Source organism: Lepus europaeus, chromosome 5, assembly GCF_033115175.1.
Source record: "Lepus europaeus isolate LE1 chromosome 5, mLepTim1.pri, whole genome shotgun sequence".
NCBI lineage: Eukaryota > Metazoa > Chordata > Mammalia > Lagomorpha > Leporidae > Lepus > Lepus europaeus.
Window position 1 is genome coordinate 118,125,246 of NC_084831.1, and position 70,264 is coordinate 118,195,509.

The following is a 70,264-nucleotide window of genomic DNA, read 5'->3' on the forward strand; positions in this document are numbered from 1 at the left end:
ACCTTGTTGATTTGGAATTTGTCTACCTCCCACAATTGTTGAATGGCAGGACAGGGACCCATGTCTCCCTAGAGTTATGTCCACTTAATTAATTATTCAAGATTGCTTCCACTTTATCATAGAGGGAAAAAAAGATACTGTCCTTTAATTTGTCTTAGTGTTTCTTAGGAACGTTTTTTCTGGCATGTTCTGGCAGAGAGGAAGCAGTTTGTTTTGAAGAGGATGGAAGTGTTGCATTCCAATGCTTTCCATGTGGGTGGTTGCTTCTGATAAGCAGAATTTGGGAAATGTTAAGAAAAAAATTTATTTTCCCCAATCTTCCATTAAAATGTTGTGCATGACTTTTCCATACATTAATTTAGCAGCACTTTCGATTTGCACATTTTGCATCATGGAGGAAAGCATTTCAGATCTGGATACTGCAACAGGCTGAGGAAAGAGCGCAGACAACAGACAAACAGGCCTGGCTCCAGCCCTGTCCTGCTTCTCCTTGGCTGTTCTTTGATTGTGCGGGTCACTTAACCTCTCTAAAGCTTGCATTTCCACATCCGGGAAATGAGATAATACTCACCTATATCAGGCGGAGTTCTTCGTTTATAACAACAGAAACATTGCCACATTTAATTTCACATGTAAACAGAAAAGATATTTCCCGAAAGGGTAACGGGTGGCTCGCAGAATAGGAACAGGGTAGGCTGGGCAGCCGCAGGGGAGCAGCTGCTGTGCTACACAGCTGACCCGAGGCAGACAGCGATGCCCTGTAGCTGGGCCCTGATGCCCAGCTGGCGCCCCTTCCACTTCTACTCGTGGAACCGCTGAGGGACTCTGCCCTGCCTGTCCACGCAGCGGATTCTCTGCCAGTACGCTGGCTGAGCATCACTTGTTCCCAATACAATGTTTGGAGCAGGGCGTGTCTGTTTGGGAAATTTAGGTCATCTGCTATTGCCTAGCAATGAAGGAGTCTGGGAGAGTAAATATCTAACATTTCAGCTTCTTTGCTTCCACCAAAGATCTTGAGACTGGAAATTTTCTGAGCATAGGCTGAAGATTCAGCTAGTGTCCCCTGACTTAAAAAAAAAAAAGAAAGAAAGAAAGAAAGAAAAGAATTTCCATTGCAATCCATCCCTTTTGTTGTCCAACATCGACACATCTTCTTGCCCTTATGTTTGTCTCTCAGAAAGCAAAGCTCGCACACAATCTGGTGCAGTGGTAGCTGTGTAATGGACAACACTCGGTTACTGTGTCCAGCTGCCGATTCGGGACCTCTAGGGGTCTTCACCTTCAGTTGTCGACCACATCTCAGTTGTTCCGTAGCACACAGACGAAACTGTGTCGTAACTATCATTGGGACAGATCAAATATGTGAATACAGACTCGAGAAAGCATCAATAATACTATGCTCCATACTTCTGCATCGGGTTGCAAGGCCAAAGTAAATACAACACTGCAAAAAGTTCATGGAAAATAGGATTCAAGGGGGATTTTGGTGCAAAGAATTTTGAAATCCATGCATATTTAAAAAAAAAAGATTTATTTATTTATTTATTTGAAAGTCAGAGTTACACAGAGAGAAGAGAGGCAGAGAGAGAGGTCTTCTGTCTGATGATTTACTCCTCAGATGGCCGCTCCTGCCGGAGCTGCGCCGATCTGAAGCCAGGAGCCAGGAGCTTCTTCCAGGTCTCCCACGTAGGTGCAGGGGCCCAAGGACTTGGGCCATCTTCCACTGCTTTCCCAGGCCACAGCAGAGAGCTGGATTGGAAGAGGAGCAGCCGGGACTAGAACCAGCGCCCATGGGATGTCCCGGTGCTTCAGGCCAGGGCATTAACCCGCTGCGCCAGAGCACCAGCCCCCATAATTTTCATAATATGCTTTTTCAGGCACTCTTTAAAGACCTTTTGTGTGCAAGGATTTAAAAATTCTTTTGAGATAAAATAAGCTTATCTTTTACTTTCATTTTCCATGAACTTTCTGAAGCGTCTTCAGATAGCTGATTTCCCTCCTTCGTTCCCGATCCGCATCGCTGTAGGGCTTCCCCTTGTCTGACTGTCGTACAGTGGGACGACCCGGCCCTTCCTCCTGACAATCCCACTTGCACAACTGAATTCTGGCACTGGACGCGAGGGCGCTAGGAGTGGCAGCCGGGCTCCCCTGGATGCAGCCTCCTGTTCCTGCCGCAGGGCAGCAGCCCCCCTGCCTCCTGAGAGCCGGGATCAGTCAGAAACGCAAAGCCTGCTTCCCCAGTGGCGTGAGGAGTCTGAAACGGCAGTCTCAGTTTCCAATTAAGTTGAAAAATTGTTCCTTGGATGACAATACCCATGAAATACCAAAACGTAGCCTCATTGAGACGGAGTCTGAACAGCACGCACAGAGCCCAGCACATCTTGTCTATCTGTTTAATAAGACTGTTGTCTGCAGGGGAAACCTGCAGCGGATTCACGTGGAACGGGGTTGAGAAGAGGCCGCCCCGTGTCGTGGGTAGGCACTTTGAGGGTGTGAGTACTTGATGGCGCAATTTACTTGTACTTTATAAAGCCCGGCCGGATTTCTCTCACTTCTACTTCGTAATAAAACGCTTCTGAACACTTCTGATGGCTTGGCTAAGGGGATAAAGTGACACCTAAGTCATGATTGGCAGTTCAGGTCACATGGTGCTCTCTCTGATATCCCATGGGAAGCTTGACCAGCCGACAGCGCCTGGGCGAGTTAGAATGATGAGTAAGAATGATGGCTGGGACTCGGCCAAGGTCACTTTCATTTTGCTTTACTGTAAAATCAGAAGCCAGACAATGCAAAGCACATTCACAGTTCAAGGATGGAGGTGTGTGTGTGATTACCGCTCCTGGGTGCCACCAGAGATGTCTTGGAAGCTCTGTGCCCTTATCACACACCTTGCCCTGTGCTTCTCTTCCTTCCACTGTTCATCCGTTTCCTTTGTAATAAATGAGTAAACATAAGTTAAGTGTTTCTCCGAGTTCTGTGGGTTGCTCTAGCAGGAGGGTTGTGGGAGCCCTGACTTACTGCTGGTTGGTCAGAAGCAGAGGTCAAAATCTGTGCTCCCGACTGGCATCTGAAGTGGGGAGTAGTCCTGTGGGCTGAGCCCGACACCTGTGGGTCTGCTGGCATCTCCAGGTAGATGGCGTTAGAAGGGAGCAGTGTCCGTGACAGGACACCACCCACCTGACCTCTGCTGAAGAGTCTACTACAGGATTGATTGGCTGCTGGTGGGCAGAAATCTCCACACATTTTCGTGACCAGAGGTCATGAAATAGTCTGTGTTGTTTGTTGAGTGAGAGAAGATATAAAAGATATGTTTGGTTTTTCCCTGTCTCCAGAGGTACTCTTCCTGAGTCTAAATGTATCTGCTACTTCTGCACTCTAGTTTTTTCTTCTTTTTATCCCTTGTTAACATCCTGTTACTAACCATTCTTTATATTAAACTTTCTCTGAACTAATTACTATGTGGTTTCTGCCTCCTAACTGTGCCCTGACAGATGGAATCACCAAGCGCTGAGCATTTTTCTTAGATATTTAAGTATATTTAAAAAAATTATTTATTTATTTGAAAGGCGTGGGGGAGGGATTCCATCCACTGGTTTACTCCCCAAATGGCCGCAATGCTCAGGGCTGGGCCAGGCTGAAGCCAGGATCCAGGAGCTTCATCTGGGTCTCCCATCTGGGTGGCAGGGGCCCAAATACTTAGGTCACCTTCCACTGCTTTCCCAGGCCATTAGCAGGGAGCTGGATTGGAAGCGGAGCAGCCTGGATGCAAACTGGCGCCCATAGGGAATGCTGGAGTGGTAGGTAGCAGATTTACCCACTGTGCTACTATGTCAGCCCTTCAATGTTTAAGTATCTAAAGAAGGATGCAATAGCCTATTTTTCAAACTCCATTAACCATATCCATTTTTCATGTGTAACAATAGCATTGTGGTTGTGTTTAAAAAGAAGAGCCCTTGCCTTTCAGATGAACCTACTGAAATATTTATAGACAAAATGTGGCTGCCTCAGATTTGCTTCAAAATAATCTGAGAGAAGAAGGTAGGAGTATAGCGGAAATAAGGTTAGCCTTGAGTTAAAAACTGCTGAAGCTGGTGATCCACTACCATTTTTAAATACATCTAAATTTGTGTTTATTTTATCTAATTTAGATAATAAGATATTAAAACAAAGACAAAGACAAAAAATCATAGTACTTTCTAGGATGGCTGGACTTTCAATAAACATGAATATTTATGAAGGAAAAAACTCCATTAGTCACTCACTTCCGTAAGATTTCACTCTGGCTGGTGGACCTTAATGACATTGTCCAGGAGTTAGGGTTATTTTAGAGCTAATGACCAATCTTTCCAAAAGGTTATCCCAGTGAATGACTGCAGGATCTTCTGGGAAGAGATAGGAAGCTGACGTATGCTACTGCTTGATTGCTATTGTAGGGCCCTTGCTCAGTGCACCTGACCAGTTTGTTCAAGAGGCTGGGATTCTGTGCACTGACTCAACCCTGGGAGTTGGTTTAGAAGCAATGACTCAGGGTCAGGGTTGTGGCTCAGCAGCATCTCATATGGGCACCGGTTCGAGTCCCAGCTGCTGCACTTCCCATCCAGCTCCCTGCTAATGCACCTGGGAAACCACTGGAAGGTGGCCCAAGTGCTTGGGCCCCTGTCGCTCATGTAGGAGACCCAGATGAAACTCCTGGCCCAGCCCTGACCATTACAGCCATTTAGGGAGTGAACCAGCAGATGAAGGATCTCTCTCTCTCTTGCTATCTCTCCCTCTCTGTAACTCTGCCTTTCAAATAAATAAACACATCTTAAAAAAAAAAAAAGTAATGACTTTCTTCCATGGTGACTCCATTCTTCAGAGCTGGAATGTTTTCAGATATACAAGTAGACTTGAACCATTTTGGTCTCAAGAACCTATGAAGAGCAAACCTCCTGGACAGATGGTACTGATAACCTTGACTGCTCAGCTGCCCATCATGCCCAGCTTGCATCTCGCAGTATAGTCTTGTTACTTGACTTTTACATCCCTGGGATCCTGGGATCCTTGGTGGAATCCAGGGGCTCATTTCTTTTTTTTTTTTTTTTTTAAGACTTATTTACTTTATTTGAAAGGCAGAGTTACAGAAAGGCAAAGGCAGAGAGAGAGAGAGAGAGAGGTCTCCCATCTGTTGGTTCACTCCCCAGATGGCTGCAACAGCCAGAGCTGCACCAATCTGAAGCCAGGAGCCAGGAGCCTCCTCTGAGTCTCCCATGTGGGTGCAGGGGCCCAAGGACTCAGGCCATCTTCTACTGATTTCCCAGGCCATAGCAGAGAGCTGGATCAGAAGTGGAGCAGCCAGGATTTGAACCAACACCCATATGGGATGCTGGCACTGCAGGCTGTGGATTTACCTGCTAAGCCACAGTGTTGACCCCTCCAGGGGCTCATTTCAACTGCAGCACCTCTCCCCTTGGTCACCTACTGAACAGTCAAGAGAGTGCTTCCCAAGGATGGAAGTATTTGCTTCACCAACGTGTTTCACTAGGCTTTGGTGAAGGGTATCTCTTTGGGAGCACTTTTGGGAATGCGTGGGCAGGTTATACATAAGACCCAACATTCTTAGGATCTGTTTTTTTCCCCAACATTTATTTGCTTACTTGAAAGAGATAGAGATAGATAGAGATAGAGATAGAGAGAGAGAGAGAGAGAGAGAGAGGAGGTCTATCATTTGCTGGTTATCCCTTGATGGCTGCAATGGCCAGGGCTGGGACAGGCTGAATCCAGGAAACAGAAGCTTCATCTGGGTCTCCCATGTGGGTTCAGGTGCCCAAGTACTCGGGCCAACCTTTCACTAATTTCCCAGGTGCATTAGCAGGGAGCTGGACCAGAAGTGGAGCAGCCAGAACACGAACTGGCGCCTATAAGAGTATGCCGGAATCACCAGCATCAGCTTTACCTGCTATGCTATAATGCCAGTCCCTATTATTGTCTTTTTAAAACTTTGTCCAGTGACTTTTTCAGAATTCACTCCACACCACTCCACAGTCCTTGAATTCTCCAGGCAGTCCAGATTGTTCTAGGACCACTTCATCCCTCAACACTTCCCTTCCATGGCTTATTTATCCAGACAACACCGATTAGCCAAGAGTCTTTCATAGCATCTGCTTCTCCAGTTCCCTGGCTCCTGACTCAAGTCTACGCCTTGTACTAACTTCCTTGTTTTAAGGGCATCTTGCAAAGTGAGCACCTGACCTTTCAGCCTTTATAGAGGAAGACCCTGTCTCCAACAAAACTCTAAGATGGAAACAAGTGGGGCTGGTGCTGTGACGTTGCAGGTAAAGCCTCCGCTGCAGCATTGGCATCCCATATGGGTGCTTATTTGAGTCCTGGCTGCTCCATTTCCGAAATGGCTCCCTGCTAATGCGCCTGGGAGAGCAGCGGAAGATGACTCAAGTCTTCAGGCCCTTGCACCTACAAGGGAGATCCAGGTGAAGCTCCAGGTTCCTGGCTCCAGCCAGGCCCGACCCCAGCTGTGGTGGCTAGTTGGAGAGTGAACCAACAGATGGAAGATCTTTCTGTCTCTTCAACTCTGTCTTTTAAATAATAATAATAATAATAATAATAACCTTAAAAAATGAAAGATGGAAATATGTGAAGAAGTTCAGCCTGAACCCATCCCGGTTTAGGTTGTTAGAAAGAACAATTAAGATTTTATGGATACGTGTGTGTTTATATATGTATGTATACATCCCCTCCATATATATATAATTTATATATTTATATATATATATATCTAATCTAACATAGTAGCTGGTACATATCACATTGTCAACAAACACTGGTGTTTTCCTGGTTAATAAAACAAATAGGACTGAGCCACAAGGAACTATGCATATATAGTTACACTCAAGTACTGAAGTTAGGAGGCATGATTTAGATTAAAGTTTAACAGGCAGGCTAAGGAAGGTTTCATTAAGTCATTGTTCTCTGACACTTAAAGCCTTTATTTTTTGCACCAGCATTGACATTTTAAATTAGAAAAAGTGTGAATATTCAACTTTTTCCTAGAAAGTCCTTTAATAAAATCAGCTTACATGTTTTTATCTGGTTCTTGTTACAAAAAGGGAGGAATAAAATTTGAATCCATCTTCTTCCATAGAGAGCTGTTTGGACGGGGTATGAATTCACCATCGTGCTGATGTATCCATCGGCCAGAAGTCCATCCTGCTCGCTCTTCCATTGCAAAGCCTCAGGTCTGGTTTAAACTTAGGGACATCTAGAAAGGGACGAGGAGAGACAAGAGAAGATACTGTTTGAACTCCTCAGTTGAATCTTTTTTTTTTTTTAAGATTTATTTTACTTATTTAAAAGAGTTACCAAGAAAGAGGTAGAGACACAGAGAGAGAGAGAGGTCTTCCGTCTGCTGGCTCACTCTCCAAATGGCCATAACTGCTAGAGCTGAGGTGATCCAAAGCCAGGAGCTTCTTTCAGGTCTCTCGTGGATGCAGGGGCCCAAGGACCTGGACTATCCTCTGCTGCTTTCCCAGGTGCATTAGCAGGTAGCTGGTCTGGAAGTGGAGAAGCCAGGACTCGCACCGGTGCCCATATGGGATGCCAGCTCAGCAGGTCAGGGCTTTAACTCACTGTGCCACAGCACCAGCCCCTGAATCTGAAATTGGAATGAAGTAGCTCATGAATTTCCTAGTCACGAGCTGCATGGCAATGAGAGGCCCCAGGGCAGGTTTGGCCTAGTGGTTAAGATTCCAGAGTCCCACACTGGAGCGCCTGGGTTTGCTTTCTGCTTCTGGCTCCCGACTCCCAGGCCCTGGAGGAGGAAGCAGGTGACGATGGCTCAAATGGTTGGGTCCCTGCCACCCACCTGGAACACCTGAATTGAGTTCCTGGCTTTGGCCAGTGTAGCCCTGGCCATTTTGGCCATTTGGTGGGCTGTGGGGAGGGTGGGGGGGGGGAGCCAGAAGATGCGAGCTCTCTGTCTCTCTCTCCCCACTCAAATACATTTCAAAGAAAGAAAGAAGGAAAGAAATAAGCAAATAAATTTAGAGGCCCCAAGGGCATAGTTGTTGGCTTGGTGCTATGATTTTTTTCATCTGCTGGCTTCTACAGACAACAAAGGAATGTCACCATCCGAGATTTCACCCTTTGTGACTTAGGATTTCTTCACGTGTAAGCATGCATGTAACGCAGTGAACACACAGCACAGAGCTCCTAGCACATCCTGGATGTTGCGCCAGGCTCTGGAGGCACAGTGACGGAAGGACTTGGTCCGTGTACTTAGGGGAGACGGACGTGCAAGCAAACAGTTACAGTGAATGTGACAAGCATGATAATGAACTTGCAAAGGAAAATAGTGGCTCAGAGGAAACCGTAGTTAACTACAGTTGGGGGAGTAGATTTAAAGAAGTCGCCACAGAGGAGCGGGACCTTGAGCTGAGTTCCCCAGGAGAAGCGGGGAGGGGCATTTTGAGCAGAGGCAGGGCGTGTGCCCAGGCAGGAAGGCAGGGAGTGGCTCGATGCCCTGGAGAACCACAGATGTGCAGAGGAGAGAGTGGGGGGGAGTGGCAGGATAGAGCGGGGAGGCACAGGTGGAAGCCAGGGCATGGTGGGCCTGAGGAATTTAGACTTCATCCTAAAGGTACTAGTGGGCCATCAAAGGGCTTTAAATGGGAGCAGGCTTGCTTTTAGAGCAGCCATTCTGAAAGCACACTGTGTGATCAATTGGAAGGGGAGGTGAGGGTGGAACTGAGAGAAAGTGGAAGCAGTGAGAGGCGTTGAGCAAACAGCATGGCAACAGACCCTGTGAGAGAGGCTGGCAGCGCCCATCTCGGTTCTCGTCAGCTCCCCCCAATTCCCTAAAGCAGTCACGGCCGTGGCAGGTGGCAGAGGCAGCTGGGAGACCACCGTGGCTCTGCTCTGCCCTCCCATGGCGTGGAGCCCTTCAGGAAGCCAAGCCAGGCCTGCATTTCTGAGCCGCGCTTGGCACCCGGTAGGGCTGCGGGACCGGTTCCCAGCAGAGGAACGTAGTGGAAGGCACAGGTTCGCTTCAGGGCTAAGGTGATGCGTGTCAGCTGAGAGCTGCCTCGCATGCCCCTGTCTCCCTCCTTGCTCCTCCCTTTGCTGGGGTGTCATTGGAGGACAGTGCCCAGACCGGTTTGGACTTCCGTGTGCTGGCTGACTCAGTGCTTAACCCACTCTGATAGAGCTTGTCTGCTTTTGCCAAATTACAGAAATCTATTATTAGACTTTGAGGCTCTGCAGCTAATTTATTAAGGATAATTCTGCTCATGGATTATGAATAATTTTGGCAGTGACACTCTCTATAGACCTGTGTAGTTTCTATTATTATTATTATTATCATCATCATTTTAAAGATTTATTTATTATTTGAAAGTCAGAATTACATAGAGAGAGAGAGAGACAGACAGACAGACAGGGATTAATTTTCCCTCTGCTGGTTCACTCCCCAAATGGCTGCAAAGGCTGGGACTGGGCCAGGCTGAAGCCAAGAGCCAGAAGCTTCCTCTGGGTCTTCCATGTGGGTGGCAGGGGCCCAAGCACTTGGGCCATCTTCTGCTTCTCCAGGCCAGGAGCTGGGTTGGAAGTGGAGCAGCCAGAATTCGAACTGGTACCCATATGGGATGCCAGCATCAAAGGCAGTGGCTTTACCCACCACACCACAAACACTGGCCCCTATTATTATTATTTTAATTTCAGAGAGTCAGATAGATCTTCCATCCACTGGTTTATGCCAAAATGCCCACACAACTAGGGCTGATCCAAGGAAGAGCCGGGAGCTGAGAACTCAATCCTGGTCTCCCCTGAGACTGTCAGGAACCCACAGACTTGAGCCATCTCTGTTACGGCTCAGAGTTTGTTTTGGCAGGAAGCTGGAGTCAGGAGCTGGGACCAGGACTCAAGTGCGCTCCCTCTGATATGTGACCCAGGGCATCTTATCTGCTAGGACAAATGCCGGCTCCCTGTCATTTTTATTGAAGCCTAAGCTTCCACGATTTTTTGAGTTGGAGGTCTGTGTTCCACGGTGTGACTCTGGTGGGAGGCAGGAGGAAGTCGAGCCATCTCTGAACTGCCTCTTCCTAGCTGGCTAAGTTGTCCTGTAACATATTTGGAGCACTATTTCAGTTCTTTCCTTGGCATCGCCACACATATTTTTGGGTACCTACTATGTGCCAGGCCTACTCATAACATTTTACCTTGTGCCTGGAACTGTGCTGGATTGTTCTGGCCCAATAATGAACAGGAGAGAGCTGATCTCTGCCCTCCTGAAGCATACAGAGTGCTGGCAGAGGCAGAGGATTAAGGAAACTTTTATCAAAATGATACAATAAATGCTTTGTTTAGGGAAGATCGGGATGTCGAGGGGAGATAAAAGGGGCACAAAATCTGAACTTGGGAATCCCTGGAGGAAGTGAGATCGAAGCGGCTCTGTCAGGGCTGAATAGCAGTGAGTCAGAGGAAGGCTCCGGGTTAGTGTCCTAGGCAGAGAGAGACGGAAGCCGTGTGCCCAGGCCTGCAGGAGGGACCGCGTGGCAGGAGCTGAGCAATCCAGGGGCCTTGAGAACAGAGTGCAGGGTGGCGACCGCAAGAGCTAATGTTGGAAAGGAAAGCAGAGGCCTGATGCTGGAGGGACGCTAAGCCGTGTTAAAGACACTCGCCCAGGTTGAGGGGCCCTAAAACCAGAAAGTGAGGCAAGGGTTTGGGTGGAAATAGTCCATGTGAAAGGTGCTTCCAGATAAAGGGAGTGCAGAAGGAACGGGGCATTGGTCAGAGAAGGGAAGAAAGCCCGAGACGGCCGTAGCAAGCAGCTGACTGCTGCAGACCTCTGAGAGAGCGTGCCCAACATGCCCAAGGGAGTGGGGCACTGATCCTGCCCTCTTGTACCTCATTGGCTGGGGGGTTGACCACAGGAGCCCCGACTTCCTGGCACTCTGGCCTGCCCTGCAGTCTTCAGAGAACGCTGTCAGACTGAGACACAGCAGGCCGTTGTATAAGGAAAGCATCTGTGGGTGACACCCAGGGTGGATCAAGGGCACGCGGGCAGGGCCCTGATAGCATCTGCCAGAGTCTAAGCTTTGTCCCAGGAGCCCGTGCACCTGTTGCAGAGCTTTCGTGAATGCATTTTAGAAAGCTTGGTTTGGACAAACGGGCAGGGTGGATAGGAATGGGGCAAAGCCAAGCAGACAGGTGAATTCTAGCTTTTTAGTAAAATTTCCTTTCTGTTAAGCCTGGGTGAGTTTTCCTGTTTGAAACCAAGAACCCTGAAAAGGTCGGTTCTCTCCTGTGTTGAACGAGGTCAGGTAGGGAAGATGTGTGTAAGGCCAGCGCAGTGGTGCTGTAGGTTAACGCCCTGGCCTGGAGCACTGGCATCCCATATGGGTGCCGGTTCGAGACCTGGCTGCTCCACTTCCAATGCAGCTCTCTGCTATGGCCTGGGAAAGCAGTAGAAGATGGTCCAGTTCCTTCGGTCCCTGCACCCGTGTGGGAGGCCCAGAGGAAGCTCCTGTCTCCTGGCTTCAAATCAGAGCAGCTCCAGCTGTTGCAGCCAATTGGGGAGTGAACCAACAGATGGGAGACCTCTCTCTTTCTCTCTCTCCTGTGTAACTTTCAAATAAATAAAAAAATCTTAAAAAAAAAAAAAAAAGCCCACGTGGGCTTGTTACTGTGTGAGGATAACTGAACAGCATGGGTGAATGGTGAGAGCGATTACCCAGTGGGAGGGTCGGTTGCTGTGGGAAGAGCAGAGCGCCTGAGCCATATCCATGAGAAGACTTGCGTTTAAGCAAGAAGAAGAGATGCTAGCCAGGGAGAGTGAGAAAGAGCCTGCGAGGTGGAGGGGAAGGAGGACACCTCGCGGCACCTAAGGAGGGGGGTTCTGAAAACGGGAATGACCGACAGGAGCGATCCCTGTCCCACACTCAGATACAGGAAGGGCTAAAAATCACCTTCTGGAGGGGTGTTTTGGGAGTTTGAGTGACAGCATCTTCAGAGAAAGGAGGTGGGAATGTGGGGACGGCAGAAGGGGCCCATTGTTTGAGGCGTTTGAGGGGACTGGCTTTTTGTTCTTCTAACAGCGATTCTGACACATATAAATAGCAATGGGAATGAACAGAACGGCCTGGTGGAGGCAGCAGGGGACAGTGGATACAGAAGAGACCAGAAGGGGCCGGCGCTGTGGCGGAGCAGATTAAAGCCCTGGCCTGAAGCGCCGGCATCCCATATGGGCGCTGGTTCGAGTCCCGGCTGCTCTTCTTCTGATCCAGCTCTCTGCTACGGCCTGGGATAGCAGTAGAAGATGGCTCAAGTGCTTGGGCCCCTGCACCCATGTGGGAGACCCGGAAGAAGCTCCTGGCTTTGGGTCGGTGCAGCTCCGGCCATTGCGGCCATCTGGGGAGTGAACCAGCGAATGGAGGACCTCTCTGTCTGTCTCTACCTCTCTGTGTAACTCTGTCTTTCAAATAAACAATAAATAATAAAAAAGAGACCAGACGAGTGCTGGGGCGAAATCTCTGAAGGCGAGAAGAGCAGAATGCCAGGGCCCAGGAGGAAGGTTTGGCTCGGAGGGGCAGGGAGGGCCCTGGTCCACTTCGACTGAGGAAAAGCAGGGAGGGATGTGTGATGCCATCTAACGCCCACGGAGATCCCTGGGGCAGGTGTTGACCCCACACTCCCCGGCCCCTTTCAAGTGACTCAGCGGAGGCCTGGCAAAGCTGCAACCCTTGGCTGGAGTCAGCGGGAGACCCCAGATCAGCTGCCCCAAGGTAACGCTCATCTACTTGCCACAGTCTGAAAGCTGAAGTTCTCGGCAGGGAGTGCCCTGAAAACGAGTGAAATGTAGCTGGGTCCCTGTTTTATGACTTGATAAGACAGAACGCAGACAGCTTTTACTGGAACAAACACGCAGTGCGCTCGGGGAGATCTGGCAGAGGAGGCTCCTTTAATTAATGTTTGACCAACTCAGTACCAAAGGTCTCACTCTTTTCCTGAGAAGTTTGCTAGAACGAGCAACCCTGCTCCTGCCTGTGTGCGTGGCAGATGTACAAGCAAGGTCCTCTTACGTAGCTGTCTCCCTCACTCCTCCCATCGGCGATCATGCCATGCGGATGCTATTAATAGTGCCATGTGGATACCAGTGGATCTGGGTTACCACTGAGAAAACTAGGCCTCAGAGAGGTCAGCTTGCCCCAGGCTACCAAGCTGGCAAGGAGGCGAAGCAAGAAGTTGAACTCAAGTCTTTCTGGTTTCAGAGTTCTTGCTTTTTCAACAAAGTATTGCTTCGGGTAGCTTAGGGATAGGAAGAGACCTGCTGGCTGCAGGGTGAATGAAGAGGCTTTGCAATATCCCCGGCATATTACCTGATTTTCAGGATCTTTGTCTTTCTTCTTTCAGACTCCTGAAATTAGTTAGACGGAGTTGTAGGACCAACCATAACCAACATTTATATAGTACCAACTGTATACCAAGCATTGATCTGGGTGCTGTAAGCATGACTGGATCCTAGAGAAACTGTTATTATCCCCATCTTACAAGGAGAAAATTGGGGCACACGAGGCCGAGTAACTCGCTTAAGCTCACAAAGGCAGACTTGAGCTCAGCAAGTCTGGCTCCCAAGTCTGGGTTCTTACACTAGCGACCCTCAGGCAGGAACCTTTGGTCTTTTTTCTTTTTTTTTTTTTTTAAAGATTTTATTTATTTATTTGAGAGGTAGAGTTACAGACAGTGAGAGAGACAGAGAGAAAGGTCTTCCTTCTGTTGGTTCGCTCCCCAAATGGCCGCAACGGCCAGAGCTGTGCTGGTCTGAAGCCAGGAGCCAGGAGCTTCTTCGGGGTCTCCCATGTGGGTACAGGGACCCAAGGACTTGGGCCATCTTCTACTGCTTTCCCAGGCCATAGCAGAGAGCTGAACTGGAAGAGGGGCAGCTGGGAATAGAACCCGGTGCCCATATGGGATGCTGGCACCGCAGCTGGAGGATTAACCTAGTGTGCCATGGCATCGGCCCCACCATTGGTCTTTGATCTGAAGAATAACGAGACGTGGTTCTCAAATCTGATTTTTCTGAGCTTCCCCCTTCTAGACCATAATTGGCTGACTATAAGGCAAAGATTTTGGAGGCAGGTCTGGATATGAATCGTACCACTTGGAAAAATTGTGTGCCTTTCACAAATTCCCTAAGTTCTGTCTTTTTTAAAAAACACACTTGTTTATTTACTTGAAAGGCAGAGTTACAGAGAGAGAGGGAGAGAGAGAAGAGACAGAGACAGAGAGGGAGGGAGAGAAATCTTCCATCTGCTGGTTCACTCCCCAGGTGGCTGGACAACCACTGGGGCTGAGCCAGGCCAAAGCCAGGGACTTCCTCCAGGTCTCCCATGTGGGTGCAGAGGCCCAAGCACTTGGACCATCTTCTACTGCTTTCCCAGGCCATTAGCAGAGAGCTGGATCGGAAGTGGGGCAGCCGGGACTCTGACGGGTGGCCATATGGGATGCTGCTATTGCAGGCCGGGGCACAACCCACAGCGCCGACCCCGTCCCTAAGTCCTTTAGAGCTCAGTGTCTAAACCTGGAAAGTGAAAGAGTTCCTGCGGGGATTAAAGGAGATACAACACGTCAGGAATGCAGCAGAGTGCCTGGCACATAGCACGCGGACCATAGATGTTCCCTGGTCTCATAAAATGTCCTACTGACACTAGGCAGGATTGCGGCAAGGTGGGCGCACTCCAGAGCCTGACACTCACCCACTCACAAACCGCCTCCGGAGCCGCCCCTCCCCCAGACTTCTGGGACCCATCCATCTTGAGGCCTCCTTCGGGGCGTCTTGACTCCTCCCTCTTCCTGTCCTGACTGTGATGATTGGCCAGCGCTGAGAAGGCACACAGAGGACCAGACCAGCAGTTAGAGGCCGGTGGAGCAGGGCAAGAAGCCAGAACCTGGCCCCCAGCCTGCAAGTGGAGGCCGCGGCTGTGCCCAGGTCACACACCTGGACCCGCAGTGCTGCCGCTGGAGCCTGGGACGGAAGGTGCAGTCTGTGGGCTGATGTCAGGCCAAAGTGAGGCTTTGCCGCAGACAAATCCTTGTGAGTGATTCCTTACAAGTCTGCCACCCCTGGGGCTGACATTGTGGCGCAGTGGGCTAACGACCTGGCCTGAAGCACTGGCATCCCATAAGGGCACCGGTTCTAGTCCTGGCGGCTCCTCTTCCGACCCAGCTCTCTGCTATGGCCTGGGAAAGCAGTAGAAGATGGCCCAAGTGCTTGGGCCCTTGCACCCCGGTGGGAGACCCGGAAGAAGCTCCTGGCTCCTGGCTTGGGATTGGCGCAGCTCCAGCTGTTGTGGCCAACTGGGGAGTGAACCAGCAAATGGAAGACCTCTCTCTCTCTGTCTCTCCTCTCTCTGTATAACTCTGACTTTCAAATAAATAAATGAATCTTTAAAAAAAAAAATCTGCCACTCCAACGCCCAGCTAATCCTATTTTCTGTCCATTTTTACCAGTTATTGAGTTCTATTACTTTTTTGATTTTAAAAGAATTCAGTTGTGATGCATACACGTAATACGCAGTTCAACATTTTAGCCATCTTCTAGTGTACAGTTCAGTGGTGTTAAGTGCATTCAACTGCTGTACAACCGATCTCCAGAACTCTTAGTATCTTGCAAAACTGGAACCCTGTATGCATCAAACGACAACTCCCAGGCCAGCGCTGTGATACAGTGGGTTAAGCCACCATCTACAGTGCTGACATCCCATATGGATGTGGGTTCAAGTCCCAGCTGCTCCACTCCTGATGCAGCTCCCTGGTAATGCACCTAGCTTTGGTCTGGTCCAGCCCTGGCCATTATGGCCATTTGGGGAGTGAAACACTGGATGGAAGATCTCGCTCTCTCTCTCTGTCATTCTGCCTTTCAAATAAATAAATAAATATTTAAAACAACAACAACTCCACACTCCCTCCATTCCTCCCCCCAGCTCCTGGTATCCACCATTTCTCTTTCTACCTCTATGAGCCTGACTTCTCTGAGTGTCTCATCTGAGTAGAATCAAGCAGTATTGGCCTTTATGTGATGGCTTATTTCACTTAGCATGATGTCCTCCAGGTTCATCCACATTGTAGCATGTATCAGAATGTCTTCTTTTTTAAAAAAAATTTTAATTTAAGGATTTATTTATTTATTTATTTGGAAGGCAGAGATATGAGGGTTGGTGGGGAGAGATCTCCCATCCTCTGGTTCACTCCCAAAATGGCCACAAGGGCCAGGGCTGGGCCAGGCGAAAGCCAGGAGCCAGGAGCTTTATCTGGGTCTCCCACATGGGTGCAGGGGCCCAAGTACTTCGGCCATCTTCCATTGCTTTCCCAGGTGCATTAGCAGGGAGCTGGATTGGAAGTGGACAGCTGGGACTTGAACCAGTGCCCATATGGGATGCCAGCACTGCAGGCAGAGGCCTAAGCTTCTATTCAACAGAACTGTCCCATAATTTATTTGTTTTTAATGGGTAATATAACTTCTTTTGTGTCCTGAACCCTCCCTCTGTGACCTGAGAATGCCTACCCAGGAGGCTGCAGTTGTGTAAATGGTTCTAGACATCTCAGGGTGGCCTGAGAAAGCATGGTAGGGAGAATGCGCGTTATGGAGAGAAGTCAGTTGTTAGCCTGTGAATTAACGATGAGCTTCAGGCCCTGAAGGTGAAGTAGGGCCCTGCCTGAGAGCAGGAATTAAGAGGTCAGGAGCCGGGAGGCCGGAGCTGGCCAGGCAGTGAAGAGCCCGGAGGCTCAGGCTAGATGTCGGGGATGCTGGGAGCTTGCCCCGAAGGCCGTTTGCTTGGTACGCGTAAGCGCGGCTGCCCCCAAGGGCTCCTTGTAGCCAAGGAACGTGTGCTCCTGACTGTGTGTGTTATGTCTAGAAAGTACAGTCAGAAGAAGTAGCTCACAGGAAGGTGTTTTCTCCCACGTCTGTGTTTTATGTGGTGGATCTGCTCGTTTTAAATGACACTGTCGGGTAAAAGGGCGCTGCAGGAAAGCAGTCCTCTGGCTGCTCGCAGAAGCTCTGTCCCTGCCCCTCACCCAGCACCCGGCCATGCTGTAGGGGGCAGCGAGGGCTCCCTGGGGTGCATCTGCTCCAGTCTCCTGTTGCTGTTTCTGTGCCTGAGTCCAAACCCTAGCTTCTTCTCTTACTTGATAATTGCCAGATCTACATAGAACCTTTAAAACATAACATTAACATGTCATTATTAAAACAGTACACGTTTACTAAAGACAAGACGTTTGTTATAAAGCAGCTGCACATCATTTAAAAAAAAGATTTATTGATTTATTTGAAAGGCAGAGTGACAGAGGGGGAGAGAGAGAGAGAGAGAGAGAGAGAGGTGGGTAGAGGGAGCGATATTCCATCCACCGGTTCACTCACAACCTCCAGGTGTGGGCCAGGCCAGAACAGGAGCCTGGAACTGCATCCAGGTCTCCCACATGGGTGGCAGGGGCCCAAGCACCTTCCCAGGTGCATTAACAGGGAACTGGATTGGATGTGGAGCAGCCGGGACTCGAACTGGTGCTCATGCAAGATACCGATGTGACAGGCGGTGGCTTATCCTGCTGTATCACAATGCCAGCCCCTACAAATCACTTTTAATTTATAAGTTTATGAATTTTTTGTATCTTTTTTTTAAATTTTTTTTTTTGACAGGCAGAGTGGACAGTGAGAGAGAGAGAGACAGAGAGAAAGGTCTTCCTTTGCCGTTGGTTCACCCTCCAATGGCCGCCACAGCCAGCGCGCTGTGGCCGGCACACCGCGCTGATCCGAAGCCAGGAGCCAGGTGCTTCTCCTGGTCTCCCATGGGGTGCAGGGCCCAAGCACTTGGGCCATCCTCCACTGCACTCCCGGGGCACAGCAGAGAGCTGGCCTGGAAGAGGGGCAACCGGGACAGGATCGGTGCCCCGACCGGGACTAGAACCTGGTGTGCTGGCGCCACAAGGCGGAGGATTAGCCTAGTGAGCCGCGGCGCCGGCCCTATTGATTTATTTGAAAGGCAAAGTGATAGAGGGGGAGAGAGAGAGAGAGGTGGATAGAGGGAGCGATCTCCCATGCACCGGTTCACTCACAACCTCCAGCTGTGGGCCAGGCCAGAACAGGAGCCTGGAACTCCATCCAGGTCTCCCACATGGGTGGCAGGGGCCCAAGCACTTGGATCAGCTTCTTTTGCCTTCCCAGGTGCATTAACAGGGAGCGGGATTGGACGTGGAGCAGCTGGGACTCGAACTGGTGCTCATGCAAGATACCGATGTGGCAGGTGGTGGCTTATCCTGCTGTATCACAATGCCAGCCCTTACAAATCACTTTTAATTTATAAGTTTATGAATTTTTTGTACCTTTCCATGGATTCAAGCTCTAACGGTACAAAAGCACGTCTGAGCATGCTCCTTCTCACTTCTGCTTCTCCGGTCCTCCTGTTCCTCCCGGGGAGCACTCAGCTTTACCAGTTTCTGGTGAGGTCCTCTGGAGATCCTTGTGCATAGTGAGAAGCTGTGCATTTCCCCCCATGTGGCACTTTATCAGATAGACAGGCAGACAGATGTGACACTCCTCCGGAATTCCCACTCTAACATTGTGCCTTGGGGATTGTTCCAAGTTGGCACAAGCAGACCTTCCTCAGTCTATTTCGCCACTGCACTCCCCTCTCCTGCCCCTCCCACTCCTGCCAGGTGTCAGGTTCACCGTGCAGAAATGTCACTCACTTGCTCAAACACCATTAGCTCTGGATCAAGGCCATGTCCACCCCACTCACAGCCCGGGCTCCTCCCTGTCCTCCGCTCTGCTCATTCCTCCCCACCCTCCTCACACTGCCCCACCCAGCGTGAATTTTCCTCTCTGTTCTTTCCTGCCAGAATCCTTCTTCCTTGGAGCTCCCAACCCTTGGAGCTGACACCAGCATTTACCACTCACGGAATTCTGCACCCCACATACTGTCAAGCTGCTTTGAAATGCACACACAGCTCCTGCTCCACCGCAGGCCTATGCCTGCATTGTCCTTTACTTGCTATTTTCTTTAAATCAACACTGTTAGATGTAAATTGCAGTACCCTGATGTTGGCCAGAAGGCCAGGAAACCCAGCTCTGTGCCCTGACTCACCCTGGTGTCCCACAGTGGGAGAGGACAGAGCAGAGTGCTCCCTGCAGAGACCAAAGCTGAATCACCTCCCTCCTCCTTCTAGAAAAACAGGCTTGAGGCTAAGTGCTCTTGTTCCTGTCAGGGCCCTAATGGATGTGCCCAGAAGAGGTTGAAGGGAATGAGGCAGTCTCACTCATCCCATAGTTGCTTGGGTATGGTGATAACTAAGATTTTCACATGGAGCAGATCAAGGTCTGTGTCCAGAGACCTCATTGAAATCATTTTCCCCCTTATTGAAGGAATGATGTAAGAATATTAAAGGGACTAGCACTGTAGTGTAGCAGGTAAAGCTGCTTGCCTGCAGCGCCAGCATCTCACATGGGCACCGGTTCGAGACCCAGCTGCTCCACTTCTGATCCAGCTCTCTGCTATGGCCTGGGAAAGCAGTAGAAGATGGCCCAAGTGTTTGGGCCCCTGCACCCGCATGGGAGACCTGGAAGAATCTCTTGGCTCCTGGCTTCAGATCAGCACAGCTTCGGCCATTGTGGACATTTGGGGAGTAAACCAGCAGATAAAAGATCTCTCTCTCTCTCTGTCTCTGCCACTCTATAACTCTTTCATAAATAAATAAATAAAATAAATATTTTTAAAAAAGAATATTGAAGAGGGGGCAGGTGTTGGGGCCCTGTGGGCTAAGCTGCCACTTGGGACACCTATATCTCATAGCAGAGTGCCTGAGAATGAGTCCCTAGCTGCTCTGCTTCTGATCCAGCTCCCTGCTAATGCACCCGAGAGGCAGTGGATGATAGACTAGTGCTTGGTCCCCTGCCACCCGTGTGGGAGACCTGGATGGAGTTCCTGGGTCCTGGCTTGGTCTGGCCGAGCCCTGACTATTGTGGGGATCTGGGGAGTGAACCAGTGGATGGAAGATCTGTCTCCTTCTTTCAGTCACTCTGCCTTTCAAATAAACAAATCTTAGAAAAGAATATTAAAGAAAACATTGAGAACATGGCTATGTTCAGGTCTCCATGACTCCTTCCAGACTTTGTCTACATTCAGGCATTTATTTATTTATTTATTAAAGATTTATTTATTTATTTGAAAGGCAGAGTTACAGAGAGGCAGAAACAGAGAGAGAGAGAGAGAGAGAGAGAGAGATCTTCCATTGCTGGTTCACTTCCTAGATGTCCACAACGGCTGGAGCTGCGCCTATCTGAAGCCAGGAGCCAGAAGCTTCTTCCGGGTCTCCCACGTGGGTGCAGGGGCCCATGCACTTAGGCCATCTTCTACTGCTATCCCAGGCCATAGCAGAGAGCTGGATCAGAAGTGGAACAGCTGGGACTCAAACAGGCGCCCATATGGGATGCCGGCACTGCAGGCGGCAGCTTCACCTGCTACGCCACAGCGCCGGCCCCCACATTCAGGCATCTAAAAAGCATCACAGTAGCTGCCCTCAGAGTGAGCATAGCATTTTGCAGATGAGCGGAAATTTTGGTAGGAAGCTGGCGTTCCAGGGAGGGGCGTTTCTCACCCTGAGCTCTGGACTTTCTCCCCTCTTCATTCTGACATGACTTGCCAGAGCTCTATCTTTTCCCCTCCTCCTCTGCACTCAGAGCTTCTCAGGAAGATAAATCTGAATCCCCGCCCTGCTTTATCTGTTGCAGCTGGAATGAGATTGGAATGCGAGCACTGGAGGAGAGCGGGTGGAACCTTCAGGAACACTTTCGGACTTGTTTTGTCTCCTTTCCGACCAGACTCCTCTCTCACCCCAAGCCCCGGGTGTGTCGGGTTTGTAATTGAGTGGCCGCACTCCCCACACTTTGCACGCACTCTCCACTCTCCGCTTTGCTGTTGGTCACTCCTCTGGCCCCCTCTCCTCTCCTCCGCCTCCTGCACGCGGCGTCCTCTGCGAACACCTCTGGCTCAGCCATGCAGGACGCCACAGGGCTGCCTGGGTGCTGTGTCCTGGGCCTTCTTTCGCTCCAAAGTGATTTTGGGGAAAATGGCAGAGAGGAGTGACTGGATTCACATCCTGTCCCTACTGCTTATTTGCTCTGTGCCTTGGTCCAATCACCTGTGAAGTACTACTCCCTACTTCTTGGTGGATGGAAGAAGCAAGGAGTTCTAACTTGTAAAGCACTAGAATGGAACTGGAACGTACTAAGAACGCAGTGAGTATTAGCTGTTGGCCAAATTTCTTCCGATTTCCGAGGACCAGATAGCATCTTTTTTCCCTAAAGATTTATTTATTTATTTGAAAGTCAGAGCTACACGGAGAGAGAAGAGGCGGAGAGAGAGGGGTCTTCCATCCACTGGTTCACTCCCCAATTGGCTGCAACCTCCAGAGCTGCGCTGATCCGAAGCCAGGAGCCAGGAGCTTCTTCCGGGTCTCCCACACAAGGACTTGGGCCATCTTCCACTGCTCTCCCAGGCCACAGCAGAGAGCTGGATCGGAAGTGGAGCAGCCAGGACTCGAACCAGTGCCCATATGGGATGCTGGCACTGCAGGCGAGGGCTTTACCCGTTATGCCATAGCACTGGCCCCCAGATAGCATCTTAAGTCTTACATAAAATCTTCTTGACTAGTCTCACTCCACTCATGATAATTCCTTACTCTCGAGACAGCTACAGAACAGAAGGAAAGAAACAGGGCATCTGGGTTCAACTCTTGTCACAGTAAGTACCGAGGACTTTGAGGAACTTAAGTCTTAGTGCTATCTTCTATAAAAAGGATAGTGCAGTACCTCGACAGGGTTATGGAGAGGAACAAGTACGGCCATGTTTAAGAAGTGTCTCACACAGGTCCGGACACATGGTAGACCCTCAATAAATACACATGCCTCTACAAAATATATTATTTAGAGGTTTGCATTCTAGATTGTAAAAGTTGAACTATTATAGAAAATTTTGAGAACCCAGCAATATATTAAGGAAAATGAAAATAATTCCAGAAACTCTTCTTCAGAGACAAAAATTCCCCCAGCCTTGGTGTCCACCTGCACAACAGCCCTGCTCATCTTTGCCAAATGAATGGATTCCTATTCCCACTATCCCTCTGGAGATAAGAGCTGCTGAAGGTACTTGAACAATCACTTTCAAATTGAGAGAAGGGTTTACAGGCTTGTATTCAGTCTCCCAGGGAGATGGGTTGGGTAGGAAAGTGTTAAATCGCGATAGTTGGCTGATGTTCAGAGACTTGGGTGAAGGGATGGGTCCGAGAGAGAGAAAATGAGCTGATTTTCAGGGTTAGCTCTGCAGTGTGTTTGAAACTGACTTTCCATGCTGCTGTCCTTTTTGCCTTCATGACTGGGTGTGGAGGGGGCAGGGTCTCCTTTTACAACTCAGCCATGTAGCAGAACGAGTGGAATTTTCCAGATGGTTCCTCTTGATAGCCGTTGGCATAATTGCAGCTTTGCCTTCTGGGAGCCATTAGGCTGTGGCCCCGAAGACTAGACGGCTGTTTCAGCAAGTTGGATTGTGGGATCCCTGTGTTTTCATTGGCACAGAGAGCCATGTAGGAGTTCAGGCCACAAATACCATCTTTATTTTTCTTGTGCGAGCTCCATACTAAATGCTGTGAGCAACGGAACTGAAGTGAGAGAGGTGTCATGCTCCCCCTCCCCAGGTGCACGTACATAGGCACCATCCTAAACACAGTGGCTGGGGGGGTGGACTCCCTGGCACCACGCACCCACCGTACACAGGCACCATCCTAAACACAGCGGCTTGGGGGATGGGGACTCCCTGGCACCATGCACCATACACAGGCACCATCCTAAACACAGCGACTCGGGGGGGACTCCCTGGCAGCATGCACCGTACACAGGCACCCATCCTAAACACAGAGGCTCCGGGGGGGGGGGATTCCTTGGCAGTGGGCACCCTTCTGAATGCCAGAGATTCTGGGGGCAACCTTCTGGGAGCAACGCATTGCCTCGGAACTCTTCCAAATCTATACCACCCCTGTGAAGAGGAGTTGATACTTCTCTCCCCTCTCCCCGGAGCCCTCCTCCACCTGGTAGGGTTCTTACTTCAGGTCGAGAGGCTTAGACTATGGAAGTTTGCTGTGTCACAATTTTACCTGCCCATCTGTGAACTGACCAGCAATCAGCGGTCCTAGGGGGCAGGGAAGCCAAAGAGGTAGATCTGTACTGACCCTTGCTCTCACCCCGAAGAAGACACGGTGAACCTCACTGGGAAGGGCCACTTTGCTTCTGTTCTCTGTGCTGTCAAAGGGGTCATCTTGTAGTATCGCCTTTCCACAGAACCATGGTTTCTTCAACCCATAGGTTGGCAGACTTCTCTTAGGATTAAGAATTGTCACTGATGCTGCGGCTCAGCACCCCAGCTCCTAGTGTGCAGAGGTTGGAAAATGCAACTTAAAAAAAAAATTTATTTATTTATCTGAAAGTCAGAGTCACACACAGAGAGGAGAGGCAGAGAGAGAGAAATCTTCCGTCCGCTGGTTCACCCTCCAATCGGCCACAACGGCTGGAGCTGTGCTGATCTGAAGCCAGGAGTCAGGAGCTTCTTCCAGGTCTCCCATTGGGCCATCTTCTATTGCTTTCCCAGGCCATAGCAGAGAGCTGGATTGGAAGTGGAGCAGCTGGGACTTGAACCGGTGCCCATATGGAATGCCAGCACTGCAGGTGGTGGCTTTACCTGCTATGCCACAGCGCTGGCCCTGGAAAATGCAACATTTTATTTCCTAGGCTCCCTGGCATCCAGGTTTTGATGTCATCCAGGTTTTGCCAGATGCCCTGCCTTGAAAGCTGGATGCAGAGACCAAGCCGTGAGGGAAGAGGCAGGCCACGGGGATCTGATTTGCTCGTGTAGATAGCATCATCGTTTGTATGGTTATGGAACTGCTGGCAGTAGCAATGACCTCCCAGGTCAGCAGGCAGCTTTCTGAACCAGCCGTTCCCCTGGTGGCCCATCTCTATAGCATGAATTGTCAGTCTTTAGTTACGTCAACTCCCCTCCTTCATTAAATATTCATGTAATAAATCCATTTGTAAGATTGCTATTATCCTCTGATAGGATTTATCTTACCATGTCCATTTGCTGACTATGACTAAATACAAAGGTCAGAATTTCATCCTTGACTTTGCTATCACAGAGTTCTTTTCCCCAAAGCGCTTTTTTATTTTTTTTAAAGTTTTTAAAATTTATTTGAGAGGCAGAGAAAGGGAGAGAGAGAGAGTGCTCACATCTGCTGGTTCATTCCCCAAATGCCAGGAACTAGGAAATCAGTTCGCTTGTTGAGTGGCAGGAACCCAAGTCCTGGAGCCACCACCTGCTGCCTCGCAGGGTACAAATTAGCAGGAACTGGCACTGGGAGCAGAGCTGGGACTCGAACCCAGACACTTCAGTGAGATGCAGGTGTTCCAAATGGCTTCTTCTTCTTCTTCTTCTTTTTTTTTTTTGACAGGCAGAGTGGACAGTGAGAGAGACAGAGAGAAAGGTCTTCCTTTGCCATTGGTTCACCCTCCAATGGCTGCCGCGGCCGGTGCGCTACGGCCCGCGCACCGCACTGATCCGAAGGCAGGAGCCAGGTGCTTATCCTGATCTCCCGTGGGGTGCAGGGCCCAAGCACTTGGGCCATCCTCCACTGCTTTCCCGGGCCATAGCAGAGAGCTGGCCTGGAAGAGGGGCAACCGGGACAGAGGGGCAACCAGGACAGAATCCGGTGCCCCGACCGGGACTAGAACCCGGTGTGCCAGGGCTGCTATGCGGAGGATTAGCCTATTGAGCCACGGTGCTGGCCCAAATGGCTTCTTAACCACCACACAAAACACCTGGCCCTCCCCAAGGCATTTTGAAGTATCCTTTTCTGTCTTGCACTCTTTTAACAGTAAATGACCTCACAGTGCGCTTTCCCCAGAGTTATATGGAAAACTTCCCCGGTTATACTGATGTGTGCAAACATGAAGTTTCCATCTTCGTTGACCTTTTTAACTGGAATGATTTCATGTGCCAATTCACAGAATTTGCAAGAGGGTACTTTAAAAAGCTCATGGAAAATGGAGTTAAAAGGTATGTTTATTTTAGTGCAAAAAACATGGAAATCCATGAGCAATCAGCATGTAACGCATGTATGCTAAAGCTTGCAACAGGGGTAGAAAAGCACAGAGAACATTTATCTCACGAAGGCTCCAGCACCGGCACTTCATCTGCAACAAAAAGACGACTCTTCCAAGTGTAAGTCGTGCCCAGCACATTTCCCGACATCCAGAGGTGCTGGTGATGCGGTTACCTTGGACCGGTTCTCTTCTGGACTGAGTTTTGGAGAAACTCTGCCCTGAAAAATGGGTTCACACATCTCAGGCTGGAAAAGCTAACTGCGTCAGACCACGCCTGGGCATTATGTAAGCAGACTATATTCTCACAGAGCCTCCTCCTAACCCTTCCATTTTACCACTTCTGTGGCAAGCGCGCGCGTGGCTGTGTGTTGGCTGCCCAAGGACCCAGGAAGCAGGAACAAGCATTTCTGAAGAAGCAAAAGATATTCTATCTCAAGTGTAGCACTAAAAAAAAGAATTTTATTTATTGAGGGTAAGAGGATGCAAACAATACAAAACTCAGAAGCTTATCTGGCATTTGATTAACTTTTCTTTCTCTGTCAAATGGGAGTTGGTTTGCACTTGGGCATTTTCTAAGGGTCCCGCTCTGCTCACGGAATCCTTGTAGGAGGGGTCGCTGTGGGGCGGGCTCTTCAAGGGACCCTCTGGGAGGACTGTAGTCGGGGCAGGGGGCGTCGCTCCAGGCTGCTTACTTCTTTCCCTTCTGCTTCATGTGCACTACAAAATAGTCATTGCACGCAATGGTGAGGCCCGCAATGAGGGAGAAGAAGCTCTGGAACCCCACTTTGCCGTCTCGGCACTGGTCTAGGTCCTTCATTATTTTGTCCACAGCCAGGGGGTCTTTTTGATTCTGAGGAAAGAAAAAAAAAAAAAAAGGCAAGACATATCAGTGGATGGCCGCAGCAAGGAGCTCACTTGATTCGCACTGCTGACGACCACACAGACAATCTCTGTTATGTGGGCTCTTGTCTTAGTCAGGGGTGGGGAACCTTTATTCTGTCAAGGGCCATTTGGATATTTATAACATTATACATGAGCTATACAAGATTATGGCCTTAATTAGGCTGCTATAGATTTATTCAATTTCTAGTTCCGCCTGAGGTTGCCTTGGCAAGGCCAGGACAAACGATTTTGTGGGCCTTATATGCCCTGCGGGCTGGACATTCCCTGCCTCCGCCTCAGCAGGTGCTAAGCAACCTCTGGAGGTTGTGTAAACACGTTTTTTTATATTTTTATTTTTTGGCTTCGAGAGAGCATTTTAATAAGTTCGTAATTAGAGTCTGACACCCACCTAAACCTCTCGTTTTATGTTTAAACTTACGTTCTCTTAATAAACCTGTATTCCTGTAGCATGGTCAGCCTTCACAAAGGAAATGCTCACAGATCTCACAGGCTTAGTTAAGGAGTATGTTCCAGATCATTGTCCTATGGACTTTAAGGAGGAGTTCATGATGCCACGGGGCATTGTAGTTTGGGTGAAATTAGACAGACAGCTCTACTTTCTTCTTAGTACAGCTGATGCCAAGCCAGTGAGACCAAGCCAGCATCACACCGCTTACTGGGTCTTTGGGCATCACTATAAGTTGAGATGGGACGGAGTCTTGCTAGGACCCTCCCCACCCTTTGAGGTGGTGAAGGCCCTGCCATCCTACCCTCTCTGCTTGATGTTGTGCACTGGGCCAGCTTCGAAAGGCACGTGTGTGGTGGAGTCCAAAACTCCCGTGACTCCCAATGCCTGGTGTGGATGTGAGGGGCAGAGACGAGCTGGTGGCGCCCCCCTTGCTTCATGGGCATTGGCTGGATCACTCCTTTCTGCCAGGATGCTCGTTAGATAGGGGACGTAGTTGGTCCTACAGGGTCCAGACCGTGACCCTGAGAGGGAAGCAGGCCTGTCAGGGGTTGTTAAAGGACTCGGGGGAAGTACTTAATGCGTTCCAGCGACTATGCACGAGGGCATTTCAAAAAGTTCCCAGAAAATACAAAGTAAGAAATCGACTATGCATGGTTTTCAGAAGTTTTTGCACCGTGAGTTAATTGCATTATCCACGAGGTTTTTGAAGTTCCCTCCAAGGTGAGTGAGGGAAGTGACACTCAGGGTTTCAAGGGTGCAGGATATTTCTAAGTCACACTCAGAAGCCCTTCCTGGAGAGCAGCAGCGTCTCCTGCACAAGGACAAACTCCCACTCCACCCAGTCAACGAAAGCCCCTGAGGGCTGCTCGGGGGTGGGGGTGGGGGGGTGCGGTGTCAGCTAATTCTGGCCTCGCCCCCGGCTTCCTGGCTGTGGTCAGAATGAGTGAGAGATCGACTTTAGAAACAAAGATGTGCCTGCAGTTATGAGCCTGTGCCAGGAATAAAGCACCCCGCCACGCCCAGGGCTCCGTGCTACATATATCTCTGTTCTTCACGCCACAAAGCCCATGAGGAAGGAGGGGACTGTTGCGATGGGGGCACTCATCCTGGCTTCTAATTTCTGCAACAACACGCTAGACGAGTGTGCGGTACACCCCGAATGCCTTTGTTTGTGTGACAGGCAGTCTTACAAGCAGCACGGTTTGTCCTTGCATTTGCTGCTTGCCTGGAGGGGGTCACAGGAAGTAAAGGCAGCCTCGCCGACCATCACGTCCAGCCCTCTCGTTTGACAGAGCGGGGCACTGAGCTCCAGAGAGCTGAAGCAAGCCGCCCACGCTAGTCGGGGCAGAGCAAGCCCCACTGACTCCTGGCCTGGTCCAGCTCATTCTGGGATAGCACCATGGTAACTGCAGCTGAGACCTGGTTAGGCTGTTGACAGCTGCTTAGTTAACGGATACTGATGATAGGGAAGTTGCAGTCAGGGTACTACAACCCCCCACCGTGTGCTGACACAGGAGTCAAGGACTTGGCTGAGGCGATATTTACCAGGCACACGACCCAGTCTTTGAGCGTACTGCCGCTCACCCTCAGGGGCTCATGCATTATTCAACTCCCAGCACTGCCACAGCCCTCTAAGTGACTGCGATTGTAGCAGGGAAAGCAGGGCTTGCATTTCAATCTCCTACGTTGTCCAGCAATGCTCCGCCCTGGCTGATCTGATGTCAACAACCAGCTGTCGAGGGCCTACAACCTCAAAGGACAACTGTGCCTCGTGCACCTGCAGGTGACACGTCTGTGCTGCGGGCAGAGTCTTCTCGTCTCCAGGGGTCCCTCAGTCTGTCATGAACTCAACCCGTGCTCCTGCGTGCACCAGTATTTTCAATGTGAAAAGCAGTTATTTCTGGAGTGACATGCGGCTCTTATTCAGCAGATGACTTGACACCATTCCTTTGTGGGAAGAAGAAAATCCTTTGGTGTGAAGGGATTTTCTAAGGGGGATTCAGGTTGCTCAAAATGGAATGTGACCAGGGTGTAGTACTTCCAAGGCCAGGTTTCTAGACCTGAGAGTGGCCACCCCTGGTTGATTACTCTTGTGAACCCCTGCCTCCCCCAGCTCTGTCCCCCACGTGGACTCAGGGATGTGGATCACTCAGATAGAACCCGGGGTCCTTTGTGCGTGGCCTTCCTCCACCTGCCGACTGTAAGCTCCTCACAGGAAGGGGCTGAAACTTCTTCACTTTCTGCTTCCCCTTGAGTACCTGACACAGGGGCCCTGGATGCTGTTCAGTAACCAGATCAATGCAAATGCCTTTCCAGGAGTGACTCTGACAGGGAAGGGACGGAGAGAGGGAGGAAGTGGAACCAGCACTGGACGTGCTGGTTTTTATGGCTGCTTCTCTCTGCACCTTTCCAGACTTACTTCCAAAAATCCAGGGAACTCCTTTTCCATGAGGACGCGCAGGTCTTCCTTCGTTAAGTAGCCTTTATCGCCAGCAAATTTGTGAAATGTAAACATCATGGTTTCCATGGCGTGCTCCATCTGAGATGGCATCTTGGCGAGGTCTGTTGGAACCTGGTAAGGGTGTGAAATGAAAGGATTTACGTCCACACTCAAGCCACAGGTACTGCCAGTCTGTGGAGGATAACTGGCGGGAGGGAGATTAGATCACCCGCTTGCTCCTTGCTGGCTGTAAAACTCAATGGCTCACGGCCAGCACCCACAGCTCACTAGGCTAATCCTCCACCTGCGGCGCCGGCACCCCGGGGTTCTAGTCCTGGTCGGGGCACCGGATTCTGTCCCGGTTGCTCCTCTTCTGGTCCAGCTCTCTGCTGTGGCCCCGGGAAGGCAGTGGAGGATGGCCCAAGTGCTTGGGCCCTGCACCCGCATGGGAGACCATGATAAGCACCTGGCTCCTGGCTTTGGATCAGCGTGGTGCCCCAGCCGTAGCGGCCACTTGGGGGGTGAACCAACGGAAGGAAGACCTTTCTCTCTGTCTCTCTTTCTCACTAACTCTGCCTGTCAAAAAAAAAAAAAAAACAAAAAACAAAAAACAAAACAAAACCTCAATGGCACTCAGCACAGTTCACCCCAGGTTTGCGGTCTCTCAGGTGGAGGTAGGCACTTCAGCACTGGTGCTCCGAGTGAGAGATTTGCCTCCTTACCTGCACGAGTCATCTAATCAAGCATAAAAACGCTCATCATTTAGAAAAGCAAGATGAGTGTCTCTCTTTCAACTGATAAGGCACTTACGGAAAGAACAGCTATTTCATCATTTCCCTTGTTGCTGATAAATGAGATTATTGGATATGGCTGAATACCAACAAGCCATGCAGTCAAGAATGGTTAATATGAAAACTTCAACCCTCCAGGCTTAACTTGGTAATTTGGTTCAGTTTGATTCTATGGTTTAGAAATCTGCTTACAAATGAGTTTTTCTGCTAAGTATGTTTTCTTTTCTGAAGTTCTGAACTTGCTCATTGCAGTAGACACCTGCAACTAGGCAGGAAAATGCAGTTGTGCAACCGGAAGTCCAGGATCTAGTTCACTTGAGAAGGGACAGGTTACAGTGTATCCTGACTCCTTTGGTGGCCTGATGTGTTTTTGGTAACAGTGCACAGAAGATCTGCTTTCATAGTCTGGGGTGTGGTGGGAGAACGAGAGCTTTCTCTCACTAAGAGTTTAATAAGAGAGGAAAGGAAACATGCCAGATCACTAGTTTCAGCTATGAGGAGCTGGGGGCAAACGTCTCATTAAGACCCAGTACCTGGTACTTACAGGCACTCACTGAATTTTGGTTTAATTGGAGGAATGCTTTGGGCAAAGCGCTTTGGCTGCTCTCACCTAAGAGCACTATTAGAAAAGAAGTGAACCTGAATGAGGATTATAATACACACACACACACAGACACACCCCACAAGACTAGGTTTTGAGAGCAGTTGATGGAGAGGCTGGCAGCTGCCCCTGCTGAGGAATGTCTTGGTCTGGGTCCTGTTCCCGACAGTCACCTGCTCGACACAGACCCCAAGTGCTATCTTTTACAGAGGAGAAGGTGGGGTTGGTGAATACGAGAACTCAGCAAACTCTCTTAAGAACTGTAAATTCTACTCCCTGCGTATGGGAGCCAGCATGCCAAAGAACGCTGCTCGAGAGGCTGCTAGGAACCAGAACCGGTCATGATTCATCTGGAAGGCAGTTCTCTTGGAGAGAACTGCAAACAGTCGCTCCAAGGTCTGCTGTGAAATGAATTTTAGGGCAACCACACCCTTGTCTCTCTCTTACATTGTTGGATCTGGCTCATCCCCTGCTCCCCATATGGGTTTCAGATGGCCATGGGCTTACGCGGAGTCTGCCTTGCCCAGACTGGCTCTGAAGCTGGGCAACTTAAGAGAAGTGAACTGAGACGTCTATGGGAGAAGGACTGGGGTCCCACCCCAGTTCTTAAATAACTCTGGAAAAGAATCAGACACCACAGAGGTTTAAAAATACCTGTGCCCAAGCTCAGAGCAGCAGGTCACTTCATGACCTATTCCCAGAGATGCCACCAACTGGTCCTGGGTGGGGTCACCTCATTCACTTTCTTTACAGCACAGAGCAGAAGGAAAGTGCACTGTGCGGCCAGGGAAGCCAGATGGGGAACAGAACAGGACAAGGATCCCCTACAACAGGAAATAGGATGAAATCCATGCATAGTTCTGCATAATACACTTGTCATGAGTTTTCTCAAGACTCCCCGTATGCACAGTTTCAAAATATTTTGCACCAGAATTAACTTTTACTTCTTAAATAAATTTTAATAAATTTACATGAGAGAGATAGCGTGCATGAGAGAGAGAGCACCATTTTGAGTTAGTTCTCATACGCTGGTTCACTCCTCAAAATGCCCGCAACAGCTGGCTGGGCCAGCCTGAAGCTGGGAGCTGAGAATTCAATCCAGGTGTCCCACGTGGGTGGCAGGGACCCATGTACTTGAGCTGCTTCCCAGGGTCTATGTTGGCAGAAAGCTGGAATCAGGAGCTGGAGCCTGGTATGTACCCCAGACACTCTGATACGGCGCACAGGTCAAACACCTGCCCCTAAACCTGCCTTCTAATTTCATTCTCCATGAGCGTTTTGCAGTACTCTTGTCCTGGTAAGTCCCAACCCGCTGTGGACAATGTCCTGCAAGACAGCGAGGTCGCTCCGCCCTACCCGTGCGAGCACTCAGGCCCCAGGTTCCTCCAGTCCCACCCCGCGCTTTGCCCACACTGATGAAGTGCTGGGGCGTTCTTTCCTCTCCGAAGTAGCACCCCGCCCCTCTGAGTCCTCCTGCGCTCCGCTCACCCCAGCTGCGTTATCCAGCGAAGTGGGGGAGGTGGCGAGGAGGGAAGGGTGTGGGAGGTGGGGGCAGCTGACTTCCAGCGCGGGAGAACGCAGGGCGGGGGCTGGCCAGCAGGTGAAGACAGTCTTAAAGACCTGAAACGTCCTCCCCGAGGGCAATGACCGGCGATAAGCAAGGAACTCTGCACGCTGGTTTTAAATAAAGACAGAGGAGGAGGGGGAAGGCTGCGATTGCAACCCTGTGCTCTGGGCTAGAGGCGGGGTCACGTGGTTCTTCTCCAGGTGCAGCGGTCGCCCTTCTGGGCCCGGGCTTGCCCACTCTCCGGGGCGGAGCTTGCTCTCCCTTCTGGGGCGGGGCTTGTCCCGCGGGGGGCAGGGCGGACTGCGGCACTGACGACTGGCTCCTGAAGCCGGAGTTCCTGGGGAACTCAAAGCTGCCATTTCCCGCTCCTGCTCCCCCTGGCTGGACACACTTCGGTGGGAGGGTCCTGGGCTGCGGCTGAGCCCGCTGCGTCCTCTCCGCGCCCCCGCCCCCCAGCAACCTGCGCCCGTCCCTGAACCACTCAGGGGCCTTCAACTGCTGGCCTGTCGTCGACCACTACATAACTGTTACTCGAATGGATGAATCCAACAATGCCCCTGGCGGTGGCTGAGGGGCAGGTGTGACCTCCAAGGCCTGGAGGAAAACCTCGCAGATCAGAGTTCAGCAGGAGGACAGGAATGCGGGGCCAACAACAGGGCCCCAAACGGGCTTGCCTGTGAACAGCAGAATACAGAGCAGAGCACATTCCTTTCGCAAAGAAAAAAAAATTCGTGTCCTGCCAAACAGGTCCGGCCAGACTCTGCCAAGGCTCCCCTCCTTCTCGCAGGCTGGCTGTTCTCATTCATCCCCTCTGCAGCTTCAGGCTTCTCTCGCTAGCGCTGCCCTCTCAGCGGTGGGGACGCGATGCGTGCGCCGCCCACCCTGGCTTCCTTCATTTTCATTCTGATGCCAGTACGCGCGTCAGTGCCCTTGTCTGCCTGGGAAACAGGTCTTCCAGGGGCCGCGGGCAAGTCCAGTCTCTCTCTGGGTAATTTTCTCTACAGAAAACAATTCAGGACTCCCTAAATTTAGTTCTTGTGGTAGGAACTCAATTTTCCATTCTGGGTTCTCCTACACTGAGAGCGTACTTTGCAAGCCTTGGCAATGGTGGTGAGCAAGTGGGAACCCACCGCCTCTGCTAGCCTTTGAGTTCACCAGCTAAAGGAATACTATGTAAAGAGATCTCCTGAATTCTAGTTATTTGTGTTTCTGTGTCTTTCCCTCACTCCATTGTGGGCTCCTTGAGTGGGGTCTCTATTGCCAGGGCCAGCCCTCATAGAGCCTGCTCAATAAGCAAGAATGCAATTGAGCATCATGCAATTTCGGTCATCCAGCCGTAGCAGAGAGGCAGGAGGCCTCCTTAGCAAAGTGTCTGCTCCAGAGTGATCCCAAATGTTTGCTCTGGCCCTCAGCCTGGATGCAGGTGTCTTTTCCAAGAGGACTCTTCTAAAGAGCCTCAAGTGGCCTGGCCCTCTGCATCTCATCCACACGGCAGTGTTCTCACAGCCCACCCAGAATACAGCTGGCAAGATGTCAGCCCAGCACACGCTGCTGTCCCAGAGCCTGTGCGCTTTCCTTCCCTTCCCTTCCCTTCGGGGATTCAGCTGAACCCAGAAGGCAGTGTTGAATTTGAATCCTAAAGAGAATTCAGGAAAAAATGAGTGAAGGCGATGGATCCAGACCCCGGCTGCCTCCGCCACCTCTCACTCTGTGAAACCTGCCCTCTGAAGAGCGGGGCAGCCAAGCAAAGTTTCAGATGCACGTCCACGGAGGAAAGAACTGAGAAATCTCCTCTAACCCAACCAAGTACATCCATTTTTCCTTGAAGAATCGCCAGGCACCAGCCTCGATCAGCCCACAACAGCTGTTGTGCAAACTGCTATTACATCCTTTGGTGAGGGGTGGGCTACTGTTTGGCATACCCCCATCCCATATCTGAGTCCTGGCTACTCTGCTTCTGATCCAGCTTCCTGCTAATGGGCTTGGCAGGCAGTGGATGATGGCTGAGGTACTTGGGCCTGTGCCACCCATGTGAGAAACCCTGATGGAATTCCTGGCTCCTGGCTTCAGCCTGGCCAAGCCCTGGCTATTACAAGTGTTTGAGGAGTGAACCTGTGGATGGACTCTCTCTCTGGTTCTCTCCCTCTCTCCCTGTCATTCTGCCTTTCAAATACATAAGTAGATAAATCTTAAAAAATCCTTTGTGTGTGTGTGTGGGTAGGTAGGTGGTAATTATTTAGCAAAGGGATATAGGAAGTGCTGAGAATTGTTAAAAATAAGTACATTCTTTCCTTTAGCTTTTGGTGTGATATTTCCAAATTGTTGAGTCTCCAGGAAAACGAGAAATTTAAGAAAGATCCTAAAATTTGAGCCCAGCTTTCCCTGCACACTTCATACATCACAACCCTGAAAGAATTCCGTTGTTTCCCTCAACTGTATGCTTTAAAAGAAGGGACTTTGTCCAAGGACATAGCAATGGGGCAGTCTCTACAAAAGTCGCATTTGTTGGATCTGTCAGTGGGAAGGAGGCGAGCACCCAGCCTCAGCTCCACCCAGCCCAAGGCCTGACCTCACCAGGGTGGCTGTCAGAGGCTGGCCATGGGAGGAACAGGGGTTCTCATGGATGCAGGGGAAAACAGGAGAGCATCCAACAAGGGCTGTATGCCCAGTGGACCAAGAACTCCAGAGGCTCTGAAGTAAGACACTCACGGGTGGGTGGAGGACCTCCACAAAGAGACTACCCTCTGGCTGCCAGGAACACACACGCCACTCACACAGACGCCAGATAGCAGCCTGTGGGGCAGGGCTGATGCGGAAATTTCAGGCGAGTTCTGTGAACTCAAGGCCTGCCCCAACCCCTGGCATTATCTTTTGCAATTTGAAGGCAAAGATCACCAACGCGGTATTTGCCTTTGGCTGGCTTCACCTGACGTGCCACATAGAAATATCCACTCCTGGAGGCTGAAACTCAGGCTTCAAGGGCAAAAATCCTGGGACAACTGCAAACCTCTTAATGCGAGTAGCTGCCGCCCAGGGAAAGCAGAGGCGGGTCGCCTGGCGGCATTGGGCCAACCACCGCTGGGTGACCCAGCAGCCGGCTGCAGGTGGCCCTGCCCATCTAATTACTGCCCTCCCCGTGTGTTTAGTCAAGAACCCCCTCCTCCAGACCAGTAGTGACTGACTCACTTCCTTTTGGAAAATGCCCTCCACGATGGCACAGTTCCCTCTTCTTCAGGGAGTGCTCTGCCCAAACCATCGGCAGACAGCATCCGCAAGGGCAGGGCCACACCCACATGGTCTCACCGCTGAGTCACGGGGCTCGGTGCCCAAGGAGAATCCTGCCTGGAGCCCGCTGCGCCGTCCCCACCCTGCAGAGCGCTTCCGCTCCCCTGGGAGGGGTGGTGGTGGACGGGGGTGGGTGGGTTTCCTGTATTCCAGAGCGGGTCTGGGGCTCTGCGGAGCCAGGCTGGGGCCGCACCACCCTTCACCCAGCTCGGCGGAGTCTCTGGTTTCCGTTTGGCAGAGCGCGACCGAGGCTGGCTAGCGCAGTACTCGGAGCTGGAAGAAGCGCCGTGGCTCTGAGCCAGGTACCAACGGCACGTCTGTCTGTCCACCACCTGCGGCCAAATTAATCTGGGAGTGGGACAGCCTGCTCTTCCCCTCTCCCCGTCTCTTTCTGGGTCCACCTATCTAATTAAGATAGCAAGAAGGGAACTCTTCACGCAGTCTGCCGCGTGCCTGCCCAGCCTCCCCGTTCCAACCCCCAGCAACACTGATTTATCAGGGAAGCAGAGGTCCCTGTTCTCTCCGCAGGACAACCCTTGCCGTCGGGCTGGCAAACAGGAAGGCCGGCCGCAGCATCTGGGCAGGCGAGGGGCGGGGAAGGGTTTCCCTCAGGAAGGGAATCCTCCAGCTGCCCAGCCCGCCGAGAGGAGGCCCCGCACAGCGGGACGGAGCTCAGCCCGCGGCCGACACCCACACCGCGACACTCGCCCGCCAGGACAAGGGGCGAGAAGCGGAGTTGGGATAACTCGGGAGACTAGTGGGAAAGCAGGGAAAGTGGGAGCAGAGAGCGGGACACAGAAGGGAGGAGGTCGGAGGTCCGGGAGCCCCAACACCGAGCTCCCGAGGTAAAGCGCAAGCACCCCTCCTCCCGCGCCCACACCCTCGCCTGGGTGTGGCGCGCAGCCGAGCGCGGAGAAGCGGATCCCCAGCGCGGGCCCCCCCATCGTGCCCGGACTCCCCGCGCCGCCACCTGGGGGGCTCCCCTGGGGGCCACATCCGGGCTGGCGACGGCCCGGGAGGGGCGGGAGCGCGGCGCCGAGCGGGACTCACCTGGGCCGGGAGCCGCGGCGGGGACGCTGGGCGAGCTGGATCGCGGGCGGTGAGGGGAGCCGCGGGCTAGGCGCCTTTGTACGTGGGCCGGGCGCCGGGAGGGCGGAGGCGCGGGGCCCGCGCGCGAGCGGGAGGAGCCTGGGCTGGCGGTCGGTGTCTCCTCCTCCTCTTCCTGCCCCCCGTCCCACCTCCCGACACACCCGCAGGGTGCACACTCACACCCGCGGCGCACACACGCCTCTGCTCGGTCTGCGGCGCGCCTCGCCGCGGCCTCCCTAACCCCCAGTGAGCGAGGGCCCTGGCGTGAACCTTGCAGTAGGAATGCGCCTACTCTGGAGTGTTGCAGGACATCCCCGCCCTGGGCCCTGCCCTTCCTTTCGGGTTTGAGTTTAGAAGGCGGTGAGTGGAAGTCAGAGCCTGCAGTCCCTGGCACGCTGGCTCCGCAGCGGAGGGAACCTGCGGGTCTGGGAATTGCTGCAGCCAGGAGCGCAGGCAGTGCTGTAGCTGACGGCACTCGGCCCTGGCCGGTCTGATCAGGCCCGGAGTCTCCGGCGCCCGCCCGCCCGCGGGTGCTGTTTGGCTTAACTGCTGCAGAGGCTGCTGATCCCTGTTGTTGAACAAGGGCGGGGTTCACTCGCCCCTCCTGGTGTGTGGCTTCGCTTGTTGGACAGTGGGGTTTCGGTTGTGGTTGGTATTGCTAACCATCTAAGTTTCCAAGCCTCCTTTTTGCTGCTTGATTGGGCTTGCTTGGGCCTGAAAGTCCTTCAGGAGAAATTTCTAGAAAGAATTTAGAGCAAACCTAAGTGTTTCCTAGCAGTGACCCCCACTTATTTTAATTATTCCTTAGGGTTCCATGCTAACTACTGGCAGCTGTTGGTGGAAAAGAACTTGGTCCCAAATCCTGGGGTTTTCCTTTGTTCCCAGGGGAAGTTCTGGGAGGAGTGAGTGATCTGAGAGGAATGAAGCAGCTCGGGGAATCCTCCAAGCACCACCACGTGACTCATCTTGGCTGCTGTCAGAAACACCCAGCTTGGTTTGGAGTCCTCACTGCCCCTGTGTTCCGGCAACCTTGGTGCTGACTCCTCATGGGCAGCTCAGCAAGATGCTCCCGAATGCTGCTCCCCAGGCCCCAGGTCACAGCCACCAGTCCCCGAATTTGGAATGAGAATGACTAAGTTTGTATACTCCTGTTCATTTGGTTTAATCATTCGGTCCACAAACCTTTAGGAATACTCAGTCTATTCCAGGCTATGGGGATTCAGCAGTTAAAGAATCAGTGCTGGGGTTGGCGCTGTAGCGCAGATTAAACCAAGGCCTGCAGTGCTCATGTCTCATAAGGACGCTGCTTGGAGTCCTAGCTGCCCCGCTTCCCATCCAGCTCCCTGCCAATGCACCTGGGAAAGCAGCAGAAGATGGCTCAAGTGCTCCATGTGGGAGACCTGGAAGAAGCTCCTGGCTCCTGGCTTTGGCCAGTCCTAGTCATTGCAGCCATTTGGGGGAGTGAACCAGCAGATGGAAGATCTCTCTGTCTCTCTAACTCTGCCTTTCAAGTAAGTAAATAAATAAATCTTTAAGAAAAAAGAAAATCAGTCTCTCCCTTCAAAGAGCCCCAGTTAAAATCCCGTGTGATTAGTGAGTGGCGGGGGATCCTGTCAGTACTAAATGTTGAGGAGCGGCTTCCAGGTCCCTTCGGACGGGTCACAGAATGATTTCTGGAAGAGGCAACGATTGATGGAAATTTAAAAACTAACAGCTATTGTGACATTTCAACCTATAAATTCTTATGATCTGATTGTAGAAGGCTTGGACAATGTAGCAGTTTTAGAAAGAAAATAAAATCATTTGTAAACGCATGAACCAAAGATAAAGGTTTTCCTGTGTTTCTTTCCCGTCTTCTAATGCATATGTAATATATTTACATAACTGTGATCTCCCTGCTTATGAAAACATTCTAGTTTTGTGCCATAACAGTGCATCTTCACTGCTTTTATGTCGTTAGCTATTTGTTAAGAGCATGAGTGTCTACTCATTCACCCAGTCTTCCTTTTCCACTCGCGTCACTGTTCAGGCCTCACTTCTGCAGCTCACGCCAGGACTGTGCGGACTCGGAGGCGCTGGCGGGTGCAGCTGCACAGGGGAGCTGGGTTCTGAAACACTGAGCGCGGAGGACGCAGTGGGGAGGTGCCCATTGCCGCTGCTTCCTGTGCTTTCTGGTGTTTATTTATTTGGAAGTCAGAGTTAGAAAAAGAGAGAGGTCTTCCATCTTCTGGTTCACGCTCCAAATGGCTGCAACAGCCTGGGCTGGGCCAGGCCAAAGCTAGGAGCCAGGAGCTTCTTCCAGGTCCCCCTCATGGGTGCAGGGACCCAAGCACTTGGGCCATCCTCCTGTGGATTCCCAGGCCATTAGCAGGGAGCTGGATAACCATATGGGATGCTGGCGGATGTTACAGGTGGCTGCTTCATCTGCTATGCCACAAGCCAGGCCCCCTCATACGGCTTCTTACTGTTAGGTCCATAAAGCCCCAAGTACCTGCCACGCCTGTAGCTCCTCTCCAGGAAGAGGGGTTGCAGGCAGTTCTGATTGTGTCTCATTAACCACATGCATACAGTGGAAGTAGCTCTGCTTCCACCGTGAGAGCTGACGGCACCAAGGGCTGGGGCCCGAGCCAGAGCGGCTTAGTGAGACGGTGTCGCGGCCGGACGTGAAGGGGAAACGCGCAGAGAGACAGAATGGCTGTCCCATCCGAGTGGTCTGAGCCTGGGCACCTTCCTCTTTACCCCAGGTTCTTACGCAAGGATTCAAAGCGGAGGCTCACAGACAGTGCACAAGTGGGAATGGGATTTATCTAAGAGAGTGAACATGATTCACACTCCCAGGCGGAGAGCACCTGTCATGAGTGGTCTAGAGAGCTGCCTATGAGGAAAGAGAAGCTGGAGAAGGACCCCCAGGCACTGCTGAGGGCAAAGGAGGGCCTCTCCCACTTTATCAGTGTCTCTGGACACAGCAGGTGGTACCTGACTTGAATAAAAAACCTGGTTTATTCTCAGCATCTGTGAAGCTTTCTGGGATTTTTTTTTTTTTTTTTATTTTTTTTTTATGGTGCCTCCACGTGGAATTTAACTTGTTTGCGGTCATCATAGTGTCTCCTTCTTCCTGGTCCCAGATGAGACACAGGTGCATCCTGGGAAGACAGGTGTATTAGATTGACAGGTGAGGGGATGAAGTTACTCCGCAGGGGTGGTGGAAATTCCAGCTCATCTGTCTAACTGCCTGCCTGGTCCCCCCACATCAAGAGGAGTGGGGGTGGAGGCCTGATTCAGTGTGGCTTTGGAATGAGGAGGAAGCAGCATTCAGGTTCGCCACCAGGCCGGAGGTGCATGTCAGTGTACAAAATGCTGACAGCGGAAGAGATCGTTCTACTAACGAAGCGGCACTGGGCGTTTTTCCTACTTCTCCAAGTGGCGTAACAGCAAACCCTGGTACCCAGTGGTCCCTAACTCTGTTGGGCTGGTGGCTGCGCCACAGAGCGGGAGTTGGCTAGGGTTACATTCCTGGCCCCTGCTGCGCTCAAGTAGAACCATGTGACTGGTCAATGTGTGTCTACTTGTAGGCCAAGGTAGCAAGGGGCTATTTTTCCATATTTCGCTCCCCTTGTGAAGGCTCTGGCTCCAAAGATGGACGAGACACAGCTGGAAGGAACCTGGGGGTCCCTGACCCATGGTGTGCAGGAAAACCACGTCCTGAGTTAGAAGATTCTCTCTGGACTAGCTACGTGGTGAGAAGGAACCCTGGAATTTGAGGGCTACATTGTTACAGCATAACCCTGATGAGTAGAATAGCATTTCTTGAGTACTGTAATTTTTGGAAGCACTTTCAAATGCATTAATTTTCGTGTATAAAATTACCTATTGGACAGGCATTTGGCCTGGCAGTTGGGATGCCTGCATCCTGTGTGGAGTGCCCTGGTTCAATACCTGACTCCAGCTTCCTGCTAATGTGCACCCTGGGAAGCGCAGTGATGACTCAAGTAACTGGGATCCCGCCACCCACAGGGGACACCCGGATTGGGTTCATAGCTCCTGGCTTTGGGGTGGCCCAGCCCTGGCAACTGGGTGCTTTGGGAATGAACCAGCAGATTGGAGCTCCTTCTCTGTCTGTCAAATAAATAAATAAATAAATATTTTAAAAAATTCATCAGAAGGAAAAAGAAACCACACTGGTGTGCTGATGGCATTTAGCCTGGTGTCACTCTTTATGTAGAACCCTTCACAGGCTGAGCATGGGGCAAGGTGCTCACCATGCTGGCAAGTGCACAGTTTCTCTGTTCCCTGCCGGGTAGCAGGCTGTGCCCAGCTCCACACAGAGACCCGTGCAGCCTTGCCCAGCATCCTGTCTGCCATGCTGTCAGCAGTTGAGTCATGGTTGTAGAAGCTGGGTCCGTCCATCGCAGTGCCCAGTGAGTAGTCCTAGCCATCCTTGTGGCTCCAGGTGAGGCTCACTCATCCAGAGACGTGCCCACAAAGCTTTGCTGGCAGCTCAGGAAAGGAGAGGAGGGGAGAGGAAGGAACCCAGATGTGCACCCTACATTAGGAGACACTGTAATTTCTAAGCACTTTCCCATATTATTTGAGTGCTTAGACTGTAGTTTTTTACTGGCACAAATTATATATAAGGACTACTTTTGACTAAGCATCTTCGCCCATGCGTTTATTTATTTTTATTTATTTATTTTTAACTTTTATTTTATGAGTATAAATTTCCAAAGTACAGCTTATGGATTACAATGGCTTCCCCCCCATAACTTCCCTCCCACCCGCAACCCTCCCCTTTCCCGCTCCCTCTCCCCTTCCATTCACATCAAGATTCATTTTCAATTCTCTTTATATACAGAAGATCAGTTTAGTATATATTAAGTAAAGATTTCAACAGTTTGCCCCCACATAGCAACACAAAGTGAAAAAATACTGTTGGAGTACTAGTTATAGCATTAAATAACAGTGTACAGCACATTAAAGACAGAGATCCTACATGATATTTTTTAAAAAATTAATTAATTTTCTATGCAATTTCCAATTTAACACCAGGTTTCTTTTTTTTTTTCATTTTCAATTATCTTTATATACAGAAGATCGATTCAGTATATACTAAGTAAAGATTTCATCAGTTTGCACCCACACAGAGACACAAAGTGTAAAAATACTGTTTTAGTACTAGTTATAGCATCACTTCACATTGGACAACACATTAAGGACAGATCCCACATGAGACATAAGTACACAGTGACTCCTGTTGTTAATTTAACAATTTGACACTCTTGTTTATGGCGTCAGTAATCTCCCTAGGCTCTAGTCATGAGTTGCCCTGTCTATGGAAGCCTTTAGAGTTCGCTGACTTTGATCTTATTCCAATAGGGTCATAGTCAAAGTGGAAGTTCTCTCCTCCCTTCAGAGAAAGGTACCTCCTTTTTTGACGGCCCAGTTCTTTCCGCTGGGATCTCACTCGCAGAGATCTTTCAGTTAGGATTTTTTTTTTTTTTTTTTTTTGCCAGAGTGTCTTGGCTTTCCATGCCTAAAATACTCTCATGGGCTCTTCAGCCAGATACGAATGCCTTAAAGGCTGAATCTGAGGCCAGAGTGTTGTTTAGGACATCTGCCATTCTATGAGTCTGCTGTGTATCCTGCTTCCCATGTTGGATCGTTTTTTCCCTTTTTGATTCTATCAGTTAGTATTAGCAGACACTAGTCTTGTTTGTGTGATCCCTTTGACTCTTAGACCTATCAGAGTGATCAATTGTGAACTGAAATGGATCACTTGGACTAGTGAGATGGCATTGGTACATGCCACCCCACGTGTTTATTTTGTTGCATTGGATCCATAGAAGGGGATATCTTTTTTTGTTTGTTTGCTTGTTTCTGTGGCTTGCAAAGGACAAATAATGGGCGGGGAAGGCTTGTGCCATAGCATGGATTCGAGAGCAGCCCATCTGGGCTGGCGCTGTGGTGTAGTGGGTAAAGCTGCCGTCTGCGGTGCTGGCATCCCATATGGGCACCGATTCATGTCCTGGTTGCTCCACTTCCCATCCAGCTCCCTGCTAATGTGCCTGGAAAGCAGTGGAAGATGGCCCAAGTCCTTGCGCCCGGGCACCAACATAGAAGACCCAGAAGATGCCCCTGACTCCTGGCTTTCGCCTGGCCCACTTCCAGCTGATGCAGCCATTTGGGGAGTGAACCAGTGGATGGAAGACCTCTCTCTGTCTCTTCCTATCTATGTGTAACTCTGACCTTAGAATAAATAAAGAAAATCTTCAAGAAATAAAAAGAACAGTGCATCTACTCCAGGAATTGCCTCCAGTTCTGCACGGGGAAGGACAATGTCCCCAAGAGCCTTGCTCATCCTGGGGCACCAGAGATACTCTGCTGAGAACTTCAGAGCTCATTTCCAAGGTCCTAGGGAGCTACAGAAGGATGCTAAATAGGGAGTAAGTGAATCTCGCATTTATCAGCTGTGCGGCTCATGGCAGACCATTTCACTCCTGTGAAGCTGAGTCTCGTGTTCTGGGCTGCCAGACAAGCTAGCATCATCCAATGAACATGATGGCGTCCAGCTGGGCCCAGCAGGCAGCAGGTTCTGGAGAGCGGATCTGCGCCGCTCCTGTGTCATCCCCCTCTCTGCAGAGAAGCAGGCTTTACTAAGGAAGCCACAGGCAGGGCTGCTGGGTAGCCCGCGGTCTCTGGAGTGGGTGATCTGTGGGTGCATGCCTTTGAGCAGACTTCCCTCAGGGGACGGCAGCCTGCCCTTGCTGGCTATCTTATCTCTCACAGCAGCAGCAGCTGAGGACTGGAGCTTCCTTAAACACAGGAGAGCTCCCAGCTTGGACTTGGAAACCACTGGCTCTTTTCTGTAGGCAAGCCACAAATTCTGATGATGATAATCTACAAATAGTTCCTGAACACCTGTTAATTTCTTTTTAAAAAGTGATTTATTTATTTGAAGGGCATGGCACTGGAGAGAGGGAGAGAGAGAGTAAGAGCGAGAGAGAGAGCAAGAGCGAGAGAGTCTTCCATCTGCTGGTTCACTCGCTTAATGACTGCAACAGCCAGGGCTGGGTCAGGCCAAAGCCAGGAGCAGGAGATTCCATCCAGTTCTCCCACAAGGGTGGCAGGGACTTAAGAACTTGGGCCATCATCCACTGCCTTCTCAGGCACATTACCAAGGCGCTGCATTGGAAGTGGAGCAGCCAGGACTCGAACCAGCACTGTGAGGGGGGATGTTGGCATGACAAGTGGTGGCTTAAGCTGCTGCACCACAATGCCAGTCCCGGTTTCTTCAAAGTGAAGATAACAATAGCCAGTCTGTGGGAAGCCCACTGCATTTTACAAACAATACCTTCAACCAGGTGCTTGCTGAGCGCCAGCTGTATGCCTGGCAGGAGGCAAACACTGTGAATACAGAAATAAAGACAGGATCCCAGCCTGTGGGGAACCCAGTGTTGCAGACAGAAAAATAGGCCCACCTATTAATTCCTGGCGTGTTTTGGGTCCTAGGGATTTGTCAGTGACCCAGATAGACATACTTCTGCCCTCACAGGCCTTGCATTCTAACGGGGAAGACAACTAAAGAGAGAAACCAAATCACATGAAAACTTCGGTGAGTGGTTTTGAGTGGCATGATGGGAGGAAGAGGAGCCTGGGCGAGGGAGTGGGTGGGACCCATTTTCGGTAGTCGGAAGGCTTCTTGAAGGAGAGGATATTGAAACCGAGATGGGGAAGAGGAACTAGGGTGGCACCAACGGGAGGGCCTGGGGGGAGCTTTCCAGAGCAGGGGCGGAACGCGTGCGAAGGCTCTGAGGTGAGGAGGAGCTGGGTCTGATTGGCTGACTGAAAAACCACGGGTGTGCCTGAAGCCCGTGAGTAGGGGCAGGGCGACGCGAGACAGGGCAGGGACCCGGGCAGGGCTTCCGGGCAGCAGACAGAACAAAACAGCTACGAAACAGAGTGGATGTGGGGGCAGGCTCCAGGATTTCAGACAGGACTGGGACTGAATCATAGTTTCTTTGCCACTCATTAGCTATGTGACTTGGGACAAATCAACCACCCTTCCCAAACCTCGCTTTTCTCATCCGGCAAATGGACTTGTTAGTAGCGCCTTCCTCATAGGGATGTTGTAAATATAAGTGAGAAATGTGTGTAAGTACTCAGCTGAGTGCCCGACACACTCCGCTCACATTGCCTATTGTAAGTGGAGGCTGGGCTGAGCCGGACAGAGCTCTGTTGCGTCCTGACTATGCCATGTGCAAGTGTCTGCTCCCGTTGTTTCTTCATCCATGAAATGGGTTTCAAGTTTCTACCCTGGGGCATAGGTTATCATGGGGATTGGATGGGATGACTTATGTGCAGCTGTAGCGAAGGCAGGAGCCAACCCTATCTTTTAGATATTTTAAAATAATCTCGTAGCAGCCAGTGTTGTGGAGTAGTTGGTTAAGCTGCCACCTGTGAAACTGACATCCCATATGAGCACTGGTTCAAGTCCCGGGTGCTCTACTTCTGATCCAGCTCTCTGCTAATGTGCCTGGGAAAGCAGTGGACGATGGCCCCAGTGCATGGGTCCTTGCCAGCCACATGGGAGTTCCAGGCTCCTGGCTTTGGCCTGGCCATTCCCAGCCCCAGCTCCAGCCCCAGCCGATGTGGTCATTTAGGGAGTGAACCAACACATGGAAGAGCTATCTTTCTCTAACTCCACCTTTCAAATAAATGAGTCTTTAAAAAAACAGAATAAACTTTTGCAGTGTTTTAATTATTTAAAAAATGTTTTCCTGAATGCCCCCAGTAGAGACAAGGAAAACCAGGACAAAAATCAGTTACAAATTTGTGGGTCTGCTTATGTCATGGCTGGTTGGGATGGCTCGGAGAGAAAAAACGGAACCTTCCTCCTCTTCCACCATCTTCTAGTCATCAGGGAGCCTGGCTTCCCAGTTCCTGCTGTGGGTCTCTTCCGAGGAGGAGGGGGGAGCCTACCCTAGACCTTGAGTTCCGTAATTAGCCCGGAGTAGAGCACGGCGGGGGCGGGGAGTGGGGTGGGGAGGACCTGCAGGACGTGACCCGCCCCTCAGGGCTGCAGTCTGCCATTCACACATTCCCCTTTTCTTTACTCAAACCTGAGCGCCAACTGTGTTCTAGGCAGGAATCCTGGGGACCGGGTCAAAGGAACAGTTACTCAAGCCGCAGACGCTCTTCGCTGATTGGTGATTCCGGAATGCGGCTGGGAAGGACTCAGGCCCACAGGAATTCCTCTCCTTGGGGCCCCGTGACTCCAACCCCTTGTGAAACACTGGCTGCAGGGCACGACGCCGACGCCGACGCCGGGACGCCTGGGCCGGGTGCGCCGGGATTCCCGCTGGGGATGGGCGTGTCCTTGCTTTCTAGCTAATGCTGTGGGACCCTCTGGTGGCCAAAGACTGAGTAGCTCTGCCGTGGGGTTTGCTTTCTCCTAAGCGGCTCAGGAAGAAAAAGGAACAGGAAGCCGTGTGCGGAAGGCAGAGGAAGCAGAGGGTTGGGTATGGAGCTTGCTGAGCAGATGACCCAGTTGGCTTGAGGCGGCTGTGACTTAGGTTGGCACCAAGCCCCATTTGTGCTGCCCTGGGTAGCCTTTGTCAGGGCCTGAGCAGCAAGAGGCAGCGCTCTGTGTGCCATGTCAGAAAAATGAGAGTGGAAACAGATGGTGGTGCTGAGCAGTCATAACACCAGTCTGGGCATTGGATTCAACCAGGCTGGGCCAGGTGGAAGCCAGGAGCCAGGAGCTTCCTCCAGGTCTCCCACGTGGGTGCAGGGGGCCTAAGGACCTGGGCCACCCTCTGCTGCTTTCCCAGGCCATAGCAAGGAGCTTGATGGGAAGTGGAGCAACCAGGGCTCTAACCAGTGCCAATATGGATGCTGGTGCTGCAGGCCGTGGCTTTAGCCCATTGTGCCATGATGCCAGCCCCTACTGGCTGGCTTTACAGTAAATTATTCTAACAGTTTTGAACACAGATATTCTGAAAACAGAAGCGCAGAGCTGTTTTGGAGAATGTACTTCTTGGTAATCAGTGGGGACATATTTGGAGTCTACGTGGGCCATATCATATAAGAACAGAAGTGCATTCCAAGTCTTATTAAAATTAACATCGTAATTGCATAATCTACAAGGTTCTGTATCGTATGTTATCTGGTGTCTAATAGTCACCCCAAGAAGTATTTTAGATTGTGTGGTGTTGTGAGTATAGTGATCGCTTCTGTGGTTCACATGCATTGCCTCCAAGCCCTGGAAATAGATGCTGAGACCATTTTCAAATGCAGAAAGAACACCGAGAGGTTAAATTAACTTCCCTAAGGGCACAGACACAGCCCTCTCAGAACCCAGAGAAGCCTGGTCCTAGAGCGCCCCCTCCTGCCACACCCCACCTTGCCTCTCTGTGGGCAGAGCAACGGCAATGGCAGCTGCTTCCATGTATCACCAGAATCTTAGCAGGAATGCTTGCACAAAGATCCAACGTGGGGTAGGTGGTGTAGCCAGTGTGGCATGGAATACGCAGCGGGCTGGGCATGAATTCAGAACTCAAGCTAGGACCCCTCCTCATGGAGCATGTAGGGGGCATTGAAGGTTGGGTCAGATTCCACAGCACCAGTGGGGCTGGTGGGCAGGTGCCTGGGTGAGGGCAGTGGGGGGTGGGTGGAGAGTAACACAAAGATGCTAAGTGGAGAAAGGCAGGGCACATTTGGAGAAATAGCAGGTATGGCTAGAGAGAGTTGGGAGAGAATGAGAGAGGGAGAGGCTGCGTGTGAACTCTAGGTTACAGATGACATTGACAGACACAGTGAAACCGCAGAGGGCTGGCCATGGGGTAAGGTGACAGCTGGTGATGCTGAGGCAGGGGAATACAGTGTAGGTGGCAGAGGGCCGCTGGTGCAGGCCTGCCCTGGACTGGTGCAGTGAGACTAGACAGGAAGCTGCAGAGTCGAGAGAGAAGCCCAGGAGACTCTGCAGCCCCACTGCTGAGCTGCAGGGCAGGAAGCGGGGGGGGGGGGGGGGGGGGAGCCCAGTGCGCCAGTCCCAGCGCCTGGAGCCAAGGCTGGCAGGGGGCACTGGTTTGGGGAGGGAGGTGCTGAGTGAGCCGCCTGGCTTCGGGTGGGAGCTCCAGGTGGAAGCAAGCTGCCTTGTGATTGAGCTGCTTGTTCTGCCCCGGCATGGTGGCCTGCTGGTGTGGATGCTGGTTCTCTGAGGCTCTGGATGGGCTGTGGTTTGTGTGCCCAGTGTGGCAGCATTGAGGTGGCAGAGCCTTTAAGAGATGGGGTCTAGGGCAAGGTCAGGTCATGGGCGCTCACCCAGGAGTGAGAAGGTCTGGTGGGAGTGGATTAGTTCCCATGAGGGTGGGCTGTTATAAAAAGGGTGAGTTTCTTGCTTTCTGTCTCACCATGGGACCTTTCTCTCCCTCTGCAGGTGGCTACCCTTTCCAATTTCCTGCCGCTTTCTGATGCAGCCAGGAAGCCCTCACCAGGACCCTCCGGCCACACAGCACTACACTTCACTTCCAGAGAAGGGCTTTGCTGGGCAACGCCCTGTGCCTCCCTGCCCGCACCTCCTGGGCAGGCAGGGATCCAGGCGGGAGCCCGGGCTCCTAGTGACAGTTTGTGGACTCAGTATTTAGACAAGGCCATAAGCAAAGGGGAAGTTCTCTCCTCCCTTCAGAGAAAAGTACCTCCTTCTCTGATGGCCCTTTCTTTCCACTGGGATCTCACTCACAGAGATCTTTCATGTTCAACTGTTATTTTGAAAACTGGTAAATAAGGACCTGTGTTAGGGCCAGCGCTGTGGCTCCGCAGATTAAAGCCCTGGCCTGAGGCGCTGTTATCCCTTATGGGCGCTGGTTTGAAACCTGGCTGCCCCACTTCCGATCCAGCTGTCTGCTATGGCCTGGGATAGCAGTAGAAGATGGCCCAAGTCCTTGGGCCCCTGCACCTGTGTGGGAGACCCAGAAGAAACTCCTGGCTCCTGGCTTCAGATCGGCACAGCTCCGGATGTTGCAGCCATCTGGGGAGTGAACCAGCGGATGGAAGACCTCTCTCTCTGTCTCTACCTCTCTCTGTAACTCTGTCTTTCAAATAAATAAAATAAATCTTAAAACAAAAAAAAAAAGACCTGTGTTGTGTCGTAGCGGGCAAAGCTGCTGCTTGCAGTACTGGCATCCCGTTTGGGCGTTGGTTCGTATCCTGGCTGCTCCTCTTCCAATTCAGCTCTTTGGTATAGGCTGGGAAAACAGTAGAAGATGGCCCAAGTCCTGCACCCACGAGGGAGACCCAAAGAAGCTTCTGGCTCCTGGCTTTGGATTGGCTCAGCTCCGGCCATTGTAGCCATTTGGGGAGTGAACCAACAATTGGAAGATTCTCCCCCCTCACCCCCCCACCCCCGACTCTCTGTCCCTCATTTTGCCTTTAAAATAAATAAATCAATTTAAAAACAAAGAAAAAGAAAACTGGTAAATAAAGGGAAATAATCAAGTATTTACCTTACTCTTCCTGTATAAACTGCTCTTTAGGATGATAAATGATTGATGAGAAGTCTCTCTTTTCTCAGCTTGCTGGTGTTCTCAGCCCAGAGGGGTGGGGCCAGGGAACCCGGGTCGCCCTCGCCCCTCCCTGCCTGTTCCCACAGGCTGCTGGGATCACTCAGCGCTGGGCCCCCAGCCAGGGCAGGGCTGCCTCTTCCTCCGTAGCTTTCCTGATGCAGTCATCCAGGAATGCTTTCAGGGGGGACTGGGGAGATTTCAGGGGTCAGGGAGAGCCCGGAACAAAGCATGAATTATCACAGTTGCTGCACAGGTGTGGTCCTCTGTCTCTCCGCTCAAATTCCCAGCGCATCTCTCACCAGGTGGCTGGACCGTACAACAGGGCCATTGTGAGGTGGGTGGGTGTGGTGAGTCACTGAGGTATTTCTGAGGTGCAGCAGGGCAGGGAGGCCTCTCCCCAACCCTGGAGCTGGGCCTCTGATTGGTGGTGGAATACCCAGCTTCAGGATCCCCTGCGCATCTGCATGTCTCTATACTGCGTTTATCAAATCTCTGGTGTTTTTTCTCTCTCTCTTCTTGTACTCTTGTTCTTTTATGCACTTGATTTTTGGCTTTTTTTATTTGAACATTTTAAACATGCGCTCTATTAATCAGGGTTCTACAGAGAGGCTGGAGGATGGTTTGTTACAATCACAGACTCATAGGTTTATAGCAGCTGAAAAGTCCCACGACAGATCATCTGCAGCCTGGAGACCCGGGCTGCTGGTGTGTGTGGCGCAGTCCCAAGTCCAAGGGAAGCTGCAGGTGTAAGTCTTAGTGCAAGGTCAAAAGTCCGAGAGCCAGCATGGGGGCAGCTGGTGCAAGCCCTGGAGTCCAATGGCCAGCAAGCTGGGAATTCTGATGTCCAGGGCAGGAGTTGAGTGAGTTAAGCGTGTTCCAGTTTCCAGAACAAGACGCTAATTCACCTTCCGTATTTATTCTCTCCAGATCCCCAGCCAGTTAGTGATGCTTGCCCACAGCGAATCCACCTAGTCTATTCTGAACCACACGCTGATCTCATTTCGAAACACCTCCACAGATGCACTCCAAGTAACGATTTTCCAGGTCTTCCGGTATTCTTTCATCCAGTTAAGCTGATATCTAAAATTGACCATCACACTTGCTAAAGCCCTCCTAGACTCACTCTCTCTCTCTCTGATTACTTGACACATGGTCTTTTCCCCATCACATCTACTGGTGGCCCCTCCTGAGCAGTGCGGTGTTGGCACATGAGCCCGTTGTAGAGGAGTTGTTGCCGGTGGCATCCTCTAAGTGCCTGGAGGTGTCTCCAGGTGGTAGCTTTGTGTCTTCCTAGGGCTTCACGGCACCTGCTGCTCTGGAGTGTGTTTCAGTTAATTTACTAGCCAGGAGCTTAGGTCTTGGGGAGCAGTATTCTGATTTCTCGCAGCTGACTTCGTGTTAGCCTCCAGCGCTGGCTCTGAGTCTTGTCCCAGGATGGAGGGCTGAGTTTTCCAGTCTCCCTCATGGTCAGGGCAGTTCTTGAGCAGTGGTTTCTTGTGGGGAAGAGCTCACTTCCAGCTCTGTACCGTGGCCTGGGGCCTGATGGAGCACCTGCTACAACTGTCAGTTCCCTTTCTGCTTCTGGCCCTTGGACATTTTCCTTTCTGCCTTTCAATTGGCCAAGTTTTCAACTTCTGTGGGGAGGACAGAATTCTGTTTTATCCAGTGTTATTTGGGAAAGGGGCCTTTTCTGTATCTGCTTCTTGACAGACCTTCACAGCCCAAACCTTCATCAGTGGATTTTTGCTTGGTTGTTTCTCTCCTGTTTCTTCATTTAAAAAGTTGTGCACTGGATTTGGCCATGGATTCCAGATATGACACCAAAAAACAGGCAGCAAAGAAAAAAATAGGTAAATTGGATTTCATAAAAACTAAAAATTTTTGTGCACCAAAGAAAACTGTGAATAGAGTGAAAAAGCAACCCACAGAATGGAAAAAATATTTGCAAATTATATATTTGGTAGGGCTTCATATCCAGAGTATATAATAAACCCCTACATGGGGCCGATGTTGTGGCATAGCAGGTTAAGCCTTTGCTGCGATGCCGGCACCCCATATGAGTGCCAGCTGGTCCACTTTTGATCCAGCTCCCTGCTAATGCACCTGGGAAAAGCAGTGGAAGATGGCACAAGTGTTTGGGCCCCTGCACCTATATGAAAGACCCAGAAGAAACTCTGGGCTCCAGGCTTTGGCCTGGCCCAGCCGTGGCTGTTGCAACCATTTGGGGAGTGAACCAGTGGATGGAAGATTCTCTTTGTCTCTTCCCTTCTCTCTGTAACTCTGCCTTTCAAATAAATAAAAAATAAATCTTAAAAAAAGAACTCCTACAACTCAATAATACAAAATACAACCTTATTAAAAATGGGCAAAGGAGCCAAATAGAGATTTTTCAAAAGAAGATATATAAATGTCCAAGAAGCACATGAAAAGATGCGCTCAGGAACCATTAGGGAGATGCAAATCACACTGTTAGGATGGATAATTTTTTTTTTTAAAAAGAGCCAGAAGGGACTGGCGATGTGGTGTAGTGGGTAAAGTTGCCACCTGCAATGCCAGCATCCCATATGGGCATCGGTTTGAGCCCTGGCTGCTCCATTTGTGATTCAGCTCTCTGCTGTGGCCTGGGAAAGCAGTGAAAGATGGCTCAAGTTCTTGGGCCCCTGCACCCATGTGGGAGACCTGGAAAAGCTCCTGGCTCCTGGCTTCAGATCGGCCCAGCTCTGGCCATTGTGGCCAGTTGGGGAGTGTACCAGAGGATGGACGACCTCTCTCTCTCTATCTCTGCCTCTCCTTCTCTCTCTGTGTAACTCTGACTTTCAAGTAAATAAATAAATATTTGAAAAAAGACCCAGAAAACAAAGTGTTGGTGAGGATGTGAGAAATCAGAACAGTAGTGGATTGCTGGTGGAGCGGTGCAGCCCCTGTGGAGAATTGCGTGGGGGTTCCACAAAAAGGTGAAAAACAAAATCACCTATGGTCTAGGGATTCCATTTCTGGGTTGTGTACACCAAAGAATCAAAAGCCAGCAGTACAGTAGGCATTGTACACTTAGGTTTGCAAAAACATCCACAATAGCTCAAATTGGAAGAAATCCAAATGCTCATTGACAGATAAATGAGCAGAATGTGGGGCATACAGAGAATGTGCTATGGCTTGCATGTTTGTTTGTAGCCTTCCAAAATTCATAGATTAAAACTTAATCCCCCAGAGTGGGCACTGTAATACAGCGAGTCAAGCCACTGCTTGGGACACTTGAATCCCCTCTCAGAGTGCCTGGGATTGAGTCCTGCCTCTGCTTCTTTAAAGAACGATGGATTGGTTGATTAATTGACTTAAAGGCAAGACTGACAGAGGGAGAGGGACAGAGATCTTTGATCTACTGGTTCACTCCCCAAATGGCCTCAACAAACCAGGGCTGGGCCAGGCTGAAACCAAGAGCCAGGAACTCCATCCTAGTCTCCCACATGGATGGCAGGGATCCAAGTGCTTGGGCCAGCTTCCACTGCCTTCTCGGATGCATTAGCAGGGAGCTGGATGGGAAGTGGAGCAGCCGGATTTGAACTAATGCTCTGGTATGGGATGCTGGTTATGTAAGTGATGGTTTAATTTGCTGTACTGCAATGCCACCCTGCACTTCTCCTTCTGCTCCAGTTTTCTGCTAATATGCCTGGGATGCATCAGGTGATGGCCCAAGTGCTTGGATTTCTACGGGATCCTCTATACTGGGGACCGCTATAAAGGTACCTTTGGTCTGGCCTGGCCCTGGCTTTTGTGGGCATTTGAAGAATGACTCATTGGATGGTCACCTCTCTCTCTCTCTCTCTCTCTCTCTCTCTCTGTTTCTGCCTGTCATTCTGCTTTTTAAATAAATAAATTTATAAAAGTAACACTTATGCCTTGAAAGGAAAGCAAACGCAAATCTCTGATATAAGAGTGTTGGGAAGTGGAGCCCAACAGGAGATGTTCTGGTTGTGAAGACGGCACCCTCCCCGATGGACTCACGCCATCCAAAGGGCTTGCGGAAGTGGATTGCTCTTTCCACCCTCCCGCCCTGAGAGGAGCAGCACTGCTCCCCCCAGAGAATGCAAGCACTGACCACGCCGTCTTGGAAGCAGAGACTGGGCCCTCCCCAGACACCAAGCCTGCTGGCCCCTGGATCTCGGACTTCCCAACCTCCAACATGTGAGCAATGCGTGTCTGTTCTTCATAAATTACTCAGTCCTGTTTCCTGTTGCAGCGGCACAGACAGCCTGAGACACAGTGGAAGAGTATTCAGCCTTCAAAAGAAGGAAATCCTGCCACAGGCTGCGATATGTATGAACTTGAGGATACTGTGCTAAGTGAAGTGAGCCAGACCCAAAAGGACAAAGACGATGTGATTCCATCTGTGTGAGGGACTCAGAGTTCAAATTCATAGAGAAAGAAAGTAGAGATGCTCCCCGGGGGTATGGAGGAGAGTGCACAGTGCATGTTTAATGGGTACAGAGTTTCAGTTTGGGAAGATGAAAAAACTGTGGAGATGGTGGTGCTGATGTTTAAACAACGTGAATGTATGTAATGGCACTGAGCTACATATTTACTTTTTTAAAATACAATTTTTGTAGGTACAACTTTAGGAATATAGTGGTTTTCCCACCATACCCACCGTCCCTTTCCCACTCCCATCCCACCTCCTACTCTCTCTCCCATCCCATTCTTCTTTAAGATTCATTATTTTTCTTTTTTTAAAGATTATTTATTTACTTGAGAAGTAGAGTTACAGTGAACAGGAGAGATAAAAAAGGTCTTCCTTTCGTTGGTTCTCTCCCCAGATGGCTGCAACGGCCAGAGCTGCGCCAACCTGAAACCAGGAGCCAGGAGCTTCTTCCAGGTCTCCCTCGTGGGTGCAGGGGCCCAAGCACTTGGGCCATCTTTATACTGCTTTCCCAAGCCATAGCAGAGAGCTGGATTGGAAGAGGAACAGCTGGGACTAGAACTGGCACCCATATGGATACTGGCACCACAGGCGGAGGATTAACCTACTGTGCCACGCCCAAGATTCATTCTTAATTAACTTTATATACAGAAGACCAACTGTAAGCTAAGCAAAGATTTCAACAGTTTGCACACATACACACACACAATGTAAAAAGTACTGTTTGAGAACAAGTTTTGCAGTTAATTCTCATAGTACAACTCATTAAGGACAGAGGTCCTACATGGGGAATAAGTGCACAGTGACTCCTGTTGTTAATTTAACAATTAACACTCTTATTTATGACCCCAGTGATCACCCGAGGCTCTTGCCATGAGCTGCCAAGGCTATGGAAGCCTTTTGTGACCGTAGACTCCTGTAGTATTTAGACAAGGCCATAAGCAAAGGGGAAGTTCTCTCCTCCCTTCAGAGAAAGGTACCTCCTTTGATGGCCTGTTCTTTCCACTGGGGTCTCACTCACAGAGATCCTTTATGTAGGGTGTAGGATATTTTTGCCACAGTGTCTTGGCTTTCCATGCCTGCATTTGAGCTATGCATTTAAAAATTTATTTATTTTCATTTTATTTAAGGGGGGGGGGGAGAGAGATCTTCCATTCACAGATTCACTACCTAAATGCCTGCAACAGCCAGGGCTGGGCCAGGCCAAAACCAGGAGCCAGGAACTGCATCAAGGTCTCCCACGTGGGTGGCAGTGACCTAAGTACTTGGCCATCATCTGCTGGCTCCCAGTGTGCACATTAGCAGGAAGCTGGATCAGAAGCAGAGTAGCAGGACTAAAACCAGGTTCTCAGATACAGCATACAGGTGTCCAAGCAGTGCCTTAACCGCTGTGCCAAACATTCAGCCCCTGATCTATACATTTAAAAATGATTAAAATGGGGCCGGTGCTGTGGTGTAGCAGGTAAAGCTGCTGCCTGTAGTGCAGGCATCCCATATGGGCACCGGTTCAAGTCCCAGCTACTCCACTTCCAATTCAGCTCTCTGCTGTGGCCTGGGAAAGCAATAGAATATGGCTGAAGTCCTTGGGCCCCTGCACCCATGTGGGAGACCTGGAGGAGCCTCCTGGCTCCTGGCTTTGGATTGGCACAGCTCCGCTCATTGCAGCCAACTAGGAAGTGAACCAGCAGATGGAAGATCTTTCTCTCTCTCCCTCTCTCTCTCTCTCTGCCTCTCCTTCTCTCTCTGTGTAACTCTGACTTTCAAGTAAATAAATACATCTTTAAAAAAAGATTAAAATATCAAGTTTTATGTCCTTTATATTTAACTATAATACAGAAAGAAAATAGTTTTTCAACAAATTAGGACACTATACAGATTTGTGCCTGAGTTAGTGCTGGCCCTGTGGTCTCTGCCGCCCTCTGAGGAGAGTAACTGTGGTAGGGAAACACCGATCTCCCCTTTTCTATAGCGTGCTGGGAATTGTTTGCCCCTCCGGCTCCATGTCTTTTGCCTCCCTGCCCTGCTCAGCCTTCCAGCTGTGTGGGCCGACCAGGTGCACTTGACCAGAGAGGAGACAGTGGGAAGGGAGAGAGGTTGGCGTTTACTCTGCTGGCTCCACCACTAGGCTGTGGTTCGACAGTGGCTGCGTTTCTACACCTAAGGCCACAGCATCTGTGGGCAGTGCCTTTCCAGGCTTTGCTTCTTGCTGGATTCCGGGAACTGCCCTGTTGCTTGCTCAGTCTGGCTAGAGATGGGAACGGCTTCCTCATTCTGCTAAATCCGGTGCTTTGCCACCTCTTCTGGTTCCCCTTATCCCTGCCCACTCTCACCTGTCTTCAATGACCCCTCTTAGTGTGTGCGTTTCCTGTGGGGATCCTGACACACACAAAGTGTCCCAAGCCTGATTTTCAGCATTATTTATTTTTCAGTGATATTTTGCTACTGTATTCTGGGCACCTGTTCTTGAGTTCAAGTCCAGGAAAAGAGACAAGTAAAAACACAATTATAATACAGGGTGACACCTGCTGCGATAGAGGTAAGAACAGTGTTCTGGGAGGTAGTGTAAGAGCATTAAGATCTCTTAGGGTGGGCATTAGGGAAGGCATCCTGGGAGATACCACACTTGTGTTCTACAGGACAAATAGGAACAGGTGGGAAGAGGGGGCAGGGGCTTTCTGGGTAGCAAGAAGAGCATGCGCGAGGGCAAGAGGCATGTCATTGTGGCACTGGCTCCTGCTTGGCAAGGCCAGTGCTACAGTTTGGTTATGGTCTGGGACCCCCAAGGCTGCATGTGCTGAAATCCTATCCCCTTGTGAGGTACCAAGAGGGCTGCTCCTTAATGTGACAAGGTGTTTAGAGGTGGGGTCTTTGGGGGGTGACAAGGATTGGATGAAGTCATCAGGGTAGAGCTGTAGGATTGAATCCTGGTGGTTTCACAAGAAGAGGGAGTGATACTTGCAAGCTTGCCTTAAAAATTCTGTTCAGTGCCAGGGTGGAGGATGGAGCGGAAGAGGCCACACTGGCACGGGGAGAGTAAGAGAGTCTGCTAGGAGCTCGCATGGGGCCCTGCTTCCCAAAGTGGAGAGACCTGCAGCTGGCTTGTTTAACAAAAATTTTAAAAATGGTTAAAATGGAGATTCATAAAAATGATAATATTTAAATATTTAACTTAGAACATATATAATTTCCAATATCTACTACATTGCCTTTCTTGCTTAAATCCCATTCACAATGATTTTCAGTTGTGTGTGTGTGTGTGTGTGTGTCTAGATTTTAAAGATACTGGCAAGGCCATTTGAGTGAAAAGTCTTCCTATCTTTTAATGAAGTTTTTAAAATTTTTAAAACAATTTTTAATTTGTTTGAGAGGCAGAGTTATAGAGAGAGGGAGAGACAGAGGGAGAGATGTCTTCCATTTGCTGGTTTACTTCCTAAATTGGTGCAACAGCTAGAGTTGGGCCAATCCAAAGCCAGGAGCCAGGAGCTTCTTCCAGGTCTCCCATCTGGGTGCAGGGGCTCAAGCCTTAAGGCCATCTTCTACTGCTTTCCCAGGTGCATTAGCAGGGAGCTGGATCGGAAGTGGAGCAGCTGGGACTAGACCTGGTGCCCATATGGGATGCTGACGCTGTAGGCGGCGGCTTTACCTGCTATGCCCACAACGACAGCCGAGCCTTCCTTTTGGTTGAAATTGCTGTGTCTATGCCTGCAGCTGCTATTTCCTTCATCTCCGCCCAGTTCTAACCCCCCGGGGTCTGCTGCCTGCCCTCATCCTCTGCCGACTGCTAGCCTGCTCCTCCTCAGCCCGACGGCCTCGTATCTTCCTGACCATGCCTTTGACAAACAGTGGAGTCTCCACGATGTCCCAGAGTGGCTGGGCATGGGGATGCAGAGCAACTAGGGCACAGTCTGTACCCACCCAGGCAGGCGGTCTGAGTGCCCATGAAGTGGTGTGAAAGGCCCTCGCACAGGGCACAGCACGGGGCAGGGAGGCCTCGTCCGAGCCAGGGAGCTCGGCAGAGAAGAGCCGGGGACGTGCCGAGTGCAGCCATGGGCTCCCAGCAGCCAGGACGCAGGCTGGAGGTGAGAGAAGCACAGTGGGTTCTGGGAATTAGACTGGCATATAGAGAGGGAGGGGCGGGGCAGGGGGCTAAGGGGCTGGACTGGCCCGGTCTTACAGGCCCGAGAGCACCAGGAGCCCACGGCAGGGCCTGAGGCCGGACAGCAACCAGAGCAGGGGCTTCCGGAAGGGGAGAGGTGTGGGAGCAGTCAGGAGGCAGCTACAGGTCCCAGGAGAGGTAGTGCTGGCCTGGACACGGGAGGCTGGGGAGGTGCTCCAGCGAGGTTTGGGTGGAGACACCCATGGGCTCAGGGATTTGATTAGATAGGAGGCTTGAGGGGAAAGGAAATCAAAGCTGACATCTGCTTTTCCTGAGGTGGGGAACGGTGAAGAGGGGAGCCGGGAAAAGCCCAAGTTCAATCTGGGATGGGCAGAACCCAAGAAGGTGAGCTTCCTCTGGACCATTCTCCTGTGCTACACGTGTGTAGCAGGTGTCCTACACGTGACATGTGTTCAGTACGGGAGCACATGGCAAACAAGATCCATGCACCGCGGTCTCCCCTTACCCATAGTTTCAACTACCCATGGTCACTGCAGCTCAAACATCTAACATGGAAAGTTCCAGAAGTAAATAAGTTTTAAATACTTATTACAGTATAACTGTTCTAATTTGTTAGTTGTTGTTGTTCATCTCTCACTGTGCCTAATTCACAAACGGAGGGCCCTTCAATGGAGTGGGTGTGTGACGCAGTGGGTTAAGCTGCCATCCCACACCAAGTCCCTGTTTCAGTCCTGGTTACTTCACTTCCGATCCAGCTTCCTGTTAACGCGCATTCTGGGAGACAGCGAGTGATGGCGAAAGAGGTTGAGTCCCAGTCATCTACATGGGAGACCCAGATGGAGTTCTTACTTTCTGGCGTTGGCCTTGTTCAGTCATGGCTGTTGTGGGCATTGGGAGAGTGAACCAGAGTATGCAAGACCTCTCTCTCCTCTCTCTCACTCTCTCTGTTGCTCTACCTCCTAAATAATAAACTTTTTTAAAAAAGAGAGTGATAACTTCATTGACCATACATGTATTACACTTTTTTTTTTTTTTTTTTTTTTACCAAAGCCATGCACACATAGGAAAAAACATTGTACATATAGGGTGTGGTACCATTGGTGGTTCCACATCACTAGCTTAAACTGAGCGTGATGTTAAAGGGAAACCCACAGCTAACCATGAAGACCTTGACATCCTGAGCCCCCTACTCCTCGAACACCCCAGCTCCTTGTCCCCTGATGACCTCTGTCCTCCTGTCCCCCTCTCCATCTTCCCCAGTGTCTGCTCCCCCTTGTCCTTCAGCCCCCAGCACAAACATCACCTCCTAGAACAGTGTCCTCCCCATGCCCCCCTAGCTTGCTAGCACTGCACCCTTTCCTTCCTAGGCTGCATCACATCCGACAGGCCTTTGTCGATTTGTCTTCATTGTTTTCTGGGCCCCTGGAAAGCAAAGTGAAGCAACATCTTGCCCGCTTTGCCAGGTGTGGCTTCAGGGCCTCTGACCGTGCCTGTAGCAGGGATGGCTATTTAATGGGTAAACGATGGTGACACTGTCCATCGGGCTGACATTTGGGGTGCTTCTCCTCGTGTCGTTAGTCATGACATTAGTATGTCAGTACCATCCAAGGACGTCGTTACTATTTGCTATGTGGTTTCTGGCACCGGCTCACGTCCGTCTACTTTACGCCCCTCCCACGCTGCACCCTCCTTTGCACACACGTACAGACTCTTTAGTGTGTGTCATAAAAAAAGATACTGCTTTATTGTTTTATCACTGCCAGCAGGAGTGGCCTGTGTGGAGTGGGGGCTCAGGGCAGGTGTGGCCGTGAGGAGCGGGGAGGGCTGGCAGGCTGGCAGCAGCAGGGGTGGGTCTGCGGGCCAGCGCCACAGTGGCTTCAGAAACGCTTCTGGGGAGAGGCGGCCTTGACAAAGGAGTCATGGCAAGCCACGGCCAAGCCACCAATGAGATTGAGAAATTCTTGGAAATCCAGCTGCCCGTCACTGTTGAGGTCCAGTTTCTTCATCATGCGGTCGAGGACGCCGGGGTCCTTCTGGTTCTGCAAAGGTAAGAAAAAAAACTTTCTACTGCGTCTTCGAAGGTGCTGTCAGAGACACTGCCACACTCCAGTCTCTTAGGAGTGTGGGGTGCAGGGCAGGGCTCTTCCTGTTCTCCTGGTCCAGACACAGAGACATAGTCACAAAGGCAAAATAACCTGCCTTGGGGGCAGACCTGGACCTGCACCTGGCTTTTCTGCTCCAAGTTCAAGGTTCTTTCTGTGACATTGTGGGTGACTCGATTTTGATGAAATCAGGAACACGTCTGTCAAGGGTTGCACTCAACACCAAGACACAAGCGTATAAAAGCAGAGTGCATGCAGGTGGAAAGAAGGCGCAGGCCCTGCCCGGTCTCATGCCCTGTTCACCTGGGCCCCCAACACACATACACTCACTCACACACACACTCACACAGACACACACACTCACATATACATGCACTCACACACACACATACACACTCACACACACTCTCATACACACACTCACACACTCACGTACAGCCACGAGTTACACATGGAGATCTACACTGAAGTCTGAATCAATCGAGAAAGTCGGTGCCTTAGTTGCACGAGCCACGTTTCGAGCACAGGCACCCGTGGCTGGGGCTGTCACACTGGAGCGCGCAGGTCAGGATGCATTTGCACGAAGTTCTATTGCCTAGGGCTCCCCTATGGCCTTTGGGGTGGAGGAATAAATCTGAAAATGATCCCACAATGCCAACTACTGTTCCACCTACAGGTAGTCCCCAACTCGGGACAGTCCAGCTGAGGATTTTTTTTTTTTTTTTTAACTTTGTGATGGTGCTAAAGCAACATGCATTCAGTAGAAACCATACCTGGAAGTCAGCATTTTGAGCTTTTCCCAGGCCAGTGCTATGTGGTATGATCCTCCCTGGCGCTGGGCAGCCCAGTCAGCGACACGGGCTGACAGCTGGCGCTGCGTGGTGTACTGTACTACTCGCACTTCTCGGATGTTGTGTTCCGTGTTTGCACCCCACCGTGTCTACAAAACGCCCCTCTGTGTGCAAACTTTCTTACGGAACAGGCTTGGTGGGAGATGATTCTGCCCAACCGTAGGCTGACACGAGTGCTCTGAGCACCTTTAAGGCAGGCTTGGCTGAGCTATGATGTAGGCTGGGGGCATTAAATGCATTTTCAGTTTATGATATTTCAACTTGCGATGAGCTCACCAGGACGCCACCTGAAAGGTCGAGGAGCAGCTGTGCCTGCGCCAGTCCCTGCACGTGCAGCCTACCTACTGTGACCGTTCAAACACATCTATCTTCAAAGGAAAGGAGAAAATGCTCTTTAACAGCCATGCAGGGCTGCTCACGTGGGGCCTGGGGACGCAGCCTGCCCTGCACCTTGGCGGGAGTGAAAAGAGGCAGGGGCAAGGGTGGGGGGCAGGGGAGCGGCTGCTGAGCCTTTATCCCTGGCCCTTCTGCCAAGGGCTGTGACACGAAGGGTGTTCGGGGTTGGGGCCGGGGGCCCGGGAGCAGTACCTTTGTGAAGGCAGCCAGCTCTGTGTTCATAAAGGACAGGAACTCGGTCTTGGAGAGGGTGACGCTGTGGCCGTCCTTTCCAGCGTACTTCTGGAACACGGCGATCAGGGATTCGATGCAGCGCTCGGTCTCTGTGGGCCTGGACATTGCTGCCTGTGGAGAAGACCGCCTAGAACAGGGGGAGAGCAACAGGGTTCACGGCTTGGAACGTGCGACTAAGCGCAGGCAGAACTGCGCAGCCGCAAACCCACATGCGCGCCAAGCACTGTCCGTGGTCTGTTGACCCATTTTCTGAGAGTGTGTGGAGGCTGCTGTGATGAATGAAATTCCGGGTCTTTGAAAAGCATTATGGAATTCGTGGGCTTCTCACGTTTTCTGGAAGGACCGCAAATGGACAGCTTTGGTGCCGGGTAGAGATGCGGACTTTTCAGGTGCTCCGAAGCGGACGTGGACTGTGGGAGCTAGGAAGCGTTCGTTCTGCACGGGAGGAGCCGGGGCACGAGAAGGCGTCCGGCATGGTAGGCCGCCCCTGCCGTCCAGGCCCCAGGCCCTCTCCTGTGGGCCTTGCCCTTGGCTCCTTCTGCTTCCAGGGCCACTAACTCCCGCGGGAACGGCCCGCGGGCTTCTCCGGAGGCCACTTCACACCGGAAAGGCTCCGGTGGGGGCTCCGCACGGCATCTGCAGAGCCAGCGCGGCCGGCTTCACCAGCGAGAGCAGCACCCGGGCTGTATTCTGAGGGAGGGCACCGCTGCAGCCATGGGGCCATAGCATGCGACGCCTGCATCCACATGGGCTGCCTCGTCCTACTTCACACCCAGCCTCCTGCTAATGTGCACCCTGAGGAGCCGGCAGTGATGGCTCAAGTGCTTGGGTCCCTGTCATCTACATGGGGACACCCCCTCCCCCCATGGGAGTTCCTGGCTCCTGGCTTCCGCCTGGCCCAGCTCTGGCTGTTGCAGGCATTTGGGAGTAAATGAGCAGACGGAAGATCTTTCTTCGTCTGCCTTTCAAATAAAGTGGACATAAGTAGGTAAAAATCGAAAACAGGAAAATTGTTCAAGGGAAGTCTGCCCGGCTGGCTGTCTGCACCCCCTCGCTGCCGGGGACCTGGAGCCCCACAAGTGAGGAACTGTTGTGCTCCCCCTAGTGGACATGAGCCGCAGCTGCAGGTTTTCCGATAAACTTGACCACACCCTTCCTCTGAGGCGTTCTCTCTCGGCCTTAACAATGATTTATAATTAGATGGCGAGATTTGCAAGCTAACGTTTAGCCTTTAATGCGTCCCTTTCGGGGCCAGTAATTAGCACGTGCTGAGGACTGATCTGAGCACTGTTAGTGACCTGAGCACTCAGCGGGACAGCAGCGGATCTCTGCTTTGGCGGCCTTGCCCTCTCCGTCCCCACCGAGCTCCGTCCCCCGGCTGTGACGCCTGCTCCCCAGTGCCCCGTGGAGCCGCTGGAGCCCCTGAACGCTTCTGGGCGCGCGCGCGCGCGCGTGTGTGTGTGTGTGTGGGGTCCATTCCCAACAGTCACAACGCTCAAGAGTTTCCCCCCCAAAGGGAAGTTTTCCTTCAGGAAACAAGTGTTGGTATGCTCGGGGCTTGGCGGAGAAACACAATATTATGGCCTAGAAACAGACGTATTTGCACAATCTCGCAGGTGTGTCAGATCGCGTAGACACCCCGGCCGGCCGAGGAGCCCAGCCCTTCCGACTCCTTCTGCAGCTGTATGTGCGTCTTCTGCCCCCTCTCCCCCAGGTTTAAAGCGATCCCCCCTTTAATAATCTGTATTGTAATTTAGATGATTTCTCCCCTCTGGAAAACGGTTGCTACCAGCCACAAGGAGGGCATGAAAACTTCTCCGTATTTCCCCCAGGAAGTGATTCTCCAGAAAGAAGCACAGGATCAAGCTCCTGAAACGCAGCTATTCGCTTTGTGGCGCTCTGGGGGGCTCTGGAGGTGGTACCCGAGAGGCCCCGAGCCCGGCAAGCTGGGCCCACGGTGGAGCCGCGGGGCACCGGCGCTCTGCCCGCCTCACCGCGCCCTCTGCGTCTTGCTTGGTGTGATCTCGAAACAGGAAGGAAGAAACAACTGGACATCGTGAAAGAATGTGAAAAATGCACGCCAAGCCCTCCAGCTCCAGGAAAGAAAAAGAAAAACGCACACGAGGGTGCTCCCAAGTTTGCAGAAAAATGGAATTGAAAGATTAAGTTTACTCCGGCAGAGAACACTTTCGGAAATCTATGGAGAGTTTTTAAATTTTTTTTTTTCCCATAATACGCACGCCCCCTGAACCCTGGAAGGGCCTCCCCCAGCCGCCTCGGGAGAAGGAAGCCACGCGGAACCAAGACTGCCAACCGAGCGCATGGGGGAACGGGCGTGGCTGTGTTGCGACAAACTTTGTGCATGGACGCTGCTGGCGTCTGGCTTTCAGACAGTGTTCCCGGGTCTCGGCGCCGCCTTCTCCTCCCGCACAGGCTTACGTACGCGGCAGCCCTGCTCGGCCTGTGGCGACCCCCGCCCCGGCCGGTGCAGGCGCTGGGCGCACGGAAAGGGCGTTCACCGAGCGGAGCGGGCGGACCAAAGAGTGCGCGCCCTGGGCGGCGGCGCCGGGGCTGGGTTCCGCTCCCTGGGCCCGGGGGCCTGTGCTCCAGCCCCCTGCCCGCGGCCGACCGAAACCCCGACTCCCCCCCGCCCCGAGACTCCCGGCAGCGAGTCCTGAAAGGTCCCGTTCTACAGACACGGAAAACCAGTGACGCCTCCCAAACGCCAACCCCGGGCTCTAACTTTGCTCCCGGGCTCCAGGGGCCCTCCACGCCGCCCGCCCGGAGACCTCCGCCCTTCGCGGCCCCGGGCCCCAGCCCCCAGCCAGGCGTTTCTCGCCCCCAGCCCCGAGCCCTCCCCGGATTGCGAAAAGCGAAGACCCTCCCGGGCAGCCCTCGGTCGCCACTGCAAAGGGCCTTTGAGGGCTTCCTCGGTCCGCGCCTCTTCGCGCGTCCCCTCCCACAAGATTCACTCTTCCTGCTGCGGTTCCTGCCACGTCCGCACGGAGATCAAAGATGAAGCCTGGTGGAGGGGTTTGCTGAAGGCAGAGGAAGACGCACCCAGAGCGGGGCTTACCGAGCGGAGCTGCGCGAGGCGGGCGGCGCGGCGAGCGGAGCGGAGCGAGTGCGGGGCTGGGAGCCGAGCGAGCGCGGCGCGGGGCTGCGCCCTCCCCGCCCACATGGCTCAGGCCTGACTCACGCAGCCCGCCCCGCCCGCAGGTCCGGGCCCGCCTGCCCGGCACGCCCAGGCCGCGGTCCCCGCGGAGACGCGCTCCGTGCTGTGACCCTCGAGGATTTTTCACCTCTCAGAATTACAAGTGAGCTTCGGAAAGCCGGGCGTTCAGGCCACATGGGCAGGAAAAGGTGTCGAGACCGAGCGAGGGTCATGACTGCGCCCCCGCAGTGTCTGGGAGCCAGGGCCCTCTGCTCCCCGACACTGAAGGTACTGAACGAGCAGTGGGCACTGGTGGTTGGCAAGGAGTGCTGGTGACTTCTTCCAACTTTTCCCTAAACTGGTGACAGTTTAAAAAGACAAGACAGGGGCCCGCGCTGTGGCCTAGCTGGCATATGGGCACTGTTTGCGCCCCAGCTGCTCCACTTCCCGAGGAGCTCCCTGCTAATGCGCCTGGGAAACCAGCGGAGGACGGCCCAAGCACCTGGGCCCCCCCATCCCCATGAGAGACTGGATGAAGTTCCTGGCTCCTGGCTTCGGCCTGGCCCAGCTCCGCCTGTTGTGGCCATTTGGGGACTGAACCAGTGGATGGAAGCTCTCTCTCTCATTGTCTTTCCCTCTGTCTTTAACTCTGGCCTTTCAAGTAAATAAAATAAATTAAAAAAAAAAAAAAAGACGACAAAAATTTGCAATGTCAAAGTTGACCCGTGCTAGTTGGGCATGTGTCTGGGTGACATTTGCAGAAGAGCTGGTAGTTAAGAACCAGAGGCTCTGTGTTCTAATCCTGGGGCTGTTCTTGCACTGCAAGGCTTTTAACCACCCCCTGCCCCTCCCCCGCCCCTGAGCTTTCAGTTCCTTGTCTGCACATAGGTGACACTGCTTTTCCTGTTTCATAAAGTTGTTCCTGCTGTCAAGTGAAATGATGGTTTCCAGAGGGCTTCCAAAGCCGCAAGGGAGATGCGAAGGGAGTGTTGCAGAGTGCTGTAAACTGCTGCCTGTCTGCTCTGGACTCACTGAGCAGGTGGCCTGGGGTTTCCTGTGCCTGTTTATGAATCTGTTACAGCTGAGACTGAACCCCGAGAACTTACAAAGCATGAGACCGATGAGCTGGCAAGATTTTACTGAAAGATCAGAGATAGCTCTTGTAGCCACGCGTCTCCGCAACAGGGACCTTCTGAAACAGAAAGGCCGAAGGAAAAGAGCAAAGACCCCCAGGAAAGCAGCTGGGAGGGGCTTTTCAGGGCAGAAAGGAAGTGAACTGGGGGATTTATACCCTCTGGGAAGTGCGTGCAGGGTCCTCTAAGGAAAGTGCTCATCCTGTGCTGAGCTCTGCTGCTGTGTCTTTCCCACTCCTCCCATTTGGTCGGCTATGGTCCCAGGTGTGTTATCTAGGGTTTAGCCAGTCCTATACTGTGTGATTATGGTCTTGGGCTCCTTAGCTTACAATCACAGGTTTTTCTCTCTTACCCCTTCATTTATAGTTTCTAATTTTTAAGTTCCCCATTCAGTTTTTGCAAAACATATCTCTTAAGTGCCTGTAGCTGTGTTGCTTAGTAACCAGAGCAAGCTCTCCTGACTGTGTCGACCCCAGTCTTAGCTGTCTGCCCAAGACTAACCTAACCTAGCTTGCTTTCTCCTACCTCTATCAAACCCATTGAAAGTCCCACTGCTCGTCAGACTCAGTAATTCAAGATGTAACCTGTTTTTCCTAAATCTCTATCTCTGCTAGTGATACTGCCACTCTTCCATTATTCCTGTGAGGACATTGGAGCCATGTTTTGACTTTAAATCCCCTTCGTAACCACAAGTCTTACTGTAGCGGGATTTGTGAACAGAGAGGAGACACCAGGCCAGGAAGCAGTCTTTATTATTATTATTATTATTATTATTCTGGTATAAGGATCAGTTGGATTCATATTAAAAAAGACTGAGTCCAGAACAAAAAGGGGCATTTCCTTATATATCTTTGTGCCCCACATACATTTGATTGGCTATTCTGATGTTACATGAAGGTTATAGGAGTTGATACCATACTGTGAATGTGTACGTAGTTACTAGCGATGTTTAGTTCTTAATACACCTCATGTTCCTTCCACACACATACTAAGCCTCATGCTGCCTGGCAAGGGTTAATACCAGCACTCTGTGCAAGCAAACAGGGGCTGAAACAGCTACAAATAAACAGGGAAGCAGGTAATGACCATATTCCATTCTCAGGATAAGTTTTCTTTTTCTTTTTTTCCTCTCTTTTTTTTTTTTTTTCTGACCATGGGAAGGCCTTTACCACAAGTACTTGACACATTTCATTTTCTTTCTTGGCTCTGGCCCTCCTGTGTAAACCTACGTGCCCTGTTCTTATTTAGGTTTTCATTTGCTCTTTCCTCTAATTTCCTAACTGGTCTCTTGCCCTTGTCTGTCCCATTGACTGTTGAAAATATTTTCCTGGCATGCAGCTCTGATAAATTGCCTACTTAAAATCAAAATACAGGGGTCAGCGTTGTGGTGTTGGTGTAGTAGGTTAAGCTGCTATCTACAATGCCATCATCCCATATGGGTGCCGGTTCGAGTCCCAGTTGCTCCATTTCTGATCCAGCTCCCTGCTAATGCACCTGGGAAAGCAGTGGAAGATGGCCCAAGGGCTTGGGCTCCTGGACCCATGTGTGAGAATGGGAAGAAGCTCCAGGTAACTCTGACTTTCAAATAAAAAAAAATATTTAAAACCAAAATACAACAACAACAAAAAATACAATGCAAAAAACAAACAAAATGTCATCCCAATCACTTTTATCTCAAACCCAGACTTCTTAGCCTCTCTGTGGCTCTGAATAACCTCTTTATTTTTTTTTTGAAGATTAATTTTATTTGGTTTAGAGGCAGAATGACTGGGAGAGATAAATATATATTTTCTCCCATCCATTGAGTTACTCCTCAAATGGCCACAATGGTCAGGGGAAGCCAGGAGCCAGGAACCCCAACGTGGTCTCCTTTGTGGGTGGCAGAGTCCCCAATAATTATCATCTAGTGCCTCCCTGGATCAGCCGGGAGCTGGATCAGAGTGGCGTTGCCGGGACTTGAACCAGAGCTCTCATAGGGGATGCCGGTTTTGTAGGCATTGACTTAACCCTTTCACCCCATGCAAACCCCTGAATGACTTCTTCAATCTTAATGAATGAATGAATTTTTCCAGCTGTTCATTCAACAAATACCTGGGGGAATGAATGTACTACGTGCCAAGCCCAGAGCTAGGCACTGGAGATGCAAGCATGAATGTGAAATAGTGCTGCCTTGGAGCAGGTCTGTGGGTAGCCTGCAGACCTGTGTGGTGGCACAGTCCATGGATGGCTGCTGGGGTTCTTTAATACCTTAGTTTTATGTTTCTGTATAAGAGAATTTTTTTTTCTGGTAAAGGAACCCTAACTTTCATCTGATTCTCAGACAAACTTATGGTCAAAAAATATTAAAGAATCATCAGTCTAAATTATTCCATATTTAAATCATGGGCCTTCTATTCTGTGGTCCTTTTTATTTTTTGAAAAAGATTTGTTTATTTGAAAGGCAGAGTTAACAGAGAGGGAGGGAGAGAGATCTTCCATCCACTGGTTCACTCTACAAATGGTCAGTCTGGGCCAGGCTGAAGCCAGGAGCCAAGAACTCCATCCAGGTCTCTTGCATGGGTGCAGAGGCCCAAGGACTTGGGCCATCTTTTGCTGTTTTCCCAGGCACATGAGTGAGAAGGTAGATCAGAAGTGGAGCAGCCAGGACTTGAACTGTTGCCCCTATAGATTAACTGGCATCAGAGGTGGCAGCTGAACCTGCTGTACCACAACTCTGGCTCCTCTTTAGTCCTTTTCAAGGAAAGCATGTCACTCACAGCCTCTGTGGCAGGGGCAGCCCAGGTGGCTAAGTTTTGCCAGATTTGACTCTGTTCCCCTCCTCACAGCTGACTAGATGGAAGTTAGCTCTGTTCTGGAGAGGACAGTCAATCCGGAGGCTGGCCAATGGTGAATGTTTTATGACATGGCATGAAAAGAGGAGCTGGAGCCAATCAGCCTCTTGTTCTTGGGAAACAAATTAGAAACACAGAGAATTAAGCATTTAGAAGAGCTGAAGCTGCACATTTGTATAGAGAGAACCATGGAGTCACGGCCAATCAAAATGATGAAGACACCATGAGTGAATGGAAGGATGAAATTTGAAAGAAGTGCATAGAATGGAAATGGGGAAAAAGCCAGCAGCTAAGTGGAAATAAAGGAGTGTTTAGATAGAGTTGTGTAAATGGTGGAATCGGCAATGATGAGCTTGCAGTCCAACTTCATTAGTGTTTTTGCTCTTCCTGAACTCAGTTGTTTAGTTTTCCTGATTTGATCTTTTAATAACCTCTTAGCCCCATGAGGTAACTTGAGTGAAACCAAAGCAAAGATTGTAACCAAGTAAGTGTGAATTGTCCAGTACCAGGTTGGGGCATCAGCCCCACCCAGTTGTGGCTACCTGTGGTGACAGCACCCCACGATGGTTATTACTGGGTTTCCTGTCAAAGGAGGAAGTTCAGGGACAGAACAAGCACAGGCATATTTGGCAAAGCAGGTAAACAAGAATCACACTGAAGCTCTCAAGGAAGGCAAGGGGCTTAGGATGAATAAGATCTGGTAAACTGATAGCAAGACATAAGCATGACTACAGATGAGTAAATAGGCCGTTCAGGAAATCAGTGTGGGAACTTCCACAGTCCAGGGTAATTCTCATGTGCAACCCGATCTCTGTCTAGGGTTGGGTAGGCTCTTAAACGGACACAATAAAGTGCAGCAAATGTCATAACAGGGTGTGACCAACGTACAATGACAGCATTGGCAAAATGAGTGGTTAACTCTGGGGGAGCCGAGAAAATGTTAGGGAGAAAGTGAAGCTTGAGTTGGGCATTGGAAGCTGCCACGTTCTACCAGGTGAATGGGTATGGGGGCCAGGGAAGGCAGAGTCAGCGTTATTGTCCAGTGTTTATGGCCACAGACTGGCAGCAGATGGGTATTCAAATCCCAGTGCCACCACACATTAGCTGGGGAATCATTTACTCTCTGGGGAGAATGGAAGTTGTGAGGATTGGGAGTTAATTGATGTAAAATGCTTAGGACTTCAGCAGTGTTTTCAGAGGAAGTTTTACACAATGGCTTGTGCAAAAGGGGAGGGGTGAAACATGAGTGTTCTCGGTCCTTGCTAGTGGTTGGAGGCAGAAACTGTGGGCTGTGACTCAGGAGAGACAAGGGCCAGCTCACTAAGGGCTGCACTTGGGAACGGGGCCAAGAGACAATAGAGGTCTTTAAGCAGGAGAGAGAGACCTGTTCCTGTTCATTTACAGAAGTGTTGAAAATGTACCAGAGAGGAGAGAAACTAGATTCAAAGACCACAGGAGAACACAGTGGGCATGAGCAAGGTGAGGCGGCCACAGAGGTGGTGAGGAGCATTGCCAACCACTGAGAAACCACAACCAGCCTGACTTGGCCACTGTTTGGATGTGGGGGGTGGGGGTGACTCCCAGGACTGTTGGTAATCAGGTGTGTGGTGGTACCATCCCCGAGACTCAGAATGCAAAGTGAACAACATTTTGGGGGGATTTAGGGCAAGATCTCAGTGTTGATCATATGGAGTGTGAGGGAAGTGGGACTGTTCAGCTCAGGAAGAACCAAGTGTGTCCTGTGTCCACCTCATGTTCTCCCGCATCTCCTTGTATCGGGCTTCTTACCCTCTTCACTGGCACCTTCTGAGTGTCGAATTGTCTTCCAGACTGGACTGGGAGCCACCTGAGGGCGGCGATCGTGCCTTGGTCAGTGCAGTGTCCCCACCATTCAGTCTTGCACTTAGTAGTGATGTAAGGAGGGTCTCCGTGTGTGCGGAGCCCTCTAGCACTGGGGCTGGACGCGAACAAGACAGGTGACATCTCTGTTTTGATGGTGCTCGATCTAGGTGAATAAGCAACACCTAAAAGCAAGCAGAGGGGCTGGTGCTGTGGTGTAGCAGGTAAAGCCACCATCTGAGTGCTGGCATCTCATATGGGTGCTGGTTCGAGTCCTGGATGCTCCACTTCTGATCCAGCTCTCTGCTATGGCCCGGGAA

The 70,264-nt window shown here is 51.0% G+C and overlaps 2 protein-coding genes across 2 annotated transcripts; both read right to left on the bottom strand.

Annotated features, from left to right (window-relative positions):
- Positions 1-25,143: 25,143 nt before the first annotated feature.
- On the bottom strand, positions 25,144-36,384 carry S100A10 (S100 calcium binding protein A10). The gene is made up of 3 exons (XM_062192275.1): positions 36,275-36,384; positions 28,960-29,112; positions 25,144-26,039 (listed from the first exon to the last, which is right to left on the bottom strand). The coding sequence occupies exons 2-3, from the start codon at positions 29,089-29,091 to the stop codon at positions 25,878-25,880; spliced, it is 294 nt and encodes a 97-aa protein (XP_062048259.1). The 5' UTR covers positions 29,092-29,112; positions 36,275-36,384; the 3' UTR covers positions 25,144-25,877.
- Positions 36,385-59,115: 22,731 nt separating this feature from the next.
- Positions 59,116-64,151, bottom strand: S100A11 (S100 calcium binding protein A11). Its single transcript, XM_062192277.1, has 3 exons — positions 64,064-64,151; positions 60,946-61,114; positions 59,116-59,443 (listed from the first exon to the last, which is right to left on the bottom strand). The coding sequence occupies exons 2-3, from the start codon at positions 61,090-61,092 to the stop codon at positions 59,282-59,284; spliced, it is 309 nt and encodes a 102-aa protein (XP_062048261.1). The 5' UTR covers positions 61,093-61,114; positions 64,064-64,151; the 3' UTR covers positions 59,116-59,281.
- Between the last annotated feature and the right edge of the window lie 6,113 nt (positions 64,152-70,264).

Coding starts and splice junctions, on each gene's coding strand:
- S100A10 (XM_062192275.1), bottom strand. CDS start 29,091: ATGCCATCTCAGATGGAGCACGCCATGGAAACCATGATGTTTACATTT. Junction 26,040..28,959: donor AGTTCCCTGGATTTTTGGAA/GTAAGTCTGGAA, acceptor TTCTTTCCTCAG/AATCAAAAAGACCCCCTGGC.
- S100A11 (XM_062192277.1), bottom strand. CDS start 61,092: ATGTCCAGGCCCACAGAGACCGAGCGCTGCATCGAATCCCTGATCGCC. Junction 59,444..60,945: donor AGCTGGCTGCCTTCACAAAG/GTACTGCTCCCG, acceptor TTACCTTTGCAG/AACCAGAAGGACCCCGGCGT.